This window comes from Microtus oregoni, unplaced genomic scaffold (genome assembly GCF_018167655.1).
Source record: "Microtus oregoni isolate MIOR12 unplaced genomic scaffold, Mior012 000002F_ref0000024, whole genome shotgun sequence".
Lineage (NCBI taxonomy): Eukaryota > Metazoa > Chordata > Mammalia > Rodentia > Cricetidae > Microtus > Microtus oregoni.
The window spans coordinates 66,504,915-66,569,062 of record NW_024543061.1 but is presented as its reverse complement, the minus strand read 5'-3'; the positions used below and the strand labels follow the sequence as shown (position 1 = coordinate 66,569,062).

The 64,148-nt window shown below is 46.5% G+C and overlaps 1 protein-coding gene across 1 annotated transcript; it reads left to right on the top strand.

Moving 5' to 3' along the window:
* The first annotated feature begins 9,906 nt into the window (after positions 1-9,906).
* On the top strand, positions 9,907-48,219 carry Galnt8 (polypeptide N-acetylgalactosaminyltransferase 8). Its single transcript, XM_041636084.1, has 11 exons — positions 9,907-10,096; positions 13,668-13,929; positions 19,601-19,767; positions 23,063-23,246; positions 24,878-25,075; positions 25,758-25,872; positions 40,248-40,433; positions 40,743-40,880; positions 41,270-41,365; positions 42,858-43,028; positions 48,079-48,219. Exons 1-11 carry the CDS (start codon positions 9,907-9,909, stop codon positions 48,217-48,219), a joined length of 1,848 nt encoding a protein of 615 aa, XP_041492018.1.
* Positions 48,220-64,148: the final 15,929 nt, after the last annotated feature.

Genomic DNA, 64,148 nt, shown 5'->3' with positions numbered 1-64,148 from the left:
GGAGCCTGAAGCAGGACAATTTCAAGCTCAGTGCCAGCTTGAGCAACTGATTAGGACACTGTTTTAAGCTAAACTTTATAAAGAGCTGTGGTGGTGGTGGAGAGAAGAGGCTTAGTGGTCACAAGCACTTGCTGGTTTAGTCCTCAGCACCATATGGTGGCTTCCAACACATATAAAAAACATTAAAGGGCTTGGGGTGATAGAATTCTTACCTAGTTGTGCAGAACTTTGGGTTCTATCTTCAGAACTACAAGAACAAACCGACAGTGGCTGTTTCTAAAAGGGAGAAAGAGATGCCAGCCAGTGTTCTGAGTAGTAACAGGGACTAAGAAGACAAATGGCCTCATCCATCAGTAGCTGAGGTGGGTTTCCGAATCTCACTGTAAATATGATAGCTTTTGTTTGAGGAAAAAAGTGGAGGATACACGGACAAAGCCTGTCAGATTCTAGAATGTTATGGAGTGTCTAGGAAGTGTGGTGAGGTATGAATTGTGTATAAAGGAACCTTCCCTGTGGAAGAGGAGGAGGTGGTGGTGGTGGAGGAGGAGGAGGAGGAGGAGGAGAGAGGGGGGAGGGAGGGAGGGAGGAAGGGAGAGAGAGAGAGAGAGAGAGAGAGAGAAGAGAGAGAGAGAAGAGACAGAAGAGAGAGAGAGAGAGAGAGAGAGAGAGAGAGAGAGAGAGAGAGTCAAGAAAGTTGAGGGTAGCCGAGAAAAACAAATCCAGACATAGTAAGCCAGGACTTTTTATCTAGAAGGGCGCTGCAAGGAACGAAAGGGGTGCAGTAGAGGAGAGAGGGCAGGATGAAGTCTGAACTCAACACCCCTGAAACAGTGGGCATCACATTCAAGGGTTGGGTGAGCTGGGAGGAAAATCTTCACGCTCTTGAGGCCACTTGGGTTGTGTACAGGAGCTCTAGGGCTATCTGTGTTTACTTATTCAAAGGACAAATAGACTTGTTCCTATGACAAGAAAGGTTTCTGTATTTGGGAGCAAGGTGCCACAGAGAATAGTTACCTTCCTCACCATCAGTAGCCAGCGGGGAGGGATGCTATCTCCTTTAAGGATGACATTTAAAAGATGGCTACAGGTCCTGCCACCCTGTTTGACGCATGTATTTGAACTAGGCCCATAAGAATTGACACTATTCGGAGGAGTGGCCTTGGAGGACGTGTGTCACTGTGGAGGCAGGCACTGTGGTTGTATCCTCAAGCTAGGCTTCTTGTGAGAGTCTCCTGCCAGTGGATCCAGATGTAGAACTCTCAGCTCCTTCTCCAGCACCGTGTCTGCCTGCATGCCATCAGGCTTCTTGCCATGATGATAATGGACTAAATCTCTGAAACTGTGAGCCAGCCCCAGCTAAATGTTTTCCTTCCTCAATGAAAAGAGTTGCTTTGGTCATGGTGTCTCTTCATAGCAACAAAACCATAAGACAGAGAGCCAAAGAGATTCTGTCGTTGTATTTAAATGGATCGAGGAAGAGAATAAAAAACTAAAAATGGAGTAGAGTGGGTTTGGGGTATGTCAAGTGGAGCCAAGAGACCATTGTCGAACTGGGTTTCTGACAGGCCCCTAGGTAAGCTACCCTTTCACTTGGACTGTGGATGCCCATACTCCTGGATGCACTGACCTGTGAATGAGGACAGGGAAGTGTCCTGAGGCACTGGTCTGTTAAATTGCATTCTGTCCACTACCCAGAGACTCAGGCTGTACCCAAACCCTTGCTTGCATGACAGCTCTTTGCCTTTAGGGTTAGTTGGTTTGTTGGTTTGGTATAGCTTCAGTTTGTTGCCTAAACTAGCCTGTCACTCAGTGATCTTCCTACCTTAGACCACAATTCAAGGTTTCTTGAATTTCTGTCTCTTCGATTATCTACAATTAAATGTAATTTTCCCTGGCTCTCAACCAAGTTAAATTTTATTCTCAATTAACAGATGAAAATTCCACCTAACCCTCAAATTTTCTGGTCTCGTTCAAGTAATAAGAGTTCAAATTGTAATTGCTTTTCAAACTTTCAGCTAGGATCAAGTGTAACTATTTAAATTCTATAATAAAACCCCAAATTTATAATGGGTTTGGTTTGATAATTAGCCAACTCCTGTAATCACTAAAACCTTGCTTGGCAGCCTTGAGTCTGCTCTCTGAACTCCTGATGGACAGTAGGAAGGCCACATGGTTGGCTGATGTCCTGAAGTTCCGTTTATCTTCATCCCGGCTTGCCAACCTAAAACCTCTGCTCTCTGGTACTGCGTAGGAGGTCAGAGCAGTAGAGGGTCTCTGTGACACATACTCTGTCTCCTTAAGCAGCCGCTATTTAAAGTTGGTATCATGGGGGTGCTTTTGGTAAAATGATCATTTGAGATGGTAACTGAAGCTATAGAGGCAGCTGTTGAGGAGAGAGTACTGCATTATCAAAACCTCCATCCACCAACACTTTAGCATAAACTAGAGTAGTTACACATTGCCAGTAAGGAGCTGAATGGCTGCATAAGGATGCCTAGTTTATAGATGAGGTGGAGTGAAGAGCTGCATGGAAGAAGCAGTGAGACATGTGGAGGAAGTGTAACTGGATTGTAGGGTGAAAAGCCGGGCTCCGAGAGGCCAGGTTCACCACGCATTGTCCCCAAAACATCGAGGATGTCGAATGCCAGTCAAAGGTGAGAAGCAGAAAGATTTCCTCCACCTGGCTACACAGAGAACAACAGATAAAGGCTCTAGTCCCCTATGCCATCTTTCACATGCTGATATAAACTTTAAATAGAAGGATTAAGGCAAAGGGCAGTAGGTGTGCTTACGGAAGCAAACCTGGTCAAAGAGTCATCTTAGCATGCGGGCAGCAGGTGTAGGGAAAACTTAGTAACTGAGGGCTTCACTTGGTTTGGGTTTTGTGCATACTCATTTGACAGTATACCTAGCAACCTACAGCCTTGCTTGAGCCACCTACATATACCTACTCCAAACAGTGTTCCCTAGTACTCTCTTGGTGACTTGGCCACTTTCCATTTAGATGGAGTCAGAACATAGCGAGGAGCTGGGAAGAGGACTGGTCTGATTGGACCTACTTTGGGTGCAAGCACAGGAAGTCAAATAGTCTCTGCTGGGTGAACTCTCTATCACCTTTGCCTATGCATAATTGGATGTTCACACGATTAGAATCTGATGATGCATGATGAGAAGGACGTGCACCCTGAGCAGAGCAAAGACTTTCACTGTCCAAGCCTGCGAGGCACCCACAGCACACCCCTTAGCAAGGAACTCCTCCTGCACTGGCCCCAAACAATAGCCAATGTCCTTGAGTACTTCCGCTCCAGGAGTTGACTGCTGGCTGGTGGCACGTCTGGTCTGTACTGCCCTTGTTACCAGGACTGTGCTTCTGAACGAACCTGCAGTCTGTGCACCTCTTCAGTCCTCCGATTAAGACGCCAAGAACCTGCCAACTCTGGGAGTCAGCAACCAACGGTAACAGCCCTGAGGCTGCGAGGTGACCCCCAAAAGTCCTTGTTGCTGTCATCACTTTGAGGCAGGACAGACAGACAGGGAATATTAAGGGGACATGAGAATGGACAAAAGCCCCTCATGGTAGAGTCATGAAGAGCATTTCTCCAGCTAAGCATCAAAAGTTCTAGCATAAAGGACTTTCGCTGTGAAGGTTACCAGCAGACAGACAGTTCTTTTATGGAGAAATATTTTCAAATTAGTATGTTGAAATAGCCATGACAGAGAAACCCTGTCTTGAAAAACCAAAAAGAAAAATAAAGAAAAATAGCCACAGCCACAAACTACCTTTATCCTTTCGCTGCCTGATGCTGCCAAGGTCACACGTGTGAAGGCCTGTCTGCAGCAGCCAACATGCAGTGCACCCCCTCTTACTGCTTGCTGCCCTTGGGGCAGCTCTTCTTCTAACACCAAACACATTAAGAAGACACTGCTAAGAAAATACTGGACAGAGTGGGCATCAAGGTGGACAATGACTGGCACAGAAAGGTTATCAGCGAACTGAATGAGAAAGCATTGAGGATGTTATTGCTTAGGGTATTGGCAAACTTGCCAGTGTGCTTGTTGGTGGGGCCGTGGCTGTTTTTGCTGGCCCTGGATCTGAAGCTCCTGCTGCTGGTTCTGTCCCGGCTGCAGCAGAGAAGAAAGATAAAAAGAAGGAGGGGGTCTAAGGAGGCAGATGATGACTTGGGATTTGTCTTGTTTGATTAAATTCCTGCTTTCCTGAAAATAAAGCCCTTTTATGTAAAAAAATACACGTGTATATACATACATACATACATACATACATAGGCACAAACCAGGCTTTAGGCCTGAATGCATGTGCGTGGCCTCAGACTTGCAGGCTCCTGCCTCAGTCTCCCAATTAGCTGGTTTACAGGCAAACACCACAGCCACACGTGGAGATTTCAGCTCTGTGCTCTACACGGCTACTGCTACTGATGTCTTGTTGGGAGAAAATGGGCCAGGGCCTTGACAGGGCAGGGCAGCTGCTCCTGATTCTAAAGAGATGCTTGTGCACCTGCCATTTGCTATTGGACTATGATCTCTTCTCATTTTACAAAATCAGCGTGTTGAACAGGTAGATGGGAGTTGGAGCTTGAATCTGACCTCCAAGGAAAGGTGTCATGAGGTTTCTGCCACACGCTCACTTACTAAAGGGATGGACTGGTGGACAGTACTGCCAGGCATGCAAGTTAGCAGCCCGGGCCTTCCTCCTGGGACCCAGAAGATCCCTTTGATCCTTTTCTCCTCTGAGGATTGGAAGGGGGTGTTTTTTAAGGTGGAATGTCTACCCCATTTTCTTCACGCCTGGATTAAATAAAAATCTCTTATCTACGATAGCATAATTTATAAAACGCCCTCCAGGTTGAGAACGGAGACATTGAAGACAACTTGAGGTCAGACACCTTCCCCAAGAATGGTGAACCAATTTCATAGCTAAATCTATCTTCTGCCCTTAATCTCTTGAATTCCTGTGGCTGGAGACTGACATAAACACAGGACAGAGATGCTAGAATCTTCCCTGCTTGTTTGGCCAAACTGCAAATAAATCCATTTAGTTCCCTAGTTTCTGTTTCCTAATTTCCTTGAGAGTACAGGAAAGCCAAGGTCATGGAATTGTGTCCTATAACATGGCATTACCTGTAACATGACATTACCATGTTCCTCATTAAAAGAGTTAAATGAGAAAGAAACGCAAAATGGCTGAGCCAAAGCACTTGGTGTGGTAGAAGGGGAGAAAGTCAACTTCCTAAAGTTGTCCTCTGACCTCTACACAAGTATGATAACACACACACACACACACACATACACACACACACACACACACACACACACACACACACAGCTACAACTAAATAAATAATAAATAAATAATTGAAAAGCCCTTAATGTCAGGTGTGAGCACGTTTTAAAGTCATTGAGATGGATTGCTTTCTCACAGTCAGCAGTTTGTAAGCCAGAAAATGAAACCAAAGAATACTGATTACTGGTCAAAATAGTGGGATCTACCTGTATCCCTAGCTCCAGGAGATCTAGTGTTCCCTTCTGCACCCCCCCCCACCAAGCCAATCTTTAAAAAAAGATCTCTCTCTCTCTCTCTCTCTCTCTCTCTCTCTCTCTCAGATACACACACACACACACACACACACACACACACACACACATACACCCCAAACCTATCTCTACAAAAAGAAGACAACATCAGGCATCAGACTGAAACAAAGCTTCTGTAGGCAGTCCACTATAAGTGTGAGAACACGGATGTGTAAGTATGGAAAAAGTCATTCTGTGCTAACACTTACCTGAAGAAAGTGAGAATTTCAGACAGAACAAACTTTAGAGAAAGGAATATTCTTAGAGGCGGTGACAGCTGCTTCATAATAAGAGTCCATACTTCAGGAAGGCATCACACATGTAGCATGTCTGCACCTAAAAACACAGCACTGAAATCTGAAATCCATGAGACAAAAGCCCTGCAAGAAGAAATGGGATAAGCAGGTGTCATCATCAGGGACTCTGAAACCTCTAGTGTTGCCATTATCTTTTAACCCTGCCGTGGTTGCTCTAAGCTAGACCTGGTGCAGTGTCTCCCAGAATGCGTTCAGCCTGTCTCTTGTCCAGGAATCTGGAAGGATAGCAGGCTGACTCCTGGGCCCCTTCCTTTTCTGCAGCTCCTTTAACTTGGCTACTCTCCATTGTGAGCTGTGTTATAGCAGATCACAGACTTTACTCCTTGACTCTGCCTGCTCAGTGGGACTCTCTTTGGGCTTGCTCTCTCAGTCATGACTGTGAAATTGACCCCTCTGGGCAATGACAGAACACTCCTTTTGGATCCTACTACCTCTCAGAGATCATATTCCTCTGCTTCCCGTGACCTGAAAACACTTAACGATTTTGTGTAGTTTTGCAGATGTTTTTGACAGGAGGATCAATCCAGTCTCAGGTGTTCCATCTTAGCTAGAAGCGGAAGATGACTGTAGAACATTTTAAAAAGTACTGTGTTGGTTTGTCATCGTTATCCGCTGATTCAGTGTGATCCAGTACAGGGAATCATAATTATCTACTGACCCGGTACAGGAATAACCTTTTCTCTACCCCATTAAACTAACCCTTACCTGTCTAAATGCCCACAGTGCCTTATCCTAAGTGCATCATTCAATTTTGGTACAAACGGATAGTGTATCCTTAAAGCATTTAAAGTCTCACTGGGATGTCTGAATGAGATGGAAGCTATGCTATCCACTGACAGGTGGGAACTAAGGCAATCTTTCAGATTCTCACCCTTCCAACAACACTCTGAGAACTGAGCTTAAAGGTGTGTAAAGGTGAATCACGTGACCATATATAGCTGCATGTGCTGGAGCAGCTCAGGTGGTAGTGGTCAAGGCTTCCCCATGTGTCTGGATGTACTCAACAATTACAATAAAACAAACAAATGTATGAAAACCCCACGTTTTTGTTCTGTTCTCTTCTGTTGCCTTATTTTATATTTATCTCTCTTCTAGGTGAATGTTTTTCTTTGGGCCCATTTTCTTCTCTTCAGGGCTTTTCTTCTTTTAAGACACTCAGGACTGATAATGTTAATCACAAAGTTCGGTTACTCAGCTGCTTTCCCAAGTTAGATGTACCAACCACACCAGCTCCATCTGCACCACTGTAGTTCTCCACTGTCTTGAAGAGCTTTTAAAATGGTAGGCAGCTTTGTTGGCAGCTACTCTAGATGCTGGCTCCACCTCTCTCCTCTTTTAAAATGGTGAAGGTACCATTACTGCCAGCTCTGGGGCCATCAGGTAGGAGCCGGGTTCAACACTTTAACTCTGAGAATGAGCGTGAAGCACATAAACCCTTTTTATCTGAGCAATAGCTAAATATGCCCTGTAGCACACTGCATGGCCTGGAAATATCTCTGTGTATGGCAGCAGGAATCCACCATGCTCTCCTGCTTGTACATGCCTAGCAGTCCTGATTCTGTCACCTGTCCAGGGGAGGGGCACTGAGCTGGTCTCAGCTACTTTCCTCCCGACCCCGATATGCCTGAGCCCCTTGACTTTTGCAGAAAAGAGCATCCTTAACCTGAAAATTCTCTTGCCAGCCACTGTACTTACCTTAGAATTTCTTTTTGGGTCATACTGTCTGCTGTTGTCTCTCCTGGCTAAAACTACCATCAGGGCACTTGTATCTATGTCATATGCAGAATTCAACAGGATGACAATTACACAGACAACTAATCATGACCAGGAAAGCTATCTGCATGAGACAGGAAAGTGTGTGCAGGCTGTCTGCACTAACTCCAAACCACAATACAAAGAAACATGATGAAAAAAAGGAAAAGACCTCAGGACTTGTGATGTAGGTGGAGGCCACTCATTTGCTCCCGGCTTTCCAGACCTGAAATAATCATAGAAACTATATTGTTTGCAATAATGTTTGGCCAATTGCTTAAGTGTATTCTCTAGATAGCTCTTACATCTGAAATTAACCCTTTTATTATATATTAGATTTGGGGGACTGCCATCTTACTCTGCACAGCCCCGGGTTTATTTCAGAGCCTGCTTATATACAAAAGCAGAACAAAGCACAGCATAGACAGTCAGTATCTAACCACAAGATTATTCCTGTCCTGGTGTAAGCAGCTTCTTCTGTCTGGATTTTTCTGTCAGCTTAATCAGACCTTTCTCACAACCCTCAAGGATACTGGAGCAAGCAGAGCAGGCAAGCTTGAACTCAAATGACGTTTTAAGTCAGAATTGACTCCAGATGGAAACTGAGTCACACATGGGCTCCCACACCTTCTAAACACAGCACACCAACACACATATAAATTCAGAGATTGTGGCAGATTATTTTATATTTTACTATGAGGCTCGTGATTGATCGGTACCAGCGTCAGTCTCCTCCGGTGGCTACATGGCTTCTCCCTGACTCTGCCTTCTCTCTCTCTCTCTCTCTCTCTCTCTCTCTCTCTCTCTCCCTCTCTCTTTCAGCCTGGCTATATTCTGTTAAGCCATCATCTATAATAATCAAGCTTCTAGTCATGTTAGTTAGGTTTTCTAGGTATATTGACATATATTTCAGTTAGATAGGTATTCTTCAAATCTTTCAGAGACCTTCAGAATATGGCATTTAAAATGTTTTTAATAATTTAGGACTATTCATGACAGTGAGACACATCTGTTCCTGGCAGCACCAATCTACTTCAAGAGAAAGATGGGCATCAAAGAGGTTTTTCATGGAGTTTGTGTTATTTAGAGATTCTGGGCAGCTGGGAAACAAACAAGTAGCCTCCTTACAACAGTGATTGTAGCCATTGAATGATAATGGTTTCTATAGGATTTTAAGTATCTTGTTTCCAGTTGGTAGAAGTGTTTGGGAAGGATTGGGAGGTGTAGCCTTGTTGGAGGAGGTGTGCCTTTGGGGTTGGGCTTTGAACTTCCAAAAGACTCCAAAAGAATCCAGTGATTAGAAAGAACTATCAATGTGCCCACCCCAGCTCATCCAAGAAATGAGAGGGACTGCGTGTTTTTTATTTGTTTTGATTGGAACTTGCAAATGGGAAGTGGCCAGGCTTCTCCATCCTTGGAGAGCAGAGTGTGCAGGGCCCAGCACCAGACTGAGGATTTCATACTTCTGAGCTGGAGGACAGGTTTAGATGCTGAATTTAACACTAATTGGGTGAGTTGTCTACAACATGGGAAGTGTGGGGTGTGGAGGCAGAGGAGCTAAAAAAAACTAGAATAGAACTCTAGAGACCAGAGTTGGACAGAGGACATACACACCAAAGCAGGATCATTTCCTGGCTCACCCCAGAGCCACCTCCAGCTTACTACACCTGCTTCCAGGAGCCACCTTCAGGGACGCTTCTCCTGAAGTGAGCCGAACAAGCATTCACTGCACACCTGCTGTTTTCTCTGCCCTGAAGTTATGTGTGAACAGGCTTCCCTTGTGGGCTCTTGCTGCTTCATGGGTTCCTTTCACATCCTCCTTCTCCTCTGGGACACTCCCCCGCCCCCCACCCCGACCAGCCCTTACTTGTGATTCCACAGGAAGAGTCTGTGACAAACAGAACCTTAACTGGATAGAATAGTTCACTACCTAATCCTTGCACTCGATAGGCAGAACCCCAAAATCCAATGGAAGAAGGGCTTCCCCCTAGGCAGCGATGCCAAGTGTATCCAAGTGATCTTGCAGTTGTTGGGTGGCTGCCCTGGTCCATTGCCCATGCCTGACTATTTAGAGACAAGCCAGGCCTCTTGTGACAGCTTTCCCAGTCAGAGAACATGAGGCTTAGCAGGTAGGGTGTCACTTGTGAGGCTCCCACCCACCTGAGACAGCCCGTCTGGTGGGCTCTGCTCCTGGGTTTGCCTGGTTAGCCACAGACTCTGCCAGAAGGGAGCGAGGCTCCCCGGGCTCATGATGAGGTTCTGGAGGAGGAGCTGCTCCAAGGTGTTCTGTGCTGTGATCATTCTGGTAGCAGCCAACATTCTGCTGGTGTTTTACACCACGGGGACCGTACGCCATTTGATTGTGGACAGCCTCCACAAGGAGGGGCCTGCGGTGGTCCAGAGACCCTTGCACCTGGAGAAGAATGTGCACCACTCAAGTAAGTTCCATCCCATGGGAGGGGAAATCTTAGGGTGTGCAGGCTGAAAGAGCTTTAGGAACATTGAGAATAAAGGGGAAAAATCAAGGAAGAGGCCAACTCTTCAGTCTGACAATCACACCGTTGGAACAAGAGACTCCACAGAGAAGGGAATTTCCCCAGGAAGCTCATGCTGGGAGAGGGAAAGGGTGGCAACCAGAGTGGGGACTTGGGGAAAGATTTGCCGCAGTCTTAACAACTTGTTACTTCACGGTTGCCTGATGAGACTAGAGCCCAGGCAGGAACGGGTTAGTGGTGGGTGAGAACAACGTCTTGACCAATTGGCAGCTTAGATGTGCATGTCTTTGGGCCTCTACTTAAACTTTGTTTGACTTCAGGACACAGAAAATGGATTGAGGGTAGGGGTTGGGGAAGGTTTCCCTAGATCTTTTTGCTTTGCTTCCCAACTTAGTTAAATTAAATAAGTCTCCCCTTTCTACTTTTAATCGGCTCATTGAGGATCTGACTTCAGGCACAGGTTATGACCCTAAAATCATACAATAGTGGAACTGTTGAGAAAGGAACCATGGGCAAAATTCTTACTTCATTTTGCAGAATTTTCATCATGAGTGTGTAGTGGATTTGTTAGAGAGTCAAGGTTTCAATATGGACACATCACATGAGACTCTGAACACGTAATGACAACGACAGGCTGAGGAGACAGGACAGTGGCCCTCAAAAGGCTGTGACTTTATATAGAAAGTAGCATGAACCTCCACCCCCAGCCCACCCCTTTTTTTGAGTCAATATCTTCCTCTATAGTGCATGGTGGCCTGGGATTCTCTGTGTAGCCCTGTGTGTCCTGAAACGTGCTATCTTCCTGCCTCAGCCTCCTGAGTTCAGGGATTATATGCACCATCATTCCCGGCTCATATACCTTCAAGTTTAGCTTCTTTATTTAAAGTTAGGGGTAAGATTTCACTATGCTTTGGGGTTGCTGTGATTCCCGTTCCTCATGAAAGTCTCACTTCTCTGAACTGCCAGTGTCTCGGCTTCCCGTGTCTCAGAGTCAAGTGCTTGATCCTTTAAAGGAGCATTAACTGTGTAAGCCCGGGTGGGGACCAGACCTGGGGTGTGCGAGTGTGAAGCCAGAGCTAAGCAGAGTGTCGATATTATTATTTGACTTGCAGCTTGCCCCTCTCCTGCCTTAATGTTCAGAGTGCTGGGATTAAAAGTACGTGCTGTCATGTCCAGTAAAAGTGTCGTTTAAAATGACAAAAACATGATAAGCAGGCAAGGTGCCATATGCCTGTGGCCAAGAGTTCAGAGTCATTACAGATGACACAGCAGAGGTCAGCCAGGGCTGCAGGAGGTTCTCCCGATAAATGTAAAGATGCTCCATCTGCCTCTCAGTTGTAGCCATTCCTGCTTCCATCTTGAAGGGCTGTGAGTACCTCTGGACGCAAACACACATCTGCTCAACAAGCCACAGGCTGTGTATGGGTGAGCTTGTGTCTCGGGGAGTCATGCAGTTGGGTGGTCCCTTGCCAGCCTAGGAAGCGTGGGCTGTAATCAGAAGAACTAACTGTACCTCTGTCTAACACGCAAGAAGATTCTGGTTGCGGTAAAAGTGGTCCTGTCAGTCTGGTTGGAATTTAAAGTAGGGAGGGCGAGGGGGCAGCGGTCCTGTGGTGGGAAGCCCTCATCACCATTGTGGGGTCTAATGACTGAAGGTCTCTCTCTCTCTCTCTTTCTCTCTCTCTCTCTCTCTCTCTCTTTCTCTTCTTCCCTTCCTTCCTTCCTCCCTCCCTCCCTCCTTCCCCCATCTCTTGATTCAGTTTGAGAGCCTTCAAAGTGCCCATGTTAAGACACTCCACTTTGCGGCATAAATCTCCTGGGGTTGTCAAGGGGAAGTTAACAGGGGTAGGGGAGCTGTGAAGTCTGCAGGGCACTTTCTGAATGGCAAGCATCATTGCTACTATGGGTCTACTGAGCACATTAGGCCTCCTGGGCATGGCCAGTCCTTTACCCGTATCTGTCACCATCTGGTCATTATTTTGGGGTAAACTCATGATTCTCAAATGTGGCTATTAGCTCTATCAGGAGCAGCTATGGAAAACAAACCAAGCTAAACCAGTTGGACCAGCTTCTACAAGCTATGGCAGACCCAAGGGATCAGTGTGTCTAGGGAAGGCCTGGGAGCCTGCATTTTCTTTTCTTTTTTTTTTTGTTTATTTATTTATTAAAGATTTCTGTCTCTTCCCCGCCACCGCCTCCCATTTCCCTCCCCCTCCCCCAATCAAGTCCCCCTCCCTCGTCAGCCCAAAGAGCAATCAGGGTTCCCTGCCCTGTGGGAAGTCCAAGGACCACCCACCTCCATCCAGGTCTAGTAAGGTGAGCATCCAAACTGCCTAGGCTCCCACAAAGCCAGTACGTGCAGTAGTATCAAAAACCCATTGCCATCGTTCTTGAGTTCTCAGTAGTCCTCATTGTCCGCTATGTTCCATGAGCACTTGCAGACAGTCTTATAGCCAAACTGAAAATGTAGGCCTGGTGTGTCCCTAGCTTCAAAGGTGCTGGTATATCAACCACATGAGATGTGAAGGGCCGGGTGGTCAATGTGACACTCTGAAATAGTGTGCTATTTGTGAAATAAATGAAGATTCTCATACCTCCTGGCTCTCTACCCTCACCTGGCCCTGATATTCTGATTTGGTAGATTTGAGGGATATCTACATTAAAACACACACACACAAAACAAAAAACCCACAACTGACATTTCTTACATGACTCTTAGGTCTCATTCTGAAAAACACTATCTTATTGAGTCATTTCTGAGATCAAAGTCAGTTCTGAAGGAGCCCTGGGGTGAGGAGTGGGTTAATTTTGATGGTGTTGAGCCTTGCACAGCTCTGACAAGGACTCTTTACCAATCGTCTTCTCTGGGACGAGAGCTTGTAAAGTCTTACATTCGAAGACTATGCCGGTCAGCTTTCTATAGTGCAACAGATTCCTGAGCCTATCCACTTATAAAAAGAAAAAATTTATATGTGCGCAACACTTTGGAAGTTAGCTTCCGGCTAATTGGCAAAAGCTGGTTGGCCCGGTTGCTTTAAGCTTGAGATGAAGCAGTAGACGTGGTGCTTGGGGAGAAGGCAGATCACTGCACAGAAGTGAGAAGCAAAGACGGCATTGGCCAGGTTTCCAGTGTCCCTTTGAAGGGCAGCCCCCATACAATTGGAAGACTATTTATTTATTTTGGTTTTTGAGACAGGGTTTCTCTGTGTGACAGTCCTGGGTGTCCTGGAACTCGCTTTGTAGACCAGGCTGGTCTCGAAACTCACTGAGATCTGCCTGCCTCTGCCTCCCAAGTGCTGGATTTAAAGGCATGAGCCACCACTGCCCAACTGATTGGAAGACTCTTAAACTAAACCTGTCTCTTAAAGTCTTCACCCAGACCCCAAGGCTCTTGCAGGAACAGTTGAAGTAGGAACTGTCACAGAGAGAAAATGGTGCAGGTCGGACTGCAGTTTTTAGCTTTCTAAGGTCGGCTGAATTGTTTTCACGCCACTCCCATCCTCTTTATCGGCAGGAGAAAGTCTGAAGCTGAGTATGCAGCAACAAGGTCACGTGGGACGGGGAGCAGCTGAATTCCACCAAGGTTGGAAGGCACTGAAAGTCAGGTTGGCGCCCAAGAGGTTCTCCCTGCCCTCAATCTTCCAGCAATGGGGGAAGGGACTCTCGGAGGCTCAGCAGAAAGAGGCCCGGTACTTGTTCCTGGAGTTCGGCTACAACGTGTTCCTCAGCAACCGGCTGCCTTATAACCGAAGCATCCCTGACACCCGCCACTCCAGGTGCACTGGACCAGGGGTGGCTTGGCAGGACCTCAGTGTAGTTTGGTGATGAACTTTGGGAACCATGCAAGTGAAGGGGTAGGAAGATGGGTGAGGGGAGCAGGAGAGTGTGGGAAAGAGGATGACCACACCTTTTCCTTTTCCTTTTTTTGTTTTGTTTTGTTTTGTTGTTTTGAGATTAGTTCTTACCACATAACCCCAACTGACCTCAAACTAGAACTCCTCTTGCCTCTGCTTTCCCGAGTGTTGCGATTTCAGTGTGTCCTCCCACCATGCCTAGCTGGGTTCTTGTTTAGAATTTAGTGATGGCATATCAGAGAAGGTAATGGACAAACTCAAATGCTCTACCTCCCGGAGAGAGGGAGTGGCACACAGGAAGGGATCCCACGTAGTGGGGCTATTCCTCTCCCAATGAGGATCCTAGACTGGAGCAAGGACTTGAATGAGTCCCACCTCAATCAGCAGCGAGGCTCTTTGCTCTGCTTGGATCCTGTTCCTCACTGAATCTCATATGGAGATTGTATTCCTGGTTGCAGCAGCCCCCTCCATTGCTCTAGCTCTTTCTGCCCTCCCCTCACACACACACTTTCATTTTACACACACACACACACACACCAAAACAAAACATCAACAACAGACTTGTACAAAAACCATTCAGGCTTTTGCTTGCTTGTTTGTTTTTGCTTTGTTGCTGTTGTTTGTTTGCTTGCTTGCTTTGTTTCTCGAGGAAGGGTTTCTCTGTGTTACAGTTCTAGCTGTCCTGGAACCAGCTCTTGTAGACCAGGCTGGCCTTGAACTCACAGAAGTCCATCTGCCTCTGCTTCCTGAGTGCTGGGATTAAAGGCCTGCGTCAACACCAATACGGGGCTTTTTAGACATGGTCTTATATAGCCCAGGCTGGCCTCAGATTCTGTGTGGTTGAGGACAACTTTGAACCTTTGATCTTTGAACTTTGATCCTCTCATCTTTGTGCTGGGATTACAGGTATATACCATTATTCCTGGTACAGCTTTGTAGACATATAAAAATGAATGGTTTCTATTCTAATTAATAAATGCAAGGAACTAGGTCCCATTATATAGTTGAGGTTGATCTCCGGCTTTTGGAGATCCCCTTACCACTAGCACACTAGCAATACAGGTATGAGCCACTGTCCTACCATGGTTCTTGGTATCTTCAGAGTGGCGCACAAGGCACACAGTCTTAAAACATTTTGATCATCTGATAAAGAGACCCTGTACTTTTCTTTATGGTTCATTTCACAATTTATAAGCTTCCTCGTCCCTATGAATTTACCTATTCTAGACTTTTCTTAGGATAGAATCATGTAGATGAGTTTGTGTCTGTGTGTATATTTGTATGTGTATCTTTTTTCATTTTTATAGTGTGTCTGAAGACTATTCATGTAGTAGTTAACACCAATATTTTCTCTTTATATTGATATGTGACATTTTGCTCTTAGCCATTAGCTGATGACTGTTCCGTTGTTTCCAGGTCTGGGCTACTGTCAATGATATTGTGTTTTGTTTTGTTTTTAATGAGGTAGAGTTGGGGTTTGATACAGAAATGCTAATATACAACCAAGAGAGTAAAGGGAGAGAGGTGCTCAGGAGGAAGTAAGACACACCCAGACATGGGACTGGGCATCGCAAAGAAGGGCTGTTTCATGCAAGTTTGTATGAGAACAAACCAATGTCTTTTAGTGGATGCTTGTAGTAATGGATGCTTATTTCTGGGTCATATGTAACTCCATAGCTAACCTTTGGAGAGCCTACCTGACTATTTCCCAAAAGGTTTGCATAATTAGTTTATTTTCTCTCCAGTTTTTGTGTTGCTTGTTTCTTTGTATTTTGTTGCTTGTTTTTGTTGCTTGTTTCTTTGTTTTTGAGGGGAGATCAGGAATTCAAGGAGTTTGAGGTCTGGTCTACAAAGTTCTCTGCCTCCCAAGTGCTGGGATCACAGGGACTGACCACCCTAGCTAGCAGAAGTCAGGTCTGGTGTTGTGGTTGAACCCCAGGTCTTGTAAATGTAGGTAAGCATGCCACCTCCGAAGTGCAACCCCAGCTCCAAGAATCTTGGTTTGTCCACTTATTCTCCAGCACGTGTTCCTGTTACTCTCTCTCTCTCTCTGTGTGTGTGTGTGTTTGTGCGTGTATGTTCATGTGATCAGTTAGCCTATTAGTTGTAAGATGGGATCTCAACTGTGTTGTATTTATTTATTTAAAATTTTGAGACTTAATGGTGAACATCTTTTCTGTGCTTATTATCCATTTGCATGTTATTTTTTCTTTCAGAAGTATCTATTAGGACACATTCTTTTTATTATTGAATTGCAAATTCCTTCCTTCCCTTCCTTTCCTCCCTCCCTCCCTTCCTTCCCTGAGCTTGTTTCCAGGACTGAATAAAAAGGGGGAGAAAGCCAGCATTGCCAGCAGCCCCCCCTCCGCCCTGCTTCCTGATCTGGGACGTGTGGGAGTCCCACTCACCTGTCCCTGCTGTTGTGCCTTCCCTGCCATGACAGACAGTACCCTCTTGAACCCTCCCCCCTTAAGTTGCCTCTTTCTTTGTCACATCAGTAAGAATGCTCTTAATACAACCAGAGACTCCACAAATGTGGCTATTTAAAGAGGAATTGACAGCCACTTTCGTTTTCCTTTTAATTAACTGTGGATTGAGGTTTCCTTCCAGAGTGACAGAATGCTGAAACATCTTTCCCCTCTAACAAACCAACCAGGCAACATTTTCAGAAATTGTCTCGAGCATACACAGCAAATGGAGAACCATCCTGGCAAGAACATTTTCTAAGTCTCAACAAGTCTCAGTGGGAGTCCATGGCATCTGAGCCACTGTGTGCTCCCTCTACCCCACCCCCAGTTCTGGGGAATGATATTCTATGCCAAGTCTTTACTCTGTGTAGGAATGGTGGAGGGGGCTCTCGCCACGGCATTTCCCATACGGCTGTGGTTTCATCCGCGGGAAGGGTGAACCAACTAAAAACATGTCACCCTTTCCCATCCCCATCGTGAGATGTGCGTCCTCTATCTCTGGAGGTGGCTGAAGCAGCGACTCCTCAGCTCCACCTCATCCTCTATCTACCAACACCCCCTACCTCACACCCACTCTGAGGGTAGAGTTTCAACCCCACTGCACCAGACTAAGAATGCTGGGTTCCAGGTGTCCCTTCCCCAGCTGGCTTACACAGATGAAGTTCTATTCTAGAATGCTAAGGCCAGGAAGCCCAGGGGCTGCTGCCTACCGCCTTCTTGCCCTTTTTGTCTGCCTGCAGACCAGAGTGTCACTCTGGCTCAGGGCAGGAAGCTGCAGTCTGCACCCCCAGCCCTGAGGACTGATGCAGAAGCTCTTTCCAGGATGGAATTTGGGGTGAAAACCTTCCATTCTCTTTTTTAAGGAACTGGCCTTATTTGGAATAGTTTTTAGGTCAGGGTCTCTCCATGTAGTTCTGACTGTCCTCGAACTCACAGAGATCCACTTGTCTTTGTTTTCTTTTTTTTTAATATTTATTTATTATGTATACAATATTCTGTCTGTGTGTATGCCTGATGGCCAGAAGAGGGCACCAGACCCCATTACAGATGGTTGTGAGCCACCATGTGGTTGCTGGGAATTGAACTCAGGACCTTTGGAAGAGCAGGCAATGCTCTTAACCTCTGAGCCATCTCTCCAGCCCCTTGTCTTTGTTTTCTTAGTACTGATTAAAGGTGTACACCACCATGCCTGGCTAACCATGCATTCTTGGTGGAGAATATTTAAGAGGAAGCTCATAGCTCGTATTATAGGGAGGGTGGGAACATTCAGAAATCTAACAGAAACTGGGAAGACACAGCCAAGAAGAGCCCCCTAGGATCACCCTGCCTGGGTGGACTAAACATGGCTGTGTCTTAGCACTGGGCTGGACCCCCCGCCCCCAGGAACAATCAGATGAGCATGAGAGAGAAGCTGATCACCATTCCTCAGCCTGCACACAGATCCATCAAAGGGCAGCTGAAGCCTGCTGTCATTCAGCCCCCCCCCCCCAACTTCTGAACAGTGTAAACACTAAGCCACACTGATTCAGGTCAACTCCTAGGGTACCAGACTTAAGAATAAAAATCATATGTCAATTTTTTTTCAGACTGTACTTTTAAAATCTTTACACTCACCCCTGCAACCTCCACATTCCCAAGTCATGTGCCCCTTAATGATAGGCTGAGTTCAGGGGAATGTAATATTAGGTCATTTTTGTCACAGTACAAACGTTATAGAGTGTGTTTCCACAAACTGAGACAGGTGAGACATCATTGGAGCCATGTTTGTATATGTGGTCTGTCATAGACGGAAACACTGTCACATGGTGTATTATCTTATATGAGAGAAATGGAAGCATGCTGGTAAAGAAGCTTGTTCAAGGGCTGGAGAGCTAGGTCAGCAGTCAAGAGTACTTGCTGCTCTTGCAAAGGACCGAGATTTTGGTCTCAGCACCTACACGGAGGCTCACAACCATCTGTAACTCCACTTCCAGAGGATCTGATGCCCTCTTCTGGCCTCTACAGGCACTGCATGCACATGGTGCACATACATGTATGTAAGCACACACCCATACACATAAAAATAAATAATTAAAAAGAAGATTGTTTAAGAATGTTCCTCCAGTTATTGTTCATAATTGCCCCAAAGCAAAAATACCCTAAATATCTTCAATACCCATCTGCTGACAAATGGATAAACGATAGTGCTAGAACTCTTCGATGCAATGTTATTTGACCACAAAGGAAAGCTATTGGTACCTGCTGCAATGCTGATGAAAATAGGATGCTCAGTAGAATGCATCACTTATTTTTACTTACATGAAAGCCCCAGGGCAGGTAAGTCTATAAAAATGGAAATTCAATCAGTGTATGCCTATGGCTGAGGGGACATTGGACAGATGGGTTGGGGAGAAATAGCAAATAACTGGCAAGGTTTTAGGCTTTCTTTATACATGAGAAAGCCTTCTAAAACTAGAAGCTGGAGAGATGGTGTGTTGACTGAAACTGCTTGCTTCTCAAACGTGGGGACCTGAGTCCTGAGGCCCAGCGCATCTGTCACCAGTGCTGGCAGCAGGTGGATGCGGTGGGGTTTCCATGGCCGTCTGGCTTAGCTGGATTGAAAAGATTCATGATCAGTGACAATTCCTGTATCAGAGAAATAAGGTTGAAATCGGGGAAGACATTTGACATTGACCTCCACGTACATCCTCCCCTTAAAATTAATGCTAATCACCATTCCACTCTGTGACTGACAAAGTCAGGGGATTGCATGCTTTTAAATAAGAGAATTCAATTACTGTACACTATTTCTCAATAGTCATGTTTTTAAAATGAGGGCTTGATCAATAGAGACACACGCATAGTGGCACATAGGACTAAACTCTAAGCATCATCTATGCAACTTGTCTGTAGATGAATGAAAGGGAGATGGGCTGCTTCTGGATAAGCAAAAGAATTTTGGACAAATAGATAAAAAAGAAACCCTTTTGGTTTCTTAGACAAAGACCTGAGATTTTCCTTCGCCCACTGAGTTTGAGGTTTAGTGAGTTTATTAATAGGATACCATATGCACTGAGGAGGAAGCCTGGACTGCAATGTTTAAATAATTAAAGAACAATGTGTTACAAAAGAATGATGTCTTACAGGTGTCTTCAGAAGACATACCCTGCCCAGCTCCCATCCCTCAGCATCATCCTCATATTCATGGATGAAGCTCTGTCCGTTATCCAGAGGGCTGTCACCAGCATCATCAACCGGACCCCTCCTCAGCTGCTGAAAGAGATCATCTTGGTGGATGACTTTAGCTCCCACGGTGAGCATCCTGAGGGAAGGCTAAGCGAGCACGATTGTCATTGGAAATAGGTTGTCACTTGGGAGTTTGGGACATGGTGAGTGTCTCCCAGAGGGGAAGTAAAGGCTAATTTAGTGAGGGTCTATTTGTGATGAAAACATTTACATTTCATGACGCCAGGAGTACAGCTCATCATCTCGAATGCACAAGTAAGACACAAAGACACAGGAAAAGCACAGGGGGTCCCAACTGTGTGGCAGGTCATTGTGGATTTGGGGTCAGGTGCAGAACCGTGTGACTCCAAAATCGCCTTTGCCTTGAGCATGCTCTATGAAGGAGACCTAAGGGCTGAGTTGCGTGAGATGACAAGAAAGATATTCAGAGCCTCCCTTTGTAAGACAAGGGCAAAATTTCTCAGGTAAGGAAGCTTGGAGGAGAGAAAGTTTAGGGACCTGGGATTACTCACAGTGGCAGCAAGTCTTGTCCCCTGGCCACCCAGCCCCAGGTCTAGTCTACATAGGCCACATGGAGGAAGGGGGCAGATTGTAGACTTGATCACTTGTGAGTTTTTTGGTTTTTTTTTTTTTTTGAGACATGGCTTCATGTAACCCAGGCTGGTCTAAAGCTCACTATCCAGTCAAGGGGTGACCCTGGTCACCCTGTTTTCACCGCCCAAGTGCTGGGATGACAGACATGTGCCACAGCTTCCAGTTCATGCAACACTGAGTGAGGATGGAATCTGTGGTTTCATGCATGCTAGGTAACCGTGAAGGTGTAGCTTAGGTTGCCTTCCTGCCCCATTCTTTCTCTCCAGCTTTGTTACTGGGATGCACCACCATGGTGGGCCTGGGCCTTTGCCTTCTAAATCTGTAACCCTGGCTCCCTTCTTTAAAAGATATATATATCCTTGAGAACTGTAACATTTCTGTGATTTGCTTTCTTTGCATACCAAGTGTGTGTTGATTATTGTAACCATCTTAAGAAGTATAGCTAACATGTTTTCTCTTAATTCTACCAATTTTGTGCATTAAATAAAAACAAGTTAACATTAAATGATAGAACCAGAGGTTTGGACTAATGATAAAAAAGGGTTTTCAAAGTGTGTGGACTTAGGAAGTGTGGGCCTTTGTTCCTTCACTGGGCGTCTTTAAGGACGAGAGAGAAGAGTTATTGAGTCTGAAGGTCCCTGCAAGGAGAGGGAGAGAGGGGGCGGGTCTGAAAATCTGGGCCCCTGAGAAAACCCTTCTTCATTTGCACACATCCCCATTCTACCAGGGTAATTAAGTCAGTGAGAAGGAGAAGGTAAAACTGCTTGAGCAGAATTCACTAGAAATCATGAACGAGAACCAGTTCTATTCGTTTCTGGTCATGGAGATGGGTGCCAACTTGTAGCCCGATTCTGCTGGTAAGAAAAAGGAGATCTAGATTTGAACCCTGGGCAGCTGAAGGCCCAGGATGCACTTGGAGCTGTCTGTAGTGACCTTAGACAGGACCTCTCACTCCTCTGGGACTCAGTTTCTTCATGGAACTGATGCAAGGGTTGAGATGGAAGACCTCAAAAGATCCACCCACTTCCCACAAACACAACAGTTCTATAATCCATGCTCTGTGGTGGGGAGACTTAATTCAAGACTCTCAGTCATGGGACGGCAGCACCGCGAGTGCAAAGGAGATCACTGATGAGGGCGATTCGTGAGGAAAAGTCAGATAAAGCTTCCTATTGTCCTAACTGCCACCACCATGGGGCGCATCGTTCTCTCTTGGGCCTGGAATCAAGTTACGTTTTTGTTAACTGATCCTATTAATTGTTATTGAGGGGGTGTGGACATGTGCACGCCGCTGTGTAAATGTGGAAGGAATGTTATACAATGGGGCTAGGACCAGCAAGATGGCTCAGAGGACAAAGTTGCTTGCTTTCAAACTGGTTGAGTTATTTCCCCAGGAACTACACGGTAGAAAGAATGAACTGGCTCCCATGGGCTGTTCCCTGTTTTCACATGTGTGCTTGTGGTATGTGTGCAACCCCACCACAGAATAAATAGGCAGAGAAAGAAAGTGAGAAAGAGAGAGAGAGAGAGAGAGAGAGAGAGAGAGAGAGAGAGAATGAAAAAAAAAACAACTAAAACCAATCAAATTTTAGCACCAAAGCCATGTAAGTGTTGGTTTTAGGAATTGGATACCTCAGGTTTCAAAAGTATGTCCATTTTTTGAGAGAGGAACCAACAAGAGTTCTAGCCTTGGATGTAAAGAGAGAGTGGACAGTGGTGGCGGTGGGGAGCTTAATAAAATCAAACAACTGTGCACATGGTTCTTGAGCCAATGTGTGGTTAGAGACAGCACAGCTGTGCCCCTAGATGGATATGTGATTTGGAAAGTGTCTTACTCTTCCCATGCCTCAGTTTCCCTTTCTCTGTCTTGTGGGAATACTCTAGTGCTATCATTTACAGGTTTCTATAAATGATTAGGTGAATTAATACTAACAGTGATACCCGTAATACTAGCCCTTGGAGGCTAAGGCAGGAGGATTACCTTGAGCTTGAGGCTAGTCTAGTTTACAGAGTAAGACTGTCTCAAAAACCAACCGAGCCAAGAAAACATATGTCATCAGTGGATAACCGGGTCAGTTGTCATCAGCGGATAACTGGGTCAGTTGGTTAGCAGTTTGCATACTACTTAGTGATTCGTATGAACGCTGAAGCTGCCTTCAAATATGCAAAGAAGGCAACTGGTAGCCTGAGTTAGGAAAGGCAGAGGCAGGCTTTACAAAAAGAGAGGGAAGGGGGAAGGAAAAAACCCTTGTAAACAGTCTGGGAAGACTGAGTCTTGCTTGCATAATATTGAGAGTAAACTTTTCATCTAGATGCTGGCATAGAAGATCAGTCTGAGCAGTTGTACTCATAGTGATGTAATCAGAGCAGCCAGGGATGTCTAAAACAAAGCAAAGCTGCTTATTCTGGTTCTCTAGGAAGTCTCGCTGTTAAGCTATGGTGGTTTCCCAGGCTGTCTCTGCAAACTCATCCGCTAACGTTACAACCTTAAGTACCAAGCCAGGCCTGCGCTGTTTCTTTGCCTAAGAGTTTCTCGGGATGTTAGATGCACTTTTGACCAGTGATTCACATCTCCCAAGCAGAGAGCTGCAAGGGTGGGGAAAGGAAATGGGGGAAGGCACTGGGTAAATGTTATGTACCTCCTCAGTCAGGGCTCTGGAGTTGCTCACTTACAGTGGCGTTGCCCACACACAGTTACAGGACAGAGTGCGATTTCTGCATCACATTTTCGCGCTCAGTGTCTCTATGCTTGTGTGTCTGGTTGGAAGGAGAACTGAAGACACGACTGGATGAGATGATTAAGCTTTACAACCGGAACTATCCACTCTTATTGAAACTCATACGGCACACAAAGAGACGAGGTCTCGCGCAAGCCCGCAACACGGGTCTGGAAGCTGCTACCGCGGATGTGGTGGCCATCTTGGATGCTCACATTGAAGTGAACGTTGGATGGTAAGATTCTGGAAGGCTGCTGCTTTCAGGAAACAATAGAACTGAAGGATGGTACACGGCAAGTCAGGACAGTATTGAGACAGGGAATACTGACACCAAGTCCTGGAACAAAGGGTGATAGGTTGCAAAGCTTTTATTCAGGGAGTCCTGTTGGATACGTGAAATAGTATAAGCCTTGTGTGGTGACACATGCCCATAATCTTACGATTGGGATATAGAGGCAGGAGGATCACAAAGTCAAGGCTAGTCTGGGCTACACTGCACGCATGCATAGCAGAGGTGGGTAGGTATTGTTTTTCCGTTGGCTCAGTGACTACGCCTGAATCTACTGATGTTTTAATATTACCACCTGAGCCCCACAGTTAGCACCCTGCTGCTCAGGCTGTGACCTGGCAGGATTTCCAGTCCCACGGGCATCAACTCCTCCACCCCTGGCACTGGCTCCTCTGCTGCCACCAAATGTAGTTTTTGCTAGGAATATTTCTTAAGAGGAGCCTCTCCACCGACGCAAATAATTCCAATCAGACCAAATTAGAGCAAATAAAAGATGCTCGTGTTTAATGCAGTGCTTCCGGGTGGCCAGGAGTATGATGAGGGGAAGAGAGGTGGGGGGAGACCACACAAAACCCGAGACCATGTGTTCCTTTTTTTGGGCAGCAGCCTATATAGCCTGTGGGAGTGGTCCTCACTCTCCCCACCGAGGGTCAGCGCTTGGTGGACTTTCCAGGAGGTGGAGTCCGAACCAAGCAACTCCCAGGGGGAGGGGCTTCCAAAGATGGATGCTGGGTATTAGAGTTTTTGACTAAGTCTCTATTCTATTTACCAATAAAAACTCGGGAGTCAGATATTGGGGTGAAAACCTTCTACATCAGAGAGTCAGAGAAGCAACCAGCTCACTTTCCTTTTTGGCTGAAGACCCAGCAAGAGAGTGTCTCTCCAGCCATCCCAAACCAAAAAGACCGCAGAACTCCAAGTCCTTCCCTACTCCTTCCTGTGTGTCTGTCTTTCCGGCTCCTCTGTACTCTCTCTGGCTGATTCCTGTCAACTAGTCATTGACTCTGCCCCTAATCCAAGTCTGATTTTATTGACACAGTCTTGGGTGTCACAGTGCCATCAGATATCCCGCAACAGGTGGAGGCTTGAAACACCGGCAGCCAGTCCCCGACTTTGTTAAAAATTTTGTGACTTTAAATATCCACTTACAAAGATATTGTATATTTATCTTTAAAAGGCAGAATGTGACTACTGGCAATTCCTCCAGTTTTCCTAGCTCTTGAATGACATAAAATAAAGATAACATGAACAATGTGGAGAATCACACAGGAGACAGGCACCATTTGGAAACAGAAATAATGTAAACTCAGAATACTGATAGTCCTCATTTACAATGGCCTGGATGTGACAGCTGGACACTAATTTCAAATCTGCTCTTCATCTGGCTCAGCTGCTAGGATCCCCAGCTACCCAGAACCTAAGAAATTCTCCAGAGTCTAGAGAGTCCTTGTTAGTTCCCACCCAACTGAAATAAGAATGCCCTCCCTGTGAAGGTGAGGTTCACAGTGTCTCTGTCTGCTCCAGCCCAGGACTGACCCACGTAGTCTCACTGCAGCGCTTACGATATTCTCTTCTAGGGTTGAGCCCATTTTGTCTCGGATTCAGGAAGACCACACTGTGGTTGTGTCTCCTGTGTTTGACAATATTAATTTCAATACATTCGAGCTGGAAAAGTACGAACTGGCAGCAGATGGGTTTGACTGGAAGCTGTGGTGCCAGTATGATCCCATACCACAAGCCTGGATTGATGTGGGTGATGTCACTGCTCCAATGACGTAAGTGTGAGTCTGCTGAGAGACGGTAATCAGAATGCCCTGGGCAGGACTTGTCTATCTTTGATGATTAGAATGGTGGTAAAGTGGAAGAGCAGATACAGGATAAGAAAAGCATGTAACAGTGATAATAATAAAAAACCCAAAGGCCTGACCCCAGATTAGAAATCAGAGACACAAATTGAGTGGTGGTGCTCACCTTTAATCCCAGCACTCGGGGAGGGAGGCAGAGACAGGTGGATCTCTGTGAGTTCAAGGCCAGCCTGGTCTAGAAGAGCTAGTTCCAGGACAGCCAGAGCTGTTACACAGTGAAACCCTATCTTGCAAAACCTAAATAAATAAATAAATAAATAAATAAATAAATAGATCAGAGACATTTGGCATTATCTAGGTTTTCAGACAGAAAAAAACACAAAGGTATTTAGCATTTTAGAAAGTACTTGAGGCCCCTTCTAGCATTATCAGACTATGAGGAAGGATGACAAAGATGGTATTCCGGCGTCACCTGTGAAGGGTGGCAACAGCAGGTAGCATGCCTTCAATCTAGCCTGCACTTTTCCGAAAGCCTCCAGGATAGAGACTTAGGCAGGATTCTGAAGACCACTGTGGTCTTCCCAGTCCTCCCCTCCATGCTGACCTGGTGCTTGGAGGGGGATTAGTAACCCTCCTACCATGTACTCTGCAGAAGTCCATCCATCATGGGCATCATGGCCGCCAACAGGATCTTCTTGCTGGAGATCGGGGCTCTGGATGGCGGGATGCTGGGCTACGGAGGAGAGAATGTGGAGCTTAGCCTGAGGGTATGTACTTGCTCTCTTCTCTATGGGACAAAGCAGGAGGGGATGTATTGGAAAGTCCTCGGAATTCTGGCATCCTAGAACTCAGCTGAGCGTATTGGCCACAGATTGTCACGTTTCCAGGCTCCTAGGCTGAGGAGCAATTGGTAGGCAACAGGACTCTGGAGAGGAACTTTCTAGTACAGGCCTATGTTCCGTGATCTGAAAGCTTTGGTGGTCAGTGGTAGAATTGAGGCTGTGAAGATATCCCTTTTTCTCCAGAAGATCCCAGGAGTTTTTGATTTCTGTGGTAGACCATCTTTGGGGAAGACACAAATCCTTACATCATTAATCAAAGACAGCAGAAATAAACAGAACACACCTTTACACAGTTAGTCATGTCCCACAGCATAGCCAAATGTAACACCCTGGCCCAGCTAAAATAATATTCCACAACACTTAATCATGTGGGACTTGTATTTTGGTCAAAACATTGTTTTTTGAGACAGGGTCTTACTCATTAGTCTAGGTTGTCCTGGAACTCACTATGTAGACAACACTAGCCCTGAGCTCCTGGTGATTCTCCTGCATCCTTCTAAATTAATGCTGGGAATACAGTCATGAACCCCCATTTTTTTTTTCAGTCTGGATCTCACTGTGCATTCCTAGAAGACCTAGGCCGGACTTTGTAGATCAGGCTGGCCCTAAACTCATGGCAATCCTCTTTCCCCTGCCTCTTGAGTGCTAGGGTTGCAGGTGGTGGTCACCTTACCGGGTGATGGTAGACTTTTAGCATGGAGCCCAGGACTTCATACTAGGTAATCACTACCCAGAGCTACACCTAGCCCAATTATAGGACTTCTTTTAAACACAATTTCTTTATTGAATCTTTGGGAATTTCACATCATGCACCCTAATTCTGCTCACCTCCCAACCCCTCCATATCATCCCCTCCCTCCTTAAGCAGCCCCACAAAAAGAAAATTTTTAAAGATCAAACTAAAACAGGTAAGCAAGCAAAAACAAAAAGCCACACCTCTTTACTCCTCCATCTTTCCTGCTTCTCCAACACTTTTTTACCCTGGTGGCATTGGGAGTTGAGGTGTGTCACACAGTATACCCTTTTGTCCAAACAGCTTTACTTGCAAGTGTTCTTGGTCTGGTTCAAGGCCTCTGGTTTCTGGTACACCATCATCACTGGACCCTTACCAAAACTCCTCTCAGCTATCTTGCAGCTGCTATGGGTCATGGAGATCCTGTGGGTATCATTCCACAGGACCATTTCCTTCATGAGCTCCAGTAGGTCCAAAATCCACATCTAGATGGTGTAGATGTTAGGGTAGGCCAATCTCAGGTTGGACTGTGGGCCTGGGTGGTAGTTGAGCTGGTCACTGGGGTCACCCACCCCACGTCAGGGATAGAGCCAGCTCCCCATGCCTATGCCTTTGCCCATTGTGAAGGGTGGAGCCATTTCTGCTGAGTGTGTGTGTGTGTGTGTGTGTGTGTGTGTGTGTGTGCAGTTTTCTCATGAGGGTTGGGAGCAGCTCTCTTGCTGCAATGTCCAGTGAGGAGCAGGGCCAACTACCCCAGGGCCAGTGAAAGATGGACCAGCCCAGTATGGCCCTCTGAGGTGGCACAGGCCACAGACACTAACACAGACCCCCAACTGCAACAGAACCATGGATCCAGACATGGCCCTTGGCAGCAGCTTGGGCTTGGACAACATCTTTGCTCCTGGTGGACGCAGAGGCCATTCAAATCAGGACAGTTCTGGTGGTGGCATGGCCCCGGACACCAACAAGGCAACCAGTTGTGGCCCCAAGTCTGGACTTCTCGTGTAACCTTTGGTGGCAACATGGGTCTCAGACTTCAACAAAGACCCTGAATGCAGAAGGACCACGGACCCAGACATGTTCCTCAGTAGCTGCTAGATCTGAATTGACATTGTCCTGGGTAGCATTACAGGACATTCAGGTTGTCACAGCCCCAGTGACACTGCTTTTGACGGTACGACCATCAGACATCAACATAGATCTCAGTTGCCAGGGACATGGACCTAGACATGGCCCTCGGCAGGGGCCCAGGTCTGGATGTCAGCATGGCTCCAGGTGGTAGACAGACCACCCAGATTGGCATGGCCCCAGTGACAGCATGACTCCCGAACACTAACACGGCCCCAGGTAGTGGCCCAGTCCTAAGGAATCTGCATGGCCCTCATGGCAACAGAAGTCACAGACATTGATGCAGACCCTGGCTGCAGCAGGGCCACTGTCTTAGTTAGGGTTTCTATTTGCTGAGACAAAACCCCATGACTGAAAAGCATTGCTGTTCGCTCATCACTGAAGGAAGTCAGGACAGGAACTCAAATAGGGCAGGATCCTAGAGGCAGGAGTTGATGCAGAAGCTGTCAGGGACTGCTGCTTACTGGCTTGCTTCCCATGGCTTGCTCAGCCCATTTTCTTATAGAACCCAGGACCACCAGCCCAGGGATGGCACCATCCACCATTGGCTGAGCCTTCTCCCATTGATCCCTAAATGAGAATTTGCCTTCTAGCTGGATCTCATTGAGGCATTTCCTCAACTGAAGCTCCTTGCTCTGATGACTCTAGCTTGTATGAAGTTGACACAAAACCACCTAGTATATCCACAGACCCAGACCTAGCTCTCAGCCGCATCCCTGACCTGAACATCATCACAGCACCAGATAGAAGCATGTGCCACACAGAACTGCATGGCCCCAGAAACAGCATGGCCCCCAGGCACCAATATGGTCCCAGGTGGCTGACTGGACAACCCATACAGGCCCCCATCTGCAACGGGAGTCACAGACATTGACCAGACCGTGGTTGCTGTAGGGCCATGAACCCAGACATGGCCCCTGGGAGCAGCTCAGGCCTGGATGACACCATGACCCCCGGGCAACACAGGCCACCTAGATCAGCGTGACTCTGGTGGTGGCATGGCTCTTGAACACCCACATGGCCACCAGTGACAGCTTAGACCTTGGACATCCTTGTGGCCTCTGGTGGTAATGTGGGCCATACACGGCCGTGCAGACCCTGGCTGCAGTAAAATCATGGACCCAGACATGGCCGTTGGCAGCACCCTGGGCCTGGACCTTACCATGGCAGCAGGTGTCAAGAAGGCCTCCCACATGTGCCTCCTCCTCGCGGTTGTCACCTCTTCCATTCTGCTTCCTTCCACAGCACAGGAGCCATTCTGCTCCTCCCTCTTCCCCATTTCTCCACCTCACACTCACCCACCATCATGGTGTCTAATACCACAGGGCACTGGGTGGGCCCATGGGTGTCTTGAGGACCCAGGCTGGGATTTTAGACATCAATGTTTAAACACAATGCTGAAAACGCAAGGAGTGTTCAGGAAAGGCTCTCGCTCTTCCTCTGATGGGATGGCGTAGGTCACTGATGCCCAGGTGTCTTGGTTTGCAGGCTCATCCCTGCTTCTTTTGTTTTCCATGGTTTCCTTTGAAGGCAGGTTTGGTTTTTCCTATCGCTTTTGCCTTTCAGTTCTCACACGATTGTCCACATCTGTGCAGGGTACGGTGCTGTTGTGCTTTGGGGCAGTCAGGGTGATTAACAGTCCATCTGCTTAAACTTCCGCCGTGTCCGTAGAGTGAGGACCTTCAAAATCCTCTCTTCTAGCTCCTTTCGGGTTTACAGTGGATGCTGGCAGTTATAGTCATCATGCTGGGCATAGCACACTTGAGCTTGGTCCCCCAAACGATAGCATTCATCCACTGACCAACCCCTTCAATCCTCTTAGCCTCCGGAATCCACTCTTCTACTCTCGGCTTCTGTGTGACCAACTTTTTAGAGTCCACATCTGAACGAGATCACATGGTATTTGCCTTTCTGGGCCTGTATTTGTTCCACTTAAAATGTCTAGACCCATCATGTCACGCTCTTTTCATGTCTAAATAGTTTTCGTGTGTGTGTGTGTGTGTGTGTGTGTGTGTGCGTGCGTGTGTGCATATGCATACTTTCTTTTTCAAGAAAAGTTTGCAGTATATAAGTAATGCGAGAAGATGTAACGTTTCAGATTTTGTAAAACAAAACAATGGCATATCAATATTTTACATAGAAGGGGTGAAATGTCTAGTGCTGCTTTTTTTCTTTTAGAATAAATGAACAATATTTCTAAAGATCCGTTTTTGCAATTTCAACCAAAGAAAGAAAAAACTTAAACTGAGCTTATTTTTTTTGACATAGTTATAGTCTCATCAATTGGGAGATACCTTGGCTGCTTTCATATCTGGCTAGTGTGAGGAGTGCTATAGTGGGAGGGTGGGACTCTCTTTGATTGGCATGCTTTCTTTTCCCTTTGGACTTGTGCACCGTGGTGGGAATGCTGGCTCACATGGTAATTCTGTGTTTAATTTTTTGAAGGCTGTCTCAGTTATAGTTTTTATTGCTGTGAAGACACCATAGCAACTCTTTTTTTAAAAAAAAAAGATTTATTTTTTTTGTTAAGTATACAGTGGTCTGTCTACATGCATGCCCACAGGCCAGAAGAGGGCACCTGATCTCCTTATAGACGGTTGTGAGCCACCATGTGGTTTTTGGGACTTGAACTCAGGACTTTGGAAGCGCAGGCAGTGCTCTTAACCACTGAGATGTCTTTCCAGCCCCCACCCCACAGCAACTGTTATAAAGAAAACATTTAATTAGGGTGGCTGGCTTATAGTTTCACAAATTCAGTCCTTTATTATCATGGCAGGAAGCATAGGCATATGCAGGCAGATGTGGTGCTGGAGGAATAGCTGAGAGCCCTACATCTTTCAAGCAACAGGAAGCTGACTGACTGTCACACGGAGGGGAGTTTGAGCAAAAGAGATCTCAGAACCTATCTCCATAGTAACATACTTCCTCCAACAAGGCCACACCTAATAGTGCCAGTCCCTTTGGGGACCATTTTCTTTCAAATCACCACATTGGGGTCCACTATTCCCTGGAACCCAAAGACTTGTAGTTATATCACAATGCAAAAAAAAAAAAATGCATTCAACCCAACTTCAAAAGACTCCATAGTCTATACCTGTTAGGAATAATCTTAAGACACGCCTCACCACCAACACAAATAATTCCAGTCAGACTAAATTAGACCTAACAATAATCCTCCAGTGCTCCCGGTGACCAGGAGCATCGCGAGGGAGAGAGAGAGAGAGAGAGAGAGAGAGAGAGAGAGAGAGAGAGAGAGAGAGAGAGGTGAGGCGGAGTGGGGGGGGGAACCATGCAAAACCTGGAGACCATGTGTTTCTGATTTGGGTGGCAGCCTAAATAGTCTGTGGGAGTGGTCCTGACCCTCCCTGGGGAGGGGTCAGCGCTTCGTGGGCTTTTTTGGAGGTGGAGTCAGGACTAAGGCAACTCCCAGGCCAGAGGCTGGGGTGATGCTTCCAGGCTCCTTGGGTCTAGGGATGTCAGAGGGCTGGGATCTCACTTTCGACCATACAATATCAATCTCAAACTGTTTCAAAGTTCAAAGTCTCTTTTGAGAGACATGGCAATCTCTTAACTGTGATCCCTCTACAAAAATCAACAAAAAAGCAGATCACATACTTCCAAGTTATAATGGTACAGGGTGTACATTACCATTCCAAAACACAGGGAAAGGAACAGAGCAAGGAAATACTGGACAAAAGCACTGAAAACCAGCTGGGCAAACTCCAAACTCTGCAGCTCCATGTCTGATATCAACATTCCCTTTAGATCTCTAATTCTGTTCCAGCTTTGTTGACTGTAACACCTTTCTCTTGGGCTGGTTCCACTCCCTGTCAGCAGCTCTCCTTGGAAGGTATCCCATCACTCTGGCATCTCTAACATCTTGGATTCTCCATGGCAATCCAGACTTCAACTTCACAGCTTCACACAATGGACTTTCTATTGGCCTCCATTCAGGGACACCCCTGACACATGCCTGGCCTCAGTGGCTTTATTCCATAACTTCTTTCTTTGATCCTTAGCTCTAAATCCAGAACCACATAACTTGAAGCTTCCAACTTCTGCTGTTTACTGGGTCTGGAATATGGCCCCCTCATCCACTTACATCTTCACCAGCTTTCTGTCCTTCACTGTCTAAGCTTGACTGTCCTGAAGCTTGCTCTGTATGTTAGGCTGGTCTCAAACTCAGAGATTCACCATCCTCTGCCTTCCCAGTGCTGGGACTAAGGGTGTGCCCCACCATACCCAGCTCTAAGCTTTTCTTCAGTTCTTTTTTACAAGTCTGAAGCTTAACTGGGCAGGATCTTGCTTCAAGATCATCACTCCCTTTATTCAATTTCTTAATCCATTTATCTTCTTGAACAGAAGAGTAAGTTTCATTTCACTTTCTGGCTCCCATTCTCTTCTCAAACCTTTCCCCTTGTTCAGCTTGCTCCTTCTCATTATATATATTCATTATAGTTACCACTGATATCTATACAACAGAGTCTATACTAGGCTGTTTGGATATTTCCTTCCTCTGCTAAGGGAATTACCCCAAAACTCTTAGCTTTAGCCTCAGGCAGACTCTTCAGACAAAAGGCAGCCACTTCCTTCACCAAAATACCACAAGAACAACTTCTAGGCAACATATTAAATTCTTCTCCTCTGAAACTTCTTGATCCAACCCTGGAGAGTTCATCAAATCACACTCAGCACCACTGTCTTCCATGCTCCTGTGAGTATGGCCTATTAATCAATGCTTAAATCATTCCACTTCTTTCATGACACAATGATGTGGGAAAATGCTCTTGTACACTGTAAAGATTTGTCACTCATATTGGTTTAATAAAATGCTGATTGGCCAGTAGTCAGGCAGGAGGTACAGGCTGGGTGATTAGACTAGGATAATTCTGGGAAGAGGAAATGCAGAGACATAGTTACCAGCCAGATGCAGAGGAAATAAGATGAGAATGCCTCACTGAGAGAAGCACCAAGTCACCTGGCTAAACATAGATAAGAATTATGGGTTAATTTAAGTTGTAAGGGCTAGTTAGTAATAAGCCTGAGCTAAGAAGCCTAACAGTTTATAATTAATATAAGCCTCTGTGTGTTTCTTTGGGACTGAACAGCTATGGGACCAGGTGGGACAGAAATATCTGTCTACAAATGGTCCCCAAACCTTTGGCAAGAATTTCCACAGATAGCCTGAGAAAGCTAGACAGACAAGAACAGAGTTAAGAACAGCTTCTTGGTAACTGTCTTTTCTCTGGTAGGCTCTGTTTCTGGCTGTCAGCAGAGAAGTAGCTCCTTTAAGAGAGGCTTCCTGACTCAGAGACTCAGCATGAGCAACAGAAACCACATGGTGGCTCTTTTAAGAGGTTGCCACTAACATTTAAATGGTGTTTATGAGCAGCTGGCATCAGGCTTCATGATGGTGGAATGGACCTTGAAACTCCACAGAGTTGTGGCATTAAACATGGCTCCCACCAGTACCTCCACCATAAAGCTAGACTCTTAGAAACCTAAGGACTGGGGTGGATGCAGCCATCAAAGCAACACCTTTAATCCTAGCCATGGCACTTAGCAGATTAAAGACTCATTGGTCAGAAAAAGATAGATATATACAGTAAAGACAGATTCAGATGAGAAAAAAACTCTATATGGTTTACAGTGTGTTTAAAAATATATGTAGGCTTGGGAGAGAAAAAAAAAAGGATAGAGAAAGTCCTTTAAAAAAGGAAATAGAGTAATTGGGTATGGCGGGCAGATCTCTGAGTTCAAGAACAGCCTAGTCTATAGAGTGAGATCCATAGCAGACAAAGATACACAGAGAAACCTTGTCTCAAAACACCAAAAATTAAAAATAAAAGAATAGAGTTTTAAGAAAAGCCACCTAAAGATGGAAAATACACAGTAAATCTGAATACTGTATGTTATTGTATTGTCTTTGAATTGTTTAACTCTTGAGGAAGGAAAAACAGCTGTTAAAAACATTTGATTATAAATGCTGCTGGATTAAACAAACCTATTTATTTTAAAAATATCTTGACTTCAAAATATAAGCCAAAAGATATTTTACTTTGGTAAAGAGGTTCTGCTTTTGTTTATATGGACAATGAGAGGCCATGAATTCATTCTGGATTAAGAAAAATAAGGTTTGACCAAGGAAGACTCCCTGAAAAATCTCTGATAGGAGTGGATGGCCCAGATGATCCATCATTTAGAGTACCTCTGTTTCAGTTTCCTCTGAGTTTTACATCTAGAACAGCTTCAAGACTGCTAGCTGACATGATTCAGTTAGTACTCCAGTCAGGACTTGACCATAATCCTAAATTTTCTTTGGGCCCCCATAAGATTATCAGTGCACCCAATCAACAGGAAGTAGCTTAGAAAACTACACCCACATTCCCCCAAAATGGATTATGGATGTTTGTTTTTGTTTAGCATGTTGGTTACAAGTTGTTACAGAATGGTCAGAATGGTCAGAAAAAAAAAAACTAAGTAAAAGATATTAGGACCAGGGTTGTTGTTTGAAAAGAAAAAGGAGAAATGTTTTGGGATAATGATGGAGGAATTACTTTCATTGGTTAATAAAGAAACTGCCTTGGTCCATTTGATAGGCCAGCCCTTAGGTGGGTGGAGTAGACAGAACAGAATGCTGGGAGGAAGTGAGGCAATCGCCATGCCTCTTCTCTCCAGGGCAGACACGATGAAGCTCCAGCCCAAGATGGACGTACACTAGAATCTTCCTGGTAAGACACCACCTTGTGGTGCTACCCAGATTATTAGATACGGGTTAAAGCAAGATATGAGAGTTAGCCAGTAAGAGACTAGAGCTAATGGGCCAAGCAGTGTTTACATGAGTACAATTTGTGTGTTGTTATTTTGGATGTAAAGCTAACCATGCGGGAGCTGGGCGGGACGAAAAACAGGCCTGCCTGTAGCTCCTTCTACAGGATAAAGCTCTTGTGTACTGTAAATATTTGTCACATGTATTGGTCTAATAAAATACTGATTGATCATTAGCCAGGCAGGAAATATAGGTGGGGCAATCAGAGTATGATAATTCTGGGGAGAGAAAATGCAGAGACACAGTCACCAGCCAGATACAGAGGAAGTAAGAAGAGAATGAATATCTTACTGATAAAAGTTATCAAACCACGTGGCTAAATGTAGATAAGAATTATAAATAGATTTAAGTTGTAGGGACTATAATAATTAACCTGTTACTAATAATAAACCTGAACTAAGAGGCCAAACAGTTGATAAATAATTTAAGCTTCTGTGTGTTTCTTTGGGATTGAATGACCGTGGGATGAGGCAGGACAGAAACTTCTGTCTACAACCCAAAGTACCAATGTACATATTACTCCAAATAATATTGTGGTCAGGCCTATCACAGTAATACCCTAGTCCCTAGTATTATCTTCTTAGGGTTTTTATTGCTGTGAAGAGACACCATGACCACAGCAAGTCTTACAAAGAAAACATTTAATTGGAGTGACTCACAGTTTCAGAGATTCAGTTTATTATCATCATGGCAGGGAGCATAGTGGCATGCAGGCAGAGACAGTGCTAGAGCTGAGAATGCTGCATCATGCAGGCCACAGGAAGTTGACTGACTGTCACACTGAGGGAAGCTTGAGCAAAAGATACCTCAAAGTCCACCCCTACAGTGACACACTTCCTCCAATAAGTCCATACCTCCTATTAGTGCCACTCCCTTTGGGGGCCATTTTCTTCCAAACTACCACAAGGACCTTGCATATAGTTTTCCATAATGATCCCAAAAACTTGAATTCTTGTCCCAGTGTGTAAGAGCTTTATTTTTGTCAGGTTCTTGTCAGCATTTGCTGATTTTGTCCTTTGGATAGCGGGTCTTCTAACATGAAGAAGTGACACATCATTGTGGGTTTGAGTTTTCATTTCCTTGATGGGTAGTAGTGTGCCCAGCACTTCCTCTTGCCATCTGTGGGGATCTGCCTTTCTTTAAGAGCAGAACCTGGAGAATACCGGAGTGGTATGGACTGCTCATCTTCTGACAGGTAGTGTTTTATTTGTGCCTATGGATGTGTATGTGTGTGGGAATGAGGGGTAGGTAAAGGACAGCATTCATGAAGCTCCTGTATCATAGGCACTGTGCCAGAGAGTGACGTGTGGACTGCTGGGTTCATAATCTGGCTGTCACACGCTCCCTGACAAATATGGCCAAGTTATTAAGTGAGGACAAAAACAATACCTGTGTGTTATGCATGGTGAGGGGTAAATTCATGAGAAGCATTAGGACATGTGTTATGAGCAGAAACTTCATGTCTGTGGAAAGCGATAGATTGGAAAGTGAAAACACATTGGGAGAGTAAAGTCAGAGGTGGGGCTTCCTTTCTGTGATTCCAGCACACAGGAGGCTCGGGCAGGATTGCTCTGAGTTCAAGGGTCAGCCTGGGCTCTAATGTGAGACCCTGTCTCAAAGAATGGAATAATATGCTATAGGCAAATAATCAAGCATGAGGATTTTTATCTAGGATCCCTGAACCTCACATAAGACGCCTGGCATGATAGTGCATGCCTGGCACCCCAGCCTTGGGGGTCCCTGAGGCTTGTTGACTAGCTGGCTTAGCTCATAGCTTCAGGTTCAGTGAGAGATCCTGGGCAGACTCCCCGAGTCACCATGGATCTCCACATGTATATACATCTATACAAACATGTGTTTAAATACAGCACTTATAAACACATTTTAATTAAAAACAAATAAACTAATGAATAAATAAATAGCCAAGTTTAAAATTGTTCAACAAGAACAATGGATAAAATTTATTATTTTATAAATAATTTTTATTTTTAATATGGATGAAGAGGCTCTTATGCAAACTGCTACATTTTTTTTCATTTCCTAAATTTACATGAATTGTAAAATCCCATCAACTGTAAAAACTGAAATAAAAGCTTAATTTTCTCTTTTGTTTTTGAACAGGGTCTTGCATTTTGTCCAAATGAACTCATGGTGATCTCCTACCTCAGAATCTCTTGTACACGGATTATAGCATGAGCCAACATACTTTACCTTGTACTAGAAATTTTTTTAATTAGAATTTCTTTTCTTTTCTTTTTATTTTTTATTATTTATTTATTTAGTAAAGATTTCTGTCTCTTCCCCGCCACCGCCTCCCATATCCCCCCTCCCCCAATCATATCCCCTCTCATCAGCCCTAAGAGCAGACCGGATTCCCTGCCCTGTGGGGAGTCCAAGGACCTCCCACCTCCTTCCAGGTCTAGTAAGGTGAGCATCCAAACTGCCTAGGCTCCCACAAAGCCAGTACGTGCAGTAGGATCAAAAACCCAGTGCCATTGTTCTTGACTTCTCAGCAGTCCTCATTGTCTGCTATGTTCAGCTAGTCTGGATTTATTCCATGCTTTTTCAGACCCAGTCCAGCTGGCCTTGGTGAGTTCCCGATAGATCATCCCCATTGTCTCAGTGTGTGGGTGCACCCCTCATGGCCCTGAGTTCCTTGCTCGTGCGTTGAAGTTTTTAGAAAATTATTTTCTGCATGTAGTTGTTTTGCCTGTTCTCTGCACCACATGTATGCAGTACCTCGGGTGGCCAGAAGAGGGCATCAACTCCCCTGGAATTGGAGTTAAAGACAATCGTGAGCAGCCTGGTGCCTGGAATCTAACTCAGGACATCTGGGACTCTAGACCATCGCGTCATTTCTCCAGGCCCCAGTGTTTGAATTTGAATTCTTAAATGATTGATTGTGAAAAAAAAAAAACAAGCCAGAAACAAATCAAATTAGGATATAATGTCTACAAGATCTGGGCTAATGAGGAGAGACAGAGAAGGACTTGGAACGATCTGCCTTTGTTCCCTTGTCGGAGAAACTAGCTGCTGTACTTGGCATGCCATCGAGTCCTCCTAACAACCCCAAGGCAGCTGACTCTTCCTGCGCATGAGTGAGCAGAGGCTCAGGAAGAGGGCGATTTGTCTAACTAGGCAGCTGTGGAGTCCAGATGTGAGCCTGACTGTTCAGGAAGGAAACACTCCTCTGTGGATCAAGAGCTGAAGGAGCAGGAGATGAGGGTCACCAGTTGTGAATGTCACATAATAAGATTTATTCCTCAGGTGGACATACTTACGTTGTGCTAACTGAACTGGCATGGGATGGGCCAGCAGCTCTTGGGTCAGAGCAGGGTGTAGGAGGCTGCCAACCTAAATTGGAGCAACTTGCCAGAATTTTACCAGAAATTGCCACCTCTTGAGGTCATCATGAGGAGAAGACACAGGAAATATGGTATCAGCCCAGTAGAATGAGAAAAATCTACTGTCACCAAAACTGTATTTTTTGGGGAGTTGGAGAAATGGCTCAGTGGTTAAGAATATGTAGTGTGTTTGATTCCCAGCACCCTTGGCAGGCAGCTCACAACAACTTTTAACTCCATCTTCAGGGGATCTGATGCCCTTTTCTAGTCCCTGTGGGCAGCTGTATTCTTATACACATACCAACTCCACCATCCCAGATACACACTTACCATTTAATCAAGAAAATAAATCTTCAGAAATCTCATATTTTTGATGCCAAATATGAGCACATATTTTCAGACAGTGAGCCGGTGCTCCAGAGAGTAAGCTGGGGCTCCAGAGTGTGAGCTGGGGCTCCATCAGGTTGACTAAAAGACTAATCATTGCCGGACCACAAGTCATGGGAATATGGGGAAGAAGCGCACAAGTTAGTTACGTATCATTGTGTGACATTAGGTCAAACCAGGCATCTTAGAGCAAGATGCATTCTTTCCTTTTCCTTTAAGTGCTGGGGACTCATTACTACTGAGCTATATTCCCTGGCCGCTTTTTACTTTTGGCCTTGAGATGTGACCCACTAAGTTGCTCAGGCTGACCTTGAACTGACTCTGTAGTTCAGATAAGCTTTGAATTTGCAATTTTCCCTCAGCCTCTAGGGTAGCTGGAATGACAGACCTGGGCCAGGAAGTCCTGGGAAGGTCTTTCTCTGTATTTTCCCTTGCCCTTCCTCCCTCCCTCCCCCACTTTCCTTTCTGCTCTTTTCATGTTCCCCACCCCCAGACAGGGTCTCATTATGTGGTCTTGACTGTTTTTTTTTTTTTTTTGTTCCTGTCCTGGAACTAGCTCTTGTAGACCAGGCTGGCCTCGAACTCACAGAGATCCGCCTTTCTCTGCCCCGAGTGCTGGGATTAGAGGTGTGCGCCACCGCCGCCCGGCCTTGACTGGTTTTCAACTTGCTATGTAGACCAAGGTGTTCTTGAACATACAACACACCTGCTTTCTTTCATCTGCCGATGGCTGAGGTTACAGGTGCACATCATCACGTCTAGCAAGATGTATTTATAAACTCACAGCATGTGTGATCAGGGTCTATGCAAGGCTGAACACCAATAAGCCAGTCAGTACTGGGCTCTCCCTGAGGCAGGACTGAAGAAGGATTTGCGTTTAAGGTCATAGGATGTTGATAGCGTCCAGAGCCTTGAAGTCTTAACCAACTGAGGCAACATTCAGGTTTTCTGCTGACTGGCACTTGGAAGTCACTCAGTTTCTGGTCAGGTGTCCCTCCCTGTTTGGTACCTTGTCCCACAGTGGCTTGCTTCTTCAAAGTCAACCAAAGATGATGTCTTCTAGCAAGAAGAGTGGTGCTGTCTTTTATCACGTAGCCACAGATATATTCAGTGGCAGGCCCATACTCAAGGCAAAAGGGTTGGGGGAGGGTGCTGGCCCCAGGAGGAGGGACCAAGGAGGCTACCAACATCTGGCCACCCTACAGATGTGCATCTTGCATTCTATCAGAAAAAGATTATGGGAAGCTGGCTAGCGAGTGGCTCAGGGTATGGAGCCTCTGGTGTCTTGGGCTTTCTCATTCTGAGGAACAGGCAATCCCTTCTCTGAGTCTTTCAGGAGAACTTCCGGAAGGAGGTGGGACAGACAGGGCTATCTGATACCAGGAAAGAAGCAGTTTGACAAACTAGGTCGATTTATGCGAGACCTCTGGGAGGTGCTATTGAGGTGGAAATGGGAAGAGTGAAGTTTTTCAAGCTGGTTGTGGTGGCCCTTGTCCCCAATCCAGCACTCAAGGAATTAAGGCTAGAAGACTGTAATGAAGCTAATTCGGGCTAAATAGTGAGCTCCAGGCCAACTCAAGCTACAGGGTGAGACCTTTTCTCAAAAGGGAAGGGTCTCACTGGTAAGTGGTGGCACACGCCTTTAATCCCAGCACTTGGGAGGAAGAGGCAGGAGGATCTCTGTGAATTCAAGGTCAGCCTGGTCTACAAAGAGAGTTCCAGGACAACCAGAGCTGTTATACCAGAGAAACCCTGCCTCAAAACAATGAGAGAGAGAGAGAGAGAGAGAGAGAGAGAGAGAGAGAGAGAGAGGCTTAGCCCATTCATTGGCTGTAGGACCCTGTTATTGAAGGAAGGAGGTATTGTCCCTTGCCTGCAGGTGTGGCAGTGTGGAGGGAAGATCGAGATCTTACCCTGCTCCCGGGTCGGGCACCTGGAGAGATCCCACAAGCCCTATGCCATGGACCCAGCGATTCCCCTGCGGCGGAATGCTCTGCGGGTGGCTGAAATCTGGATGGACAAACACAAATACATGGTCTACTTGGCCTGGAACATTCCTCTCGAGGTTGGTCACACACTGAACAGAAGGAAAAATAAAAGAGGAGGAGGTGGCAGTAACGGTGGGGGATGAGAAGGGAGGGGACAAACAAAGCATCCTAGGCTTGGTGGAGTAAGGTACAGTCCCCAGTGTGACTACAGTTCGCAGTCGGATGGACACAGGGCTCCAGGCTTCTGCTTTCCCTATGAATATGAGTGTCAAGGTCACCTCTAGCTTCCGAGAAAACAGCCAGTGCCCACACAGTCCACAGCAACCGATGGGATCAAGGGTGTTTTGAAGTCTAATGAGCGTATGCCACCCGCGTTTTGTCTTCAGAACTCTGGGATCGACTACGGAGACATTTCTTCCAGAAAGGCACTCCGGGAGAAATTGAAATGCAAAACCTTTGACTGGTACCTGAAAACTATCTACCCACTCCTGACGCCGATGCCCCACATCGTCTGCTATGGAAGGGTATGCGCTGGAAAGCCGCAGCTCAGATTAGAACTGTTTCATTGTAGAAAGACAAGGCTCGAAACCCAAAGCAGTCAAGGGGTCAAACCCATCTGGCTCTAGTCTTTTCTTCCTTCTTGGTCCCGAGAGGCTTCCTTTCTTCTCTTTCTTCCCAACATCTTGTTCTTTTTCTCCTCCACCTCTGTTCCTTTTGCAAATGCATCCCTTGTTTGACCCTCTTAGTTCCCCCATCCCACGGTTGCCCACCCGCCTCTGAAATGGGCAGGATCAGATCGCCCTCTGCTGGTTGTGTTTTCTGTCCTCCCGTGGTATAACCCAAACCACAGGGCCTGGAGTGTCTCCTTTCTATATTTTTTTTTCCAACAGTGTGGTTGTATTTTCTGCTTTAGATGAAAAATTCATTGGATGACAGCATTTGCTTGAACAGAGGACCTGTTCCAGACAACTCCCTCCAAATGAAACCATGTCGTGAGTCCAGTGCACAGGTATCTCTCACTGGCCTCCCTGTTCAGGTAGTGGGTGTGTGCAGGCTCAGAGAACCTGTGTCATGGGTTAGAGTGTCTGTACTGTTGAAGGGTGGGGAAGGCAGGAGATGAGCATTCTGGGTAATGTGTAAGCATGTCTTGTTCATTCAAAAACTACAACAGTGACAGGCAGGCCCACAGGGGCAGAGAGGACAGGCAGAAGGGCTCTGCTGGTGACATTCATCCTCCGGGTGACAGTCTTATGGGCAGTCTCCCCCACCACCTCTTTCCCTCTAAGCTTGTGGCTCTGCCATTCATTCTTCTGATGTGTGCCTTGGACATTGGACAAGCAAACCCGCCTATGCTCCTGCAGAAGGAAGCAGGCCAGAGAAGAGAGGGAGAAGGAAGATCCCTTGCCTGTCAGCATAGACACGACACCAAGTGGAGGGTGCCTTTAGGGAACTGAGAATGCAGAACAGTTGGAACCCTGAGTCACAAAGACCCATCCAAGCTTACTGAAGGTCTGTATCAGGTTAGGGATTTGGAGGAAGGCTGCTTCCCTGTGACCAGAATCACTTGGGCTTCTATTGGTGGTGTCTTAACTTCAGTTGAGAGAGTTGTTCAAAGGTAAGTCCTGTCCATCATCCATGCAAGTCATAATTCTTTTAGAATCAAGTTCATCAGCTTTTCATCACTGTGGTAGAATACCTGTGATTGACAACACAGAATCAAAAGATTTATTTTGGATCAAGGTACCAGTCCGTGGTTGCTTGGCTCCAATGCCATGGGTCTCTGGTGAGGCAGAAAAACATATTCAAGTTGCTATCAGGGATGCAAGCATAGGAAGGGATGGGGGAGAGACTAGGGACAAGATGCAATCCCTAAGAACATGTTCTCAGTTCTCCTCCGACTAGTCCTCCTCTGTAACAGTATCATCAAATTATGAATCCACAAAGGAGATGGTGAATCCATTGATTAGATCGGCATGCCCAGGACCCAGTCATCTCTCAGTGATTGGATCCACTAACTGGCCATCAACCATCCAACCTATGAACCTTAGGAAGGGCATGTTAGAGCCCAGCCATCATAGAGCTCTGGGAGAAAGGAAAGTGGAATGAGTTGCCCTTTCTTGTGTCTGCCCTTCTTGCTAGAATGTGCTAGGCCTGGTGAGTAAGGCAGTGAGCTCGGTGTCACAGGCTGTTCTTGCTCTCCCAATGGCCAGGCCACCCATCTTCACATCTTCCCCAATTCCCTGAAGTTTCTGTGCCCATGTGTAGGGAGTAAACTTGAAACTGGCCATGAAGTCGCATTTCCTGAACACAGAACAATGGTTGAGAAGGAAAAATTCTTCAGATTGCTGCGTCTCCAGAGGACTCGAACTCAGATCCTACCCTAGGCACTTTTAGGATGGTCCCAGCCCTCTCTTTAGCTAGCTAGGCTTTCTAGTGTACAGTTTACTGACTGAGGCCTCCCCACTGACTGGGCCCAGCACAGTGTCCTTGCTCTGTTGTAGAATGTGTACTACCTCCTTTCTGGGGAATTCTATGTGGGGGAACTCATTGCAAAAAAAGACGTCCATGAACAGTACTGCCTGATGGACTCTGGCCTCGGGAAGGACCCCACATTGGAGCTGTGTTTGGAGGCAGTGAAAAGAGGACAGCACATCTATTGGGATTTTCAGCAGGTGAGTAGCTTGGGTTTGAAAGGGCAGCTATGCTAATACAACATGAAAGACCCAGGTTTGCTTGTATCTGTTGTGCTTTACGAAAATGACTTTGTGCACTAGTGGGTAGGGAGAAAACTGGCCACACACATGTGCATACACACACACACACACACACACACACCAACAAAACTCCCCCAATCATCTCAGGATTTGTTGTACCACCATCTTGTTGCTGCCTGTTGTTACCTCATGGGTGATAGTTTCTGATCTGTCAGAGGGGCACTTCATGAAGATTGTTTGGCAGTGGTTCATCCTTAAGACAACAGAATACTTTGCATCAATGGAACTGGCTGTGAAACTGGGTCTCTTGAATTACAGAGGAGTGGTCAGGAGAGAAAAATATTTCAGATTGCTGTGGTTCCAAAGAGTATGGGTTCAACCAGGTATCGTCACCTTTTCTGTAGCTAGTTTCCCTTATGTATAAAATGGAGACAATAAAGATCTACTTTATGGGATTAAGCGAGATAGCATGTGACAAGCATTTGGCTCATGCCCAGCAAACAGGAACATTTGATTCATGAGTCACTGCCTGTAATTTTATTAGTAATAAGTATCAGACTTAGAAACACTGGGTGGAAACATGTAAAAGCCCTTCCTTCAGTTGAATGCACACCTATAACCCTAACACTCTAGATGCAGAGGCAGAAAGATTACCAATAGCTCAAGGCCAGCCTGGTCTATGTGTGCGTTCAAGGCTGGCCTAGGGCTATACAGTGAAACCCTTCCTCAATGAACAAACAAAGCTCCTCCTTTGACATCAGCATTGAATGACCACAACAGAGTGGAGAAAATTTGCCAGAAGTCCTGTGACTCCTCCCCAACCACTCCTCTGTTTCTATTCAGAAAATGGCAAGCCTCCCATGGCATATCAAGTCATAATAAGACTAAGTACTTCCCCTTGTATTAAGGCTGGGCAAAGCAACCCAATATGGGGAATAGGGTCTCAAAAGCCAGCAAGAGAATCAGAGACAACCTCTGCTCCCACTGTTAGGAGTCCCACAACTGTCACATGTACGCAGAGTGCCTAGGTCAGTCCCACGTAGGCTTCCTGGTTGTTGGTTTGGAGCTCCTTCCTTCGAGGGCAGGTTGGTTGATTCTGTGGGTTTTCTTGTGATGACCTTGACCCCTTCTGGCTCCTACTCCTTCCTCTCTCTCTTCAGTGGGATTCCCTGATCTCAGCCTAATGTTTGACCATGGCTCTCTGCATCTGTTTCCCTCAGTTGCTGCATGAAGCCTCTCTGATGACTGTTGGGTGGGCTAGGCACCGATATCTGAGTATAGCAGAATATCATTAGGTATCATCACATTGACACTTTTCCCCCCTCCAGTCATGTTTGAGTCTGTCCTGCCTCTGGGATGTGCTGGGGAAAGGGTGGCACAGAGATTGTAGGAGTGGCCAACCACTGACTGGTCTAGCCTGAGACCCATGCCAGGAGAGTGAGCTCACCCCTGACACTGCCTGGAGCCAGACGCCTAGGATAGAACCAAACATGACTGGTTTTGCTTTGTTTTTAAGAGTTTGCTGACAGCTATGGAAATCCCTTTGGGGAAAAGCATGTAAAAAACAACTGCAGAGGTTTTACAGTCTCCCTGAACTATAATATTGATTTTGAGGAGGAGGGAGAAGGGAAGGAGGAGGGGTGGGGAAAAAAGAGAGGTGAGGAGGACCACTCTGAGCTCTGATGACAGTGAGTGGCCAGACTCGCTTAAGCCCTATGCCTGCATCATTCTCCTCACCAAGACCAGAAAAAGTGTCCCTGTGTCCTTCCTTCTGTGTCCAGAAAAAGTGTCCCAGGCAGTCCTTCCTTCAGGGAGCCTTCCGTGACTCCTAAGAGCAGGGTGGTACTTCTCTACGTACTCAGGGTTCCTTTAATCCTTGTCTAATTGTCTCTTAGAATAATGTTTACTCAAACTTAGCTTTTTTGAGACAGGACCTCACTCTGCGGACGTGGGCCTAGCAACCCCTAGCCTCCAGAGTTCTGGGATTATAGGTGCGCACTACTATGCCTGGCTTCCCTCACCTGCCTCTTTCCACCACAGAGCAACAACCTGTAAGGCCAGGGCCTGACTGGGTTTTGTCTGTTGTCTGTTACTCTGTGGTGACAACATCTGGAACATGGCAGGCATCTGACAAGGGCTTGAGGACCAAGTGTAAGATTGTTGCCCTTGGGGTAGCAGCTTGTTGAGGTGGAAGAGGACACAGGATTATGCAGCCTTCCCTAAGTAGAAGAGCCTTGTCAACCCTCCATCACTATGACAAGGACCTGAAACAGTAAAGTCATAAAAGGAGAGCATTTGCATTGGCTCCATCTAGTTCCTGATTCATTGCCCTCACAGTTGGAGGCCTGTAGTTAGTCAGCACATCATGACAAGAACACATGGTGAATCAAAAAACTCAGCTCATGAGCCAAGGGCCAGAAGAGAGAGAGGACAGCCTTGGGCTCTCACCCAATAACTGGAGACCTATCTCTAAGTAGTTTCCACCTACTCCCAATAGTGCCATGCTGAGGAACAAGGCCTGAATACACAAGTCCTTGAGGAACGTTCCAGACCCTAGTGATACTGAGGAGTTGCTTGGGAAGTGGTTCTGAGACCAGGGGCTAAGATACAAGAGTAGGGAAGGACTTCCTACCAGGCCAGTGGGTTTAGGGGCCCTGCAAGAACACACTGTCATGGCTTCTCTAGGCAATGGGAGTCACCAGGCCCAGCATGTGGCAGGTCTAGTGTACCATGGGATTTTAAACCCTTAATGGACTTGTTACTTCATGTACAAGTCTAACAATGCTGAGTCATTAATTTTATCAGGTCTTTTATGGCTTAATAAATTGAATTTCCTTACCCACTGAAGACTATGTTCATAAATCACTCCCAGTATTTAATTTTAAATTTAATGACCCTTAATCTCCTAAGTGTTTACAAAGTACAATCTGAACATGAAGTCACAAATTCAATTATTTGATGACACATCTTAAAATTGGCATGACAATGTTAATTAGTAAGATGTTGACTTTTCTTAAACAGTGCATTTGTCCTGGTAGCATTCTTTGGGAATGTGTTGAGTTTCCTTAAAGTCATATTTTATGACAAAGCTTCTGGAATTAAAAATACTGTTTGTCCTAAAGAAATAAGTATTAAGTAGTCAAACATATGAAAAATTGTCTTCCCAAGAGGATTTTGGAAGATGGCTGTATTATTAGTGACTTTTCTCAGTATTGTGCCAAAATGTTTGACAAAAGCAGCTTAAGGCAGGAAGGGTGTCCTTTGGCTCGTGGTTTGAGGGTGTACAGTTCACCATGGTGAAGAAGGCAATGCTAACGCAGGAATCTGGTGAGTACTGCCTTCTCCCTTTCCCCCTCTTTATTCAGCCTCAGATCCCAGCTCAGGGGATGGTGCCATCCAAATTTAGCATGGGTCTTCCTTGGTTAACTTTCCTGAAGACACCCAAGAGTGTATCTCCTAGGTGATTCCAAACCCAGTCAGGTCAACGGGAAGATAAGTCATTGTGTCTCCTACTCATTGAGGTTGACTAAAGAAGAGATGCTTTTATCTGAGTGGAAGGCCTGGCCTGCAGGACAACAGGACATTTCTGTCTGCCACTCTGAGGCTGAATCCATTCTGTTTATGACCTCTGTGACAAGAACTCGGCAAGTTAAAGAGGAAGGTGATTGGGTGGTTCCTGGCCTAACGCTTAACGCTAAGTTCATTTGAGCCAATTCCTTCTTTCCAGTCCTTTCCTATCCATGTTAGGTCCTAGAAACAGAAATGTTCAGATATAAGAATGATGTTGTGTTGGATCCCCAGGATCTTCTACACCCTATTTACTTTGTAGACCCAACTTACAAATTGCTCTACTAAAAAGTTCCCAAAGAACTGAGAGGCAGCTGTGGTTATTTGCTCTGTTTACTTCTGCTCTCATGAGTCTGAGTCTTGAGTCATTCAGAGGAGGCTGTGACCTCTGAGGAGCACAAGGGAGCCAGTGTGGGCGACTTAGAACAGACCCTTTCCATGAGAGGATCGTTCTTGAGACACGTGGGCATTCATGTGAGGAGCCTGGCATCTGGAGCAAAGCTTCAGAGGGAGGGAGAGGTGAAGAGGGCAGCACAAGACCCAGAGGGGCTTCCAGAAGTGGTAGGAGGGGCAGATGGCACCAGTGACTGAGAGGTGCAAGGGGCAGTGTCCAAGGGAAGTGAGAAGTGAAGAAGGGAGGATGCCCTTGGAAAGAGGAGGAGTACAAAGGGAAGGGTCTGGTAGTGCACACGGACTACCAGGTTTCCAGTTGCTCAGCTGTGGCCATAAGAAAGGAACTGAGTGGGGCGAGAGAGGCTGTAGGAGAAAAAGAAGGATCAGCTTCCCTCCCTCCCTTCCTCCCTATTTCCCTCCCTCCCTCCCAAATAAGGATGGGGTACATAAAGGTGGCCTTAGATCCACCATACGACTTTCGTGTATCTGGCAGCGGACCCTCAAGGAACAGTGACCCCAATTCCAGCCTTCACGTGACTTCTAAACCCATTTTAGAGACATGGAAATCAGACTCAGAAAGGTCATGGAAGTTGTCCAAGGTCCCGGGGTGTGTATATGGGAAGTGAGGTCTCTACCTCAATTCTGCATTAACGCCCAATGAACGGTGATGGGAGGGTACCACTCAGAGGGGTGAGGTAAATGGGCTGAGACTCCTGTGCTGTTTCTGCTCCCTCTGTGAAGATGGAGGGGACAACAGGAAGAGTGGTCCTGAGGGGTTCTGTGGGCTCAAGGGTGGGGAAGTTCAAAGTCGGGCAAGTGTCACAGGGATATGCCATGCAGGATGCCGCCATGATTCCCAGCTGAGCTCAGGGCTGGGCTTTTACCCCTGCGAGACACCATAGCTGCAGCTGCCAAGCTTGTACACACAGCTGGGCAGAGATCTGTAGGCAGGCTAACTCTACTCTTTGCTTCTCTTTCTCCAGCTGGGCGAGCGGATGTGCTGCCCAGGAGGATACATAAACACCTTGACTTTATCTCTTCCATCTAGGGAAAACCCATCAGAAACAGGAATACTGCACGGTGTCTGGAGATCAGGAAGGACCCCTCAGGTCCCTACAGGCTTGCGTTAGTGAACTGTACCCAACAAATATGGAAAATACAACATATAGGCAGAAACTGGGGTCACTAATAGCCAGTGAGCCCCAGAGATGTGGATTTGGGGGGCCTGTTTCTAAGGTTGGAACGGCGTCTAGCCACAGTGCTTTTCCATACTGGGGAAGGATGAGAGACAGATGTGGCTGTCTGCTGTGACTTCAACATGCCGTTCACAGAGGTGAGGCTTGAGCACACGTGGGAGTGTCTGCTGGGGAGAGTGAAGGAAACTCGGAAGCCTAGTCCCCCAGCTCGCCTTGAGAGATCGTGATATGCATGGAGCGCCATTCTGGGAAACGTCTCAAAATAGCCAGCATCATCTGCCTGCGCTGCGGAGCCAGTGAGAGGGAGGAAAGTTGATCTGTGGTTCCCACCAACATTGTTTAGCCTTCACTCCCGACAGCTACTACCACTGCCTGGCCCCCACCTCCTCCCTGGTCATCTGTTCCCCTCCCCAGACTGTGCTGGGTTGGGCCACGTGAGAAGCTGGATCCTCTTCATTCCAGAAGCCTGACAGCTACCCAGGTGGTCTCAGTTCCCTCCCTGTCTGGACCATTCCAAAAGAGGCAGCAGACATACAAGTGACTTTCTCTAATCCCTCTACCACATCTTCAGTGTAGGTGCCCTGGACAGCCAGTCTCTCCCACTGTGACATGCTCACATAGGTGGGAGAAAGCAGAGAATCCTGTGTGTGTGTGTGTGTGTGTGTGTGTGTGTGTGTGCTGTAGGCTCCTGGGGTCTCCTCCAGAGTGGCCAAAAGACACACCAGCCTCAGCCGCATGGAAAGGCATTTGGCCCCATTCCCAGTGGGAAGCCAACTTAAGGTACATGGAGGAAACTTTCCACTCGGGTTGGCAAATGACATATATAGTACATAGCACACAGCACATTGTGTGGGCCGGGATGCGGGAAACAGGTCATCTCACACATCCGTGACAGGGTTTCAAACTGGTGCCAGCTTCCTGGTGGGCTAATTGGCAAGCCCTAAAAATAGTACATGTGCATTTTCTCTTTGCGCCAAGAGTTCCACCTCTAGAAATTTACCTCCAAAGTTATGAAAACAGGCTGTCAAGACAACGCAGAGGGTAAAGGCGTTTGCTGCCGAGCCTGACAACCTGAGTTCGTTCCCAGGAAGCTGCACAGTGAAAGGAGCGAACTGGTTCTGGAAAGCTGACCATCCACATGTGTGTACACACAGCAGTACACTGACACAGCAGACACGCATGAGATACAAGAACAAATGCAAAGGAAAAAGAGTGAGAAATATTCATGTGCAGAGCAATCCCTTGCTGTATTGATTCTAAGTGGAAAATGCTGGAGGTGAATGACTTGCTGAGCATCTGAGTGGTCAGAGACATCCACCCAGTGGACTGGCTGTGTAGCTGTGGGAACCGGCAACATCTGTGACTGATGTGGAAGGAGGAGGAGGAAGAGAAGGAGAAGAGGAGGAGGAGGAGGAGAAGGAGAGGAGAAGAAGAGGAAGACGAAGAGGAAGAGGAAGAAGAAGAAGAAGAAGAAGAAGAAGAAGAAGAAGAAGAAAGTGTGCAGTTATCTTTTGGTTGAAATGAAGGGGGACACGTAATGTTCACTTCTACACAACAAAAACAAAACAAAAAAGCCTAAAGCTGGAGGTGGAGACTCCTAATTGTGATCCCAGCTCCTGAAAGCATGAGGCAGGAGGATTGGGAGTTTGAAGGCAGTTTGAGCTATGCAACAAGATCCTGTATAGAAAAGAACGGGGAGAAAAAACACAAAAGGCTCAAGGAGAAGCTAATGAAATATGGTGGCGGCTGGCAATGTGGTGTAAAGGACTGGGGCTAGAAACAGAATAGGAGGATTGTGGGAATGTGTGTCCCAGGCAACACTCCTCTAAATGCATGTTTATGTAGCTTTGACATTTAGAGCAATGCTTCAAAATTAAATTTTCAAAATTAAATTACATAAAATCACAGACAAAAACCGCAAATGGATTGTAAACAAAAAATGAATCTCACATATTTTATATTTCTATTGTTTGCTTAACTTGCATGTGTGTGTGTGTGTGTGCATGCATGCATGCATGAGCATGTTGTTTGTTTTAAGACAAGGGCTTATGTGGTCTAGGCTAGGCTTAAACTGGTTATATAGTCAAGGTTGGCCTTGAACTCCTGATCTTCTTGCTTAAACCTCCCAAGTACTAGAACTGCAGCTGTGGACCACAACACCCAGCTTAGATCTAATTTCTAAATATTTAGGAAATTAGGGTTCCTTAGGAGATGTCACCAACTCTTGGCTAGTGCTAGGACATATTCCTGTGTTGAAAGTAAAAAAAAAAAATGCTCAAAGAAGGATGAAGTGAAGGTGGAGAGATTGGACACTTATAAAAACTTCTCGCAGCAATGAACTGCCATAAATCATAGCGGCCAGAGTGAAGGAGTCTCCACTGGCAATGTAGGGACTGTGTGAGCATTGGAGTCAATCAGACATTAAAGTCAATTTAACAATAGATGATACCACAGAATAAACTAAAAACCCACAAGTCATTTCAAATGAATGCATGAATGAGAAATGAGCGCCCCTTTCATGGTAGAAGGCCGGCTAATTAATATTGAAATGATTGTGAATTAGAAAGTTACCATCTGGCACCTGCGGTAACTGGAATTGTCTCAGGCAAGAATTGTCATCAATGGACAAAAACTAGTGAGCGCCGAGACAGGATACACATATGGTGACAGAGACTGCCTAGAAGATGCATACTAACTCCAGAGGGAAAGCTGAGAAACCTGGCAGGCCTTGACTCAGTAACCAGCCTCAACATCAGCGGTTGCTGGACAGATGCATATCATACGCCTCCCAGCAGCAGGAACCCAGGATACAGAGGCTTGGGAATCTTGAGAAAGCTTAATAAACCACAAAAGAGGGATGTTACCTCAGACAGTCTGATCTGATGAGTAGGTGCACGTTTGTAATCCCACACTCAAGAGGCTAAAGTAGGAGGCTTGTCGGTGGGTGCTGCATGTTGGTGTAGCATAGTAAGACCCTGTCCCCAAACAAAACAAGACGACCATAACAAAGCAAGATACATGCTTCAAAATGTCAAAGTCCTCCACCCCACAAAAGCCCACAAAAGATTGGGGAGCCTTCATATTAACATAGACTAAAGACACGATGATATGATGGAGGAAGGTCATTGGTTAATTAATAAACTGCTTGGCCTGATAGGTGTAGTAAACAGAACAGAGTGCTGGGAGGGAGAGGAAGTGAGCTCAGACGCCATGCCTCTCCTCTCCAGGGCAGATGCGATGAAGCTCCGACCCAAGATGGATGCAGGTTAGAATCTTCCTGGAGGGTCACCACCTCATGGTGCTATACACATTAATGGAGGTGGGATGATAAGGATGTGAGAGTTGGCCAGTAGGAGGCTGGAGCTAATGGGCCAAGCAGTGTTTAAAAGAATACAATTTGTGTGTTGTTATTTCGGGTATAAAGCTAACTGGTGGCCGGGAGCTGGGAGGCGGGAAGTGGACCGCAGCTCCTTCAACAATGATGCGTCTAGTGGTCCTATACAAGACCCAAGACTGGGGATGGGATGCTCTCCCTCTGCCCAGAGCAGCCATGGGTGACTGGTGGCATTTGAACGGGCTTTCGTGCTTAGATGGTAGTGCTGTGTTTCCACTCTTTTCCTGCTCTGAACGCGGTCCTTTTCTATCAAAGTGGCCTTGATTTTATGAACTATCTATCCACTGACTGTATTGATGGGACACCATCTCTGAGATTTTTATGTATGGGGATAAACAATAGCTCAACTGGTAGGTTGCTGGAGCCGAGGGTGATAAGGAGGCAAAGGCGGTGACACATGGTCACCTCTGTGGATGGATGGTGAAGGACATGCAAGGATTCTGTGTGCTGCACTTAGGACTTTCCTTTAAGCCCGAAATGGTTTCAAAATAAAAAGATTTTTAACAAATTCCAGCACAAATTGCCCCTTCTATGCAGACAGGCACTCCTTCTTCTGTGGTTTCGTTGTCTACATATTTGATTTCTTGGGGTCAAGTGGTTCAAAAGCATTAGATGGAAAATTCTAGAAATAACTCACAATTTTAAGTAATTTGGTCTGAAAGCTACAATAATAACCTGCCTACAAGATATGTCTGAGAAACGGTCTTCTTACAGAAGATGGTGATTAATACAGAGAGCCACAACTGGGGAACAAGGAGACAGTAAGAGACTTCGGAGTGCTCAGTCCCAAGTAGGACCACATTCCTCTTTTAAGGCTCAGAAGAGGGAAGAGCAAAAGGCTTAAAAAGCCGGGGGGCGGGGTGGTGGTGGTGGAAGACTTCAAGGAAGCAGCATTTCCAGACACCTGGGCAGATGCACACACATGCTCACAGAGACTGTGGTAACATGTGTGCTCAATCCTGCCTGAAATCCCAGCACAGAGGAGAAGCGTGGGCACAAAGTCCTCTTTAGTCTATTCAGACTGGTAGCTGTGGGAGAGGGAAAATCAGTTCTTTTCAATGGAGTGACAATGGGTAGATTCATCAACCACACTCCAGGGCCAGCCCCATGCTCCCGGGTAGTTAGTAAACACAAATCAGACACCCTTGTTTTCCTTTTTATGTAGGTATTTTGTTTGTTTATTTTTTAAGAAAGAGAACATGAAGTTGAGTGGGTAGGGGAATAAGGTAGAAGTTGGGGGAAGGGAAGGATATGATCAAAAGCTATTATATAAAATTATCAAAGAATAAACAGAAACATTAAAAACTAATTTGGGACTGAGGAGATGGCTTATAAGGACCTGTGTCTGGGACCCCAGAACTCATGCAAAAACCCAGGAGTGGTGATGCATGCTTGTAACCCCAGAGCTTAGGGGAAAAGACAAACAAATCCAAGGGACTTCTTGGCCAGTCGTCCTAGCCAAAATAGAGAGTTCCAGACTCAGTGAGAGCATCTGCCTCAAAAGACAAGGTGGGGAGTAACAGAAAAAGACATGCTAGTCCATGGAGCCTACTGCCCCCTCACAGACATGCAGACTTGCCTACATATCACACGCACACACCTGTCCACACACACACACACACACACACACACACACACACACACACACACGGAGGCAGAGACGAGGAAAGAAAAGAAAAAATTAAAAAGAAAATTAGCTTTATTGAGTTTACTGTTGTAATTTCTCTACTTTATTATTGAGTTATTGCTCTTGCTACTTCTAATTTAAAAATTCAGTTTTATCATAACTGCATCTTTAATAAGGAAAAACCATGAGTATATAGGGTTTGCTCCTACCCACTGCTTCCAGGAACCTGCCTATGAAGTGTTCCTTCCCTCTTGGCTGTGACCATGGAAACAACATCTGAACCTAACTTCAGTGTCCATCACTTGTAAGAGGAAACCTGCACCTCTTCCATGAGCATAGCTAATGTGACAAATGACTTTGTAGGCTCTGGTTTTCCCTGCAGCTCTGATATGCAGGGCAGGATGGGGACTTGCTTGCCTCCTTTGGCACCTCACTTGGCATTCCATAGGTTCTTGAGAGGCCCATACCTCTGCAGTGTGGTCTATTTCCAATGTCATCCGTCAAGGAGCCGTGAAGGTCATTTCAGTGGCTGACTTCAGTCTGACCACATTAATGATTCACAGATTCTTTCCTTACTGAGTTTTGGGGATGCTGGCTCAAATATGGCAGGTTAACCACTGCTCACCTGTGAGTAAAGCAGCCACAAAACCCTGGCAGAGAAAGAATTCCCGGTTTGTTCTAGGATTCTGCAACAGTGACCTTGCCATGCTCTCTCAGATGGCCGGACAGTGATGCTCCCAGGAGTGTCTTGAAATGTCCACTGTCTTCCCTGTCCTATCTCAGCTCTGGGTTTTCAGATATTGTCACTGGTGTAACCTCTCTGGGTTCCAGATGAAAGCCCTGCCAAGCACCTCCAAGAAGCTATAATCATACAAGGTACAGGTAGCAGGCTCAGCTCCTCTTTCCAGTCCAAACTAGCTTGTTCCTCACTCTGTAACCCATCGGACCTTGAACTTGTAATCCTGCCTTGGCGCTCTAAGTTGTTGGGGTGGGAGAACAGGTGCACCTACCAGCTCCTTTGCTGCCCTTCTTTTCTCTCCTTTTCTCCCATTTTTCCTTTTTGGGGGGGCGTGGTGTGGGGTGGTGGTGATGGGGTGGTGGTTGATGTAACCCTGACTGGCTGGGAACTTGCTATGTAGGTAACAGTGGCTTCAAATCTGTGGAGGTTCTCTTGCCTCTCTCTCTATCTTCTGAACGCTACGATTGCAGGCATTAGCCATGATGTCAGACTTTTCTTCCACTTTTAAAAGCTTTCCATTAGCCTCTTAATGTGTTGCTGGCCCTGCTTCTGGTACATGGCTATCCAGAATTAAACTGAAGGAATGGGGTTCATGCTTTCCTGTCTTCACAGGGCCTGGGACATGGGGCCTAAATGTGCTGTTGTGGTATCAAGGCTGCTTCTCCCCTTCCAGAGGCTACACGGTACCCCTCTAGGCTTGACTAGTCCTGTCTTGAGTAGTCTTCCTATGAGAAAATTCCTTCCCAGAATGCAAAGGAAATTTCTATTTTTTCAAATCCCAAATCCCAAGAAAAATCAGTGGAATAGTGAGAAAACAGGGAAAATGTTGCAGCTTTTCTTCGAGAGTTAAAACCTCACACGTGGGACGATATGTTGAGCTTTTGAAGGAAGCAGATGTGTCAAATAGCACAGGAGAGCAGGAAACAGACACACTCCAAAATTAAGGTCGATATTTTCAGAATCCAAGACAGGAGCATGAAGAGAAAAAGCAATCACGACGGCTGGCGTCAGCTATTCTTCCTTCTGTGTGTGCAGCATCTCCATGATGTGAACATGCGTGCTCATCTGTCTCCTCCACATGTGTGTGCAGCATCTCCATGATGTGAACATGTGTGCTCATCTGCCTCCTCCTCATGTGTGCAGCATCTCCATGATGTGAACATGTGTGCTCATCTGTCTCCTCCTCATGTGTGTGCAGCATCCCTATGATGTGAACATGTGTGCTCATCTGTCTCCTCCTCATGTGTGTGCAGCATCCCTGTGATGTGAACATGTGTGTTCATCTGTCTCCTCCTCATGTGTGTGCAGCATCCCTATGATGTGAACATGTGTGTTCATCTGTCTCCTCCTCATGTGTGTGCAGCATCCCTATGATGTGAACATGCGTGCTCATCTGTCTCCTCCACATGTGTGTGTAGCATCCCCATGTTGTAAACATGCGTGCTCATCTGTCTCCTCCCACAGTGACTGTTGCAATGAAAATTCCTCTCAGGGGGTTTTATGCAAAGCGAGTTGTCCACAGTTGAGTTTACCGTGCTTTTATAGAAACCACCACACAAATTCTTATGAATGATTCTCAAAAGTAACAGATTTTTGAAAGTAAACTACATGCAATAATTGAAATTTTCCACCTGTCATTCATTCTGCTTGGAGCTTCTGACTCCATGAAGAAATCTGAATCTTACATTATTTGAACACACACAACAATGTTTGTGGACATTTCCCAGAGTTTGAATAATATAAACCACACTTTTGTGAAATTACTAATTTTATCATGCCTCCCCCTGCTGTTTGTATTTTTTTTTTTTTTGAGACAAGGTCTTGCTGTGCATTCAAGGCTGGCCTTGAACTCTCAGTCCTCCTGTCTCATCCTCCCGAAGTACTGAGTCACAGGTATGGGTTACCATGTCCAGCATCAATTCAATATCTCTGACATATGAAACAGCTTTTTAGTTCTGCATCAGTGACTGTTATAATCACCGTTAGAAACACTTAGCGAGTAACTGATGATGTTAAGAATTTTTCAGAGCCCTCACTGTTCATTCCTGCATCATTCAGAATCTGGTAGGAAAGCCACCCCTGACCTTGAGTAAGCCTACAGCCAACCTCTCTGATTCATTACTCCTGATTCTCTATTCACTTAACAAATCCAAAGACGTCATGAGGGAGAGGGAAAAGAGCTTCAAGAAGGTGGGAAATAGAGAAAGTGATATGGAACGGGAAAGTAGGAGCGCCAACTGACTGGGTGAGAAAGGAGCCAGCTGCAGATGGGAGGGGCACAGAGGACAGAGATGGGAGAGAAGAACCAATGAGACCAGAGGATAACGACACAGATGTCTGAAAAAGCCACAGTGAAACCCATTCTTTGTATGCTAACCTAAAACAAATTTTAAAAAGAGCAAGCATAAAAAAAAATTGTAGCTTTTTATCCTTTCCTGAAAGTGTGTGTGTGTGCGACGTGTGTGTGTATGTGTTTGTGTGTGTGATGTGTATGCTGGTGTGTATTGTGTTCACATAGGTGTGTGTAGGCACATGTGCGTGTGTGTGTGTGTGTGTGTGTGTGTGTGTGTGTGTGTGTATAAGGAGACTAGAGGTTGGCCTTGGGTCTTGACTGCTTTCCAACTCATATACAGAGGCAGTGTCTCTGATCTGAAGCGAGAGCTCACAGATTTGTCTAGTGTAGTTTGCCAGTTTGCTCAAGGAATCTGCTTCATTTGCCTACTAAATGCTGGGGTTACCAACATTACTTGGTGCTGGGGATCTGAACTCTGGTCCCCATGATTGTATGACAATCGCTTTACCCAGTGAACGATCTTTCCAGCCCCTTACCCTTTTAAAACAAGTGTTTTTTAATGCCTCAGGGAAAGTTTAGCAGTCTTCTTGTTCAGGATAAATGGGCTGGAGCTGCCCATGAATAGTGGTGGCCCTTCCTGATTCAAACAGTTCTCAAAGTGGGGACTGTACCAACAGAAAGTTCTAGGACCTTCTTCATCCTTAGGACCTTCCCACCAAGCTGGAGTCCTTGGCTAAAGATGGAATGAAGTGAAGTACCACAGACATGCCAGCTACCCCTGGCACAGGAGTGGGTCTTGGGATCCACTTTGACTCTGTGTAGGCACACTGGCAACAAAACACAGCCCCAAACACTCCAATGCCAGGACGAGTCCTTGGCATCCAGTTCTGTCTACACCCCATGCCTCCTTTCTTCATGGGATCCCTTTCCAGAATGCCTTCTCTACGGGGGGGGGGGCAGCGTGCCAGATGGGTGCAGGCAACCCACATGACTGATGACATCCAGACAGATGTACACTGTCAGGGGCACAGGCTGATGCAGGCACAGGCAGGTGTCACAGTGTGGACGACGCACAGGGCGGGGATCACAGGGGAGTACAGGTGAACGACAAGTGTCCCAGGCCATTAGAGTTTCTGGGAATGGGCTATTGTGGGCATAAGGTAGGTGTCATAGGCTGGGACAGGAGCCCAGCAAGTGTTGTTGCTGGCATTCACCAGAGGAGGTTTCACAGGCTGTCGTAGCTTCTGGTAACTGTGCCATGGTGTTGCAGACACAGGACTGGCACCACAGACTGTCACAAGTCCAGAGAAGATGGGTCAAGCTCCTGCATGTGCCAGGCAGATGTCATAGGTTGGTACAGACACAGGATAATGCCACAGGCTAGTGAAGGGACAAAGCAGGCATTCCAGTCTGAAACAGGTCTAGGACAGGTGTCCCAGACCGTTGCAGTTATAGGTCAGGTGGCATAGGCTGGCACAGGTTCAGGGCACATGTCACAGGCTGGTATAGGCACATGGCAAATACCATAGGTTATAACAGGTGCAGGACAGTGGTCATAGGCTGGCCCAGAGGAGGTGCCACAAGCGGATACAGGCACAGGACAGATGTTTCAGGCAGGCACAGGCACAGAACAGGTGTCCCTGGCTGGTGAAAACACAGGGAAGGTGTCACAGACTGTGCACTGAGCAGATGCCACAAGCTTTGCGCAGGGTGGTACAGACACGGATCACGTGTTCCTGGCTAGTGCAGGGACTAGTCACATGTCCCTGACTGCTGCTGGCCCCAGGCAGCTGGTCCTGATTTAGGAGGTATAGAAACTGTTGACTCATGAGCTTCTTTCTTCTTATCTCTGCCTTTCCATTCTTGTCCCTCTCCCTTCATCCGGGGCAGAGACTCCCAGAGAAGAGGGTCAGCATTCTGGTCCTTGGCTAGGCTGCTGCTCTGCGGACTGAGGTCTGCCAGGTCCGGCCTGAAGAGAAACACTTTGTACCCGAGCTCTCTGGCATGGTCGAGGCAACAAAAGAAGTTCGTGGAGGGGACAGAGGAACGCTGGCTTCACAACCACACTGACCGGTGTCAAACTGGTGTGAGCTTGAGAACACCGAAATGTGGGTGACTGCAGGTGGATGAGAACCAATCGTGCCAGATGAAGAGTCGATGTGTCTGAAAACAGAGCCGTTAGGCAACGGATCTTGTGCGGGCTGGATAGGGTGGGCAGACAGGGGGCTCTGCCTGCACCAGCTGGCATTGCAGGAGGCTCTCAGAGCCCCGAGATAGCCTGAAGAAGCTCTGGCAGCTGCAGGAACCTGTTTGTGGCGCAAACGTCTGCAATCAAGCCTGGGCGTTAGGGCAGGGTCGGCTGTGAAAGGCCATTGTCCTCGGTGGTCATCACTCTTCCCCTGCGGGAGAGCTTTGATGGCTCTATCACTGTGCCGAGGCTTTCCTGGCCTCTCCTTCCCAGATGTCAGGGCCTGTGAACAGAGGATTAACTTAGCTCCTAAGGGGCAGGTGCTGCTGAACACAGAATAATCAGCTCAGATGGGCTCGGCATCTGTCAGGATGGAGCAGCAGGGGATGGGGGGGAGCTGCATTCTGAGCATTGGCTCCAGTGAGCTACAGATGTGGGCAGACATCTTGAGACACGTTCTATAAAAGAAGACAGTCTCCCTTCAGCCCTCTGTGAACAGGGAGGATTCCTGGATGCCCTGTGAGAAATCACCCTAAACAGTGAAGGTATTTTGTCCACTTACCTGGACCAGTGTGAACTCTGAGCCCAAGGAAGGGGAAGGGAGAACTGGGGAAGGGAGGAGAAAGGCGGCTGTTTGGGTTCTGTCTGCCCAGAGCCTGCACGGAATCAATTTAAACAGAACCACCCATCACCCACTGCTTTCTGAGCAGGACTCAGTGACCACCACAGTAGACCCAACTTTCCCAAGCATCCTGTTTATGCAGAAAGGAGTTTGAAGAGTTGAAAACAAACACACATACAAAACAAGCCTCCATTCATCCAGGGTAACTTCCACCCCAAAGTCAAGGATAAGAGGTTCTTGTGAGAAGAACAGAGGCCCCTAAAGAGGATGTCTGCCACTGGCTGGGCCTCTTCGAGCTGGCCAACCTTCCCTGACAGCAGTGTGGTCCCATGTACCCACAACCACCCTGGAACCCAGCTCACCCTGGCGCTGATCCAGAATGGCCTGGCGAGTCCAGCAGTGCGGAGTCTCTGGACAAGCAGCCAGCTGAGGTCCTGGCCAGCACCCTGGTCTGTTTCCACTCCATCCTCCGATCCTTCTGGCTCCAGACAGGATCAAAGGTTCCCTCTCTTCTTGGCTGGAGGACTCATAAAGAGACGTTTGCAAGAGCCTTTTCATAATGGTTACTGGAATGTGAAGACCTGGCCATGAATATTTCTGCCGAGCCAGCTGTTGGCACTGGTGCTGTGGCAAGGATCCCCTTTTACCTCTGGCCTCCTTCAAGTAGAAAACGGAAAGTCTCCATTTCAGGGCTTTTTCTCCTAAAACATCTGAGGGGTTTGGAGTGGGGAGACAGAGAGACAAGAAACAGAGACACAGAGAGACGTAGAGACACAGAGATGGATTGAAAGAGTGAGAGGGGCAGAAGGAGGAAGAGAGAGAATTTCCCAGGTAGAGAATGATGGGTCCCTAGGTGGTGTTATTTCATCAGGGCATTTAGCAGGGTCTGTTAGCAGGGCCCTCAGATTGTAATCACAAATGGGCCCTCGTAGGTTGTGCAGGCCACCTCCAAAGCCACAGCTGGTGGGGAAGAATGTGTGAGGGACACAGAGAAAGTTCAATTAGACTCATAAGTCAGAGAATGCTGAAGACAAATACAGTCCCCACAGTGCAGCTCTGGGAACAGGAAGGGAGTCAGGGAGGCTGGGTGTTGTCCTTCCTGTCTGGAGCGACCTTGTAACACAGTCTTTCTACAGAGGTCCTCCAACCGCATGCTGGGATGAGCAACAGCAGGGCTCCCTCACACATACCAGGCAAAAGATGCGCCCTTGAGTCACACCCCCAGACAGCAGACATACACTGTCTCTCCTATTATGACAGGGACCAGAGAAAGAGAGAAAGGGCCACTTACTGTCCCCTGTGACGTCACAGCCGCCAGAAGCATGGCTTAGATACACCAGAGCTTTGCAAACGCACTTCTGCTTCCTTCTGAATTTTGTTTCTTCCTTCCCCTCCTCTCCACCTCCAGTGTTCTCTCTCTTTCTCTCTCTCTCTCATCTCACACTTGACAGAGAGGAGTTAAATGATGCTGATGATCCCTGGGAATCAGGGATGGAGCAGGAAGGGTGCAAAGAGGTTTCCTTACACAAGAAGAGTTGGTGTGTGTGAGGGGGATGGAATGACAGACACTTCCTAGTCTAGAAGCCCAAGATTGTTCAAGCCCAAGTGTTGTTCACTTGGCCTTTTCTAGAAGCTGGACAAGGTAAGAATGACAAACAAAAGTGACTTCTTCCTTAGGGTTTCCTGAAGGAGAGGAAACCTTTGACTTTAGCCCAGAGGGACCCATTTCAGGCTTCTGAGCCTTCGGTCTGCAAGATGATACAATGTAATAAGTAAACTTAGCTGTAAAACGATTAACTTGCTTCAAGCCACTGTTCATGGTAGTTTGCAACAGAAAACTAATCCAGGGTGGTGGTGTTCTTGGAGACACAGCTTTGTTCACCATAGCTGGAGTTGGGTTAGGATTCACTATGTGACGTAGGCTGGCCTTGAACTCATGACGGTTCTCTTGCTTCAACCACAGCTTTAAAACTACAAAACAGTCAGGCAGTGGTGGTGCAAGTCTTTAATTACAGCACCCAGGAGACAGAAACAGGCAAATCTCTGAGTTTAAGGCCAGTCTGGTCTACAGGCAAGTTCCAGGACAACCAAGGCTACACATAAACTCTGTCTCAAAAAACAAAAAAACAAAAACAAAACAAAACAACAACAACAACAACAAAAACCTCACCATCAACACCACCACCACCAAAATTTTCAAAGAAGCGCCTTCTCCTTCCTCTTACTGGTTAATTGAACATCTATGTGCGAAGAGCTGCATCGGTCTTGTTGGAGACAGATCTGAGTCAGAACATCTTGAGCTCTGGCTTCTCAAGGAGCTGGGGAAGGGGAGAGCAGTTTAAAAGCATCCACGACTTCTAGAGTATTCCTCGTGTCCCAGCCTTGTGGCCCTTTTCTCTTGGGTGTCAGCTGAGAGCCGGGTCCCTCTCCCATTTCAGCACTGACACCATTTGGCCTCCCTCTCCCATCTTCTAAACATCCTTGGGATCTCACGGGGACCATCTGAGTTATCCAAAATCATCTCCCTGTCTGAAGATCAGCTGATTTGCAGCTCCAATTCCATTCTCTCCCATAACATGGATCCAAGGATTAAGGTGAGGACGGCTTTGGAAAACGTGGTATTCAGTTTGCCACAGGGTCAAGTGATTTTCCTTCAGGATTCTGCTTATGTAAGCAGTGCGTTCTGGTATCTATTGCGCTCCTACTGTGCCGTGTGCCAGAAGCTGGGAAGCCAAAAACACACAATCCACGGACAAGTAGCAGGCAAGAAAGGGGAACAGCAGTGCAGTCTGGCAGCAATGTAGTAGAGGTGACAGAGGGGACGGTGGGACACAGATAAGAATCATCCAGCTGAGATCGTAGAAACAGATGGCACAGAGCTTTGAGAGGGTCTCTTGGAAACCCTCAAGGGTGCTGTCACTGAGAGGTGGTACCTTTAAGAACTGACCTCCTGAGTAGCCCTTGGGTCACTGGAGATGTGCCTCCATGGACATTATAGGACCCTGAGTCCCCCTCCTCTTCTTTTCTGCCTTCTGCTTCCTGGATCCCGATGAGGTGAGTGGTTTGGCCCCACCATGGGCTCCTGCATGATGTGTTACAGCTGGCCCCAAACAATGGTTTGCTTGATCATAGGCTAGAGATTCCAAATCCTTGAGCCCAGTTCTACCTTTTCTGTCTCTAACTCGATTATCTGCGGTATTTATTATGGTGGCAGAAAGCTAACACACGCGTGGCCTCTTTCCTTCCAGGGGGCCTAAGTGTTTGGCTTTGTCTCAGTGAGCAGTGTGCTCTGCGCTTACTGCCACCCTCCTGGGCTGCCACCTCCTGTGGACTGAGCCTGATTTGAGGTCCTCAAAGGTGACTTTGTAGCATCAGTTCTCGAATCACACCAGGGTCTGGCCTTGATTACCTCCCTGCTTTAGGCTTCTTTTCCCCAGAGCTATCTTCATCAGAGTCCTAATTAGGACAGCACCAATGAGCTGGAAATGCAGGTCTATAAAGCGACCGCTTCTCTCAGCAGGTTCTTCGCTCCCTAGAAGGCGGCAGCAGAAGTACCGTCCATCAGCTGTCGTCTGATGGATGGAAGCAGGAAGGGTTTGAATCCCAGGGTCAGGCTGCAACTCCAGCCTCTACAGCTTCATCTGACCTTGGGGGAGTTACCACAATTCTCTGAGTCTTGATTTTAATTATGGAACGGGGGCTGTAGCAATCAGTATGAGCTAACTGCTACAACCAAACTTTAGGCTTCCAATGTTAGAAAAGGTTTTATCTTGCCCACGTAGCAGTCTGACTTGGGCATGCCTGGTCACATAGCTCTTCTAGGGTACTCTTTTTTCCACTGTGATTCGGGGACTCAGGATCCTTCCATCTTAGTCCCCCAGAGTCCCTCTCTTTGGCTAAAAAGAGAGAAAAGGTTAAAGTGTTTGTAGTTTTGTGAGCCAGGCTAGGCTATACCTGCAATTCACTGGGCGGAACTCAGGAACACGCTATGCCCAATTGGGAGCAAGTGTATCTGGGAAATGCAGTCCAGCTGTGTGTCTTGGTGGGCAATCGTTTGTAGAACTGCAGTGTTTTATGAGGATAAATTTGTTTCTGGAATTAGATAAGATCACTAGGTACCTGTGCTCAGACAGGCCTAGAACACATCGTGTGTGTGTGTGTGTGTGTGTGTGTGTGTGTGTGTGTGTGAGACTGTCTCATAGAATAACACACCCTTGAGAAAGGAAATGTAAATTAAGTGTTGTGGGAGGAGGTCTGCTTAATGTTGTCTTTTAGAGCATAGTGAGTCAGAATAAAATAGCAAGAACCAGACCATTATCCTCTGTAACAAATACTCTGCAAGAAAACATTGTCCATTAGCCCTGGGCACCCTCAAAAAGAGCTCTCCACACAGACAAAGGACCCTGGGCTGGGCCTGTGGAGCCTACAGCCCCTTTTATCTGTTTCCACTCTGTCTTGGCTCCTAATTGCTTTCCCCACCTCCAGCACCCACTCACACACACATGCTAATTCCTCTCACCAGGATTATAATGGGAGCCAAATCAAGAGTGATAAAAGGTGTGGGGTGGATTAGACCAGACAAGATAATTCAGAGGGATAAATAGGGCACCATAGGCCAGCGAAAGGAGAATTAAATGCAATCTGGCCAAGGGAAATAGCCACACTAATTGAAATGCGTGTGTAATGGGTATGCAAATGAGTGGAGCAGAGGGAGGGACTAGGAACTCCAGTGACTTGTGCTCTGGTTCCACTTGGCCCCAAGTGTGAGAGTCCTGCTCCATCCCCTTCCACATTCCCTCCCTCCATCTCGTCTTCTTCTCTCCCTCCCCCTTCCTCCCCCATTCTCCCCCCCAACATGATGGGATCATAAGCAAGAATGGGAGAAAGTCCATCTCCCTTTCCATCTCAATCAGGCTGACGATTATCTTGAATACATATTTCTTTTTCTTTTTTAAAGATATAATAAGTATATTATGTCTTCTTCCTTTCACCAGCCCAGTCCTTGCCTTGGAAAAGGCAGTGGGAAGAAGCTATTAACTGATGTGAGCTGCTTTTAGTG

What these genes read in the sequence shown, in the direction of transcription:
- Galnt8 (XM_041636084.1), top strand. Translation starts at nt 9,907, where the DNA reads ATGATGAGGTTCTGGAGGAGGAGCTGCTCCAAGGTGTTCTGTGCTGTG. An exon ending in CCTGGAACATTCCTCTCGAG is followed by an intron (nt 40,434 to 40,742) that starts GTTGGTCACACA and finishes TTTTGTCTTCAG; the next exon opens with AACTCTGGGATCGACTACGG. An exon ending in TCTATTGGGATTTTCAGCAG is followed by an intron (nt 43,029 to 48,078) that starts GTGAGTAGCTTG and finishes TCTTCCATCTAG; the next exon opens with GGAAAACCCATCAGAAACAG.